General features: G+C 37.1%; 2 protein-coding genes across 3 annotated transcripts; one reads left to right on the forward strand and one right to left on the reverse strand.

The window, feature by feature from the left end:
* Positions 1 to 13,920: 13,920 nt before the first annotated feature.
* LOC128212849 (transmembrane protein 65-like) lies at positions 13,921 to 33,876 on the reverse strand. The gene is made up of 7 exons (XM_052918193.1): positions 33,487 to 33,876; positions 30,997 to 31,041; positions 30,548 to 30,615; positions 19,469 to 19,523; positions 17,468 to 17,510; positions 16,990 to 17,095; positions 13,921 to 16,058 (listed from the first exon to the last, which is right to left on the reverse strand). The coding sequence occupies exons 1-7, from the start codon at positions 33,758 to 33,760 to the stop codon at positions 15,945 to 15,947; spliced, it is 705 nt and encodes a 234-aa protein (XP_052774153.1). The 5' UTR covers positions 33,761 to 33,876; the 3' UTR covers positions 13,921 to 15,944.
* A 210-nt stretch (positions 33,877 to 34,086) lies between these two features.
* On the forward strand, positions 34,087 to 59,538 carry LOC128213974 (palmitoyl-protein thioesterase 1-like). 2 transcript variants are annotated; one of them, XM_052920121.1, is made up of 10 exons: positions 34,087 to 34,192; positions 34,929 to 35,038; positions 35,478 to 35,605; positions 37,021 to 37,091; positions 38,622 to 38,709; positions 43,625 to 43,639; positions 44,006 to 44,096; positions 52,666 to 52,764; positions 53,089 to 53,160; positions 58,095 to 59,538. In XM_052920121.1, exons 1-10 carry the CDS (start codon positions 34,093 to 34,095, stop codon positions 58,218 to 58,220), a joined length of 900 nt encoding a protein of 299 aa, XP_052776081.1. In that variant the 5' UTR covers positions 34,087 to 34,092; the 3' UTR covers positions 58,221 to 59,538. The 2 variants fall into 2 exon arrangements, with proteins under 2 accessions (XP_052776081.1, XP_052776082.1); XM_052920122.1 differs by lacking the exon at positions 38,622 to 38,709 and adding an exon at positions 39,717 to 39,798.
* Positions 59,539 to 72,089: the final 12,551 nt, after the last annotated feature.

The raw sequence follows: 72,089 nt of genomic DNA on the forward strand, positions 1-72,089 counted from the left end.
ATGATCACTATACAGCTATAGATCTGCCATGCTACATGATCCCTATAATGCCATACTTCTGCTGTGCTACATGATCCCTTGACAGCGATAGGTCTGCCATGCTACATGTTCCCTTTTCTGCTATAGGTCTGCCATGCTACATCATTTCTTTACTGCTATAGGTCTGCAATGCTACATTATCCCTTTACTGCTATAGGTGTGTCGTGCTACATGATCCCTATACTACTATAGGTCTGCCATGCTACATGATCCCTTTACTGCTATAAGTGTGCCGTGATACAATATCCCTTTACTGCTATAGGTGTGCCATGCGACATTATCCATTAACTGCCTTAGGTCTACCATGCTTCATTAGCCCTTTACTGCTATAGATCTGCCATGCTACATTATCCATTTACTTCCATGCTGCATGATCCCTTTACTGATATAGGTCTGTCGTGCTAAATTTTCCATTTATTGCCTTAGGTCTGCCATGCTACATTATTTCTTTACTCTTATGGGTCTGCCATGCTACATTATCCCTCTACTGCTAAAGGTCTGCCATGCTACATTATCCCTCTACTGCTGTAGGTCTGTCATGCTACATGATCCATATACTGCAATAGGTATGCCATGCTACATTATCCCTATACTGCTAAAGGTATGCCGTCCTACATTATCCCTATACTGCTAAAGGTATGCCGTGCTACATGATCACTATACTGCTATATGTCTGCCGTGCTACATGATCAATATAGTGCTATATGTCTGCCATGTTACATGATCACTATACTGCTAAAGGTCTGCCATGCAACTTGAACTCTTTACTGCTCTATGTCTCCCATGCTACATGATCACTATACAGCTATAGATCTGCCATGCTACATGATCCCTATACAGCCAAACGTCTGCTGTGCTACATGATCCCTTGACAGCGATAGGTCTGCCATGCTACATGTTCCCTTTTCTGCTATAGGTCTGCCATGCTACATCATTTCTTTACTGCTATAGGTCTGCAATGCTACATTATCCCTTTACTGCTATAGGTGTGTCGTGCTACATGATCCCTATACTACTATAGGTCTGCCATGCTACATGATCCCTTTACTGCTATAAGTGTGCCGTGATACAATATCCCTTTACTGCTATAGATGTGCCATGCGACATTATCCATTAACTGCCTTAGGTCTACCATGCTTCATTAGCCCTTTACTGCTATAGATCTGCCATGCTACATTATCCATTTACTTCCATGCTGCATGATCCCTTTACTGATATAGGTCTGTCGTGCTAAATTTTCCATTTATTGCCTTAGGTCTGCCATGCTACATTATTTCTTTACTCTTATGGGTCTGCCATGCTACATTATCCCTCTACTGCTAAAGGTCTGCCATGCTACATTATCCCTCTACTGCTGTAGGTCTGTCATGCTACATGTTCCATATACTGCAATAGGTATGCCATGCTACATTATCCCTATACTGCTAAAGGTATGCCGTCCTACATTATCCCTATACTGCTATAGGTCTGCCGTGCTACATTATCCCAATACTGCTATAGGTCTGCTGTGCAACATGACTCCTATACTGCTATATGTCTGCCATGCTACATGATCCTTATATTACTATAGGTCTGCCAAGCTATATGATCCCTATACTGCTATAAGTCTGCTGTGAAGCATGATCCCTGTACTGCCATAGGTCTGCCGTGCAACATGATCACTATACTGCTATAGGTCTGCTATGCAACATGATCTTATATTGCTATACGTCTGCCGTGACACATGATCACTATACTGCTATATGTCTGCCATGCTACATGATCCCTATACTGCTATAGGTCTACCGTGCAACATGATCCCTATACTGCTATAGTTCCGCCTTGCTACATTATTCCTATACTGCTATAGGTCTAGCGTGCAACATGATTCCTATACTGCTATAGGTCTACCGTTCAACATGATCACTATACTGTTATAGGTGTACCGTGCTACACGATCCCTTTACTGCTATAGGTCTGCCATGCTACATTGTCCCTTTAGTGCTATGGGTCTGCAATGCTACATTATCCCTATACTGTTATATGTCTGCCATGCTACATGATCCTTATATAGGTCTGCTCTTACATATCCCTATACTGCTATAGGTCTGCTGTGCAGCATGATCCCTATACTGTCTGCGATGCTACATGATCCCTATACTGCTATGTGTCTGCTATGCTACATGATCCCTATACTTCTATAGTTCCGCCTTGCTACATGATTCCTATATAGCTATAGGTCTAGCGTGCAACATGATTCCTATATTGTTATAGGTCTACCGTTCAACATGATCACTATACTGATATAGGTCAACAGTGCAACATGATCCTTTTCGTGCTCTAGGTCTGCCATGCTACATTATCTCTATACTGCTATATGTCTACCGTTCTACATTTTCCCTAAACTGCTATAGGTCTACCGTGCCAAATTTTCCATGTATTGCTATAGGTCTACCGTGCTACATTTTCCATGTACTGCTATAGGTCTACCGTGCAAAATTTTCCATGTACTGCTATAGGTCTACCGTGCTAAATTTTCCATGTACTGCTATAGGTCTACCGTGCTAAATTTTCCATGTACTGCTATAGGTCTACCTTGCTACATTTTCCTTATACTGTTATAAGTCTACCATGCTACATTGTCCCTTTAGTGCTATGCGTCTGCCATGCTACATAATCACTATACTGCTATAGGTCTGCTGTGCAACATGACTCCTATACTGCTATAGGTCTGCCATGCTACATGATCTTTATATTACTATAGGTCTGCCAAGCTATATGATCCTTATACTGCTATAAGTCTGCCGTGACACACGATCTCTATACTGCTATATGTCTGCCATGCTACATGACCCCTATACTGCTATAGGTCTACCGTGCAACATGATCCCTATACTGCTATAGTTCCGCCTTGCTACATTATTCCTATATTGCTATAGGTCTAGCGTGTAACATGATTCCTATACTGCTATAGGTCTACCGTTCAACATAATCACTTTACTGTTATAGGTCTACCATGCAACATGATTCCTGTACTGTTCTAGGTCTGCCATGCTACATTATCTCTATCCTGCTATAAGTCTACCGTTTTACATTTTCCCTATACTGCTATAGGTCTACCGTGCTACATTTTTCCTATACTGCTATAGGTCTACCGTGCTACATTTTCCCTATACTGCTATAGGTCTACCGTGCTATATGTTCTCTATACTGCTATAGGTCTGCCATGCTACATTATCCCTTTACTTCTATAGCTCCGCCATGCTACAGTATCCCTTTACTGCTATAGGTCTACCATGCAACATTATACCTTTATTGCTATAGGTCTGCCATGCTACATAGTCCCTATACTGCTATAGATCTGCTGCGCAAAATGATTCCTATACTCTTATAGTTCTGCCATGCTACATGATCCCTTCACTGCTATAGGTCTGCAATGCTACATTATACCTCTACTGCTATCGGTCTGTCATGCTGCATTATCATTTTAGTGCTATAGGTATGTCATTCTACCTTATGACTTTACTGCTACATGTCTGCCATGCTACATTATCACCATACTGCTATAGGTCTGCCATGCTACATTATACCTATACTGCTATAGGTATGCCATGCTACATTTTACTTCTACTGCTATATGTCTGCCATTCTACATTATGACTTTACTGCAAGAGGTCTGCCATGCTACATTATCCCTTTACTGCTATAGGTCTGCCATGCTACATTATCCCTCTACTGCAATAGTTCTGCCATACTATATTATCACTATACTGCTATAGGCCTGCCATTTTACATTATGACTTTACTGCTATAGGTCTGCCATGCTACATTTTCCCTTTACTGCTATAGGTCTGCCATGCTACATTTTCCCTTTACTGCTATAGGTCTGCCATGCTACATTATCCCTCTACTGCAATAGTTCTGCCATACTATATTATCACTATACTGCTATAGGTCTGCCATGCTACACGATCCCTTTACTGCTATAGGTCTGCCATGCTACATTATCCCTCTACTGCAATATAGGTCTACCATGCTACATTATCACTATACTGCAATAGTTCTGCCATGCTACATTATCACTATACTGCAATAGTTCTGCCATACTACATTATCACTATAATGCAATAGTTCTGCCATACTACATTATCACTATACTGCAATAGTTCTGCCATGCTACATTATCACTATACTGCTATAGTTCTGCCACGCTACATTATCACTACACTGCAATAGTTCTGCCATACTACATTATCACTATACTGCAATAGTTCTGCCATGCTACATTATCACTATACTGCAATAGTTCTGCCATACTACATTATCACTATACTGCAATAGTTCTGCCATGCTACATTATCACTATATTGCAATAGTTCTGCCATACTACATTATCACTATACTGCAATAGTTCTGCCATGCTACATTATCACTATACTGCAATAGTTCTGCCATACTACATTATCACTATACTGCTATAGGTCTACCACGCTACATTATCACTATACTGCAATAGTTCTGCCACGCTACATTATCACTATACTGCTATAGGTCTGCCATGCTACATTATCACTATACTGCAATAGTTCTGTCATGCTACATTATCACTATACTGCTATAGGTCTACCTTGCTACATTATCATTATACTGCAATAGTTCTGCCATACTATATTATCCCTCTACTGCAATAGTTCTGCCATGCTACATTATCATTATACTGCAATAGTTCTGCCATACTATATTATCACTATACTGCAATAGTTCTACCATGCTACATTATCATTATACTGCAATAGTTCTACCATGCTACATTATCCCTCTACTGCAATAGTTCTGCCATGCTACATTATCCCTCTACTGCAATAGTTCTGCCACGCTACATTATCACTATACTGCAATAGTTCTGCCATACTACATTATCACTATACTGCTATAGTTCTGCCACGCTACATTATCACTATACTGCAATAGTTCTGCCATGCTACATTATCACTATACTGCTATAGGTCTGCCATGCTACATTATCACTATACTGCAATAGTTCTGCCATGCTACATTATCACTATACTGCTATAGGTCTACCTTGCTACATTATCATTATACTGCAATAGTTCTGCCATACTATATTATCACTATACTGCAATAGTTCTACCATGCTACATTATCATTATACTGCAATAGTTAAACCATGCTACATTATCCCTCTACTGCAATAGTTCTGCCATGCTACATTATCCCTCTACTGCAATAGTTCTGCCATGCTACATTATCATTATACTGCAATAGTTCTGCCATACTATATTATCACTATACTGCTATAGGTCTGCCATGCTACATTATCACTATACTGCTATAGGTCTACCATGCTACATTATCATTATACTGCAATAGTTCTACCATGCTACATTATCCCTCTACTGCAATAGTTCTGCCATGCTACATTATCCCTCTACTGCAATAGTTCTGCCACGCTACATTATCACTATACTGCAATAGTTCTGCCATACTACATTATCACTATACTGCTATAGTTCTGCCACGCTACATTATCACTATACTGCAATAGTTCTGCCATGCTACATTATCACTATACTGCTATAGGTCTGCCATGCTACATTATCACTATACTGCAATAGTTCTGCCATGCTACATTATCACTATACTGCTATAGGTCTACCTTGCTACTTTATCATTATACTGCAATAGTTCTGCCATACTATATTATCCCTCTACTGCAATAGTTCTGCCATGCTACATTATCATTATACTGCAATAGTTCTGCCATACTATATTATCACTATACTGCAATAGTTCTACCATGCTACATTATCATTATACTGCAATAGTTCTACCATGCTACATTATCCCTCTACTGCAATAGTTCTGCCATGCTACATTATCCCTCTACTGCAATAGTTCTGCCATGCTACATTATCATTATACTGCAATAGTTCTGCCATACTATATTTTCACTATACTGCTATAGGTCTGCCATGCTACATTATCACTATACTGCTATAGGTCTACCATGCTACAATATCACTATACTGCTATAGGTCTGCCATGCTACATTACCACTATACTGCTATAGGTCTGCCATGCTACATTATCACTATACTGCTATAGGTCTACCATGCTACATTATCACTATACTGCTATAGGTCTGCCATACTACATTATCACTATACTGCTATAGGTATGCCATGCTACATTATCACTATACTGCTATAGGTATACCATGCTACATTATCACTATACTGCTTTAGGTCTGCCATACTACATTATCACTATACTGCTATAGGTCTGCCATACTACATTATCCCTATACTGCTATAGGTCTACCATGCTACATTATCACTATACTGCTATAGGTCTACCATGCTACATTATCCCTATACTGCTATAGGTCTGCCATGCTACATTATCACTATACTGCTATAGGTCTACCATGCTACATTATCACTATACTGCTATAGGTCTGCCATGCTACATTATCCCTATACTGCAATAGTTCTGCCATGCTACATTATCACTATACTGCAATAGTTCTGCCATGCTACATTATCACTATACTGCTATAGGTCTGTTGTGCAAAATGATTCCGATACTCTCATAGGTCTGCCATGCTACATGATCCCTTTACTGCTATAGGTCTGCCTTGCTTCATTATCCCTTTACTGCTATAGGTCTGCCATTCTACATTATCCCTATACTGCTATAGGTCTGCCATGCTACATTATCCCTTTACTGCTATAGGTCTGCCATGCTACATAATCCCTTTACTGCTATAGGTCTGCCATGCTACATTATCCCTTTACTGCTATAGGTCTGTCATGCTACATTATCCCTTTACTGCTATAGGTTTGCCATGCTACATTATCCCTTTACTGCTATAGGTCTGCCATGCTACATAATAACTATACTGCTATAGCTCTGCCATGCTACATTATCACTATACTGCTATAGCTCTGCCATGCTACATGGTCCTTATACTGCTATAGGTCTGCCATGCTACATGGTCCTTATACTGCTATAGGTCTGCCATGCTACATGGTCCTTATACTGCTATAGGTCTGCCATGCTACATGGTCCTTATACTGCTATAGGTCTGCCATGCTACATTATCCCTATACTGCTATAGGTCTGCCATGCTACATTATCCCTATACTGCTATAGGTCTGCCATGCTACATTATCCCTATACCACTATAGATCTGCCATGCTACATTATCCCTATACTGCTATAGGTCTGCCATGCTACATTATCACTATACTGCTATAGTTCTGCCATGCTACATTATCACTATACTGCTATAGGTCTGCCATGCTACATTATCCCTATACTGCTATAGGTCTGCCATGCTACATTATCACTATACTGCTATAGGTCTGCCATGCTACATTATCCCTATACTGCAATAGTTCTGCCATGCTACATTATCACTATACTGCTATAGTTCTGCCATACTACATTATCACTATACTGCTATAGGTCTGTCATGCTACATTATCCCTATACCACTATAGATCTGCCATGCTACATTATCCCTTTTCTGCTATAGGTCTGCCATGCTACATTATCACTATACTGCTATAGTTCTGCCATGCTACATTATCACTATACTGCTATAGGTCTGCCATGCTACATTATCCCTATACTGCTATAGGTCTGCCATGCTACATTATCCCTATACTGCTATAGTTCTGCCATGCTACACTATCACTATACTGCTATAGTGATAGTGTAGTACTATACTGCTATAGTTCTGCCATACTACATTATCCCTATACTGCTATAGGTTTGCCATGCTACATTATAACTATACTGCTATAGGTCTGTTGTGCAAAATGATTCCGATACTCTCATAGGTCTGCCATGCTACATGATCCCTTTACTGCTATAGGTCTGCCTTGCTTCATTATCCCTTTACTGCTATCGGTCTGCCATTGTAAATTATCCCTATACTGCTATAGGTCTGCCATGCTACATTATCCCTTTACTGCTACAGGTCTGCCATGCTACATAATCCCTTTACTGCTATCGGTCTGTCATGCTACATTATCCCTTTACTGCTATCGGTTTGTCATGCTACATAATCCCTTTACTGCTATAGGTTTGCCATGCTACATTATCCCTTTACTGCTATAGGTCTGCCATGCTACATTAGCACTATACTGCTATAGCTCTGTCATGCTACATTACCACTATACTGCTATAGCTCTGCCATGCTACATTATCACTATACTGCTATAGGTCTGCCATGCTACATTATCACTATACTGCTATAGGTCTGCCATGCTACATGGTCCTTATACTGCTATAAGTCTGCCATGCTACATGGTCCTTATACTGCTATAGGTCTGCCATGCTACATTATCCCTTTACTGCTATAGGTCTGCCATGCTACATTATCACTATACTGCTATAGGTCTGTCATGCTACATTATCCCTATACCACTATAGATCTGCCATGCTACATTATCCCTATACTGCTATAGGTCTGCCATGCTACATTATCACTATACTGCTATAGTTCTGCCATGCTACATTATCACTATACTGCTATAGGTCTGCCATGCTACATTATCCCTATACTGCTATAGGTCTGCCTTGCTACATTATCACTATACTGCTATAGGTCTGCCATGCTACATTATCCCTATACTGCAATAGTTCTGCCATGCTACATTATCACTAAACTGCTATAGTTCTGCCATACTACATTATCACTATACTGCTATAGGTCTGTCATGCTACATTATCCATATACCACTATAGATCTGCCATGCTACATTATCCCTTTTCTGCTATAGGTCTGCCATGCTACATTATCACTATACTGCTATAGTTCTGCCATGCTACATTATCACTATACTGCTATAGGTCTGCCATGCTACATTATCCCTATACTGCTATAGGTCTGCCATGCTACATTATCCCTATACTGCTATAGTTCTGCCATGCTACACTATCACTATACTGCTATAGTGATAGTGTAGTACTATACTGCTATAGTTCTGCCATACTACATTATCCCTATACTGCTATAGGTTTGCCATGCTACATTATCACTATACTGCTATAGGTCTGCCATGCTACATTATCACTATACTGCTATAGGTCTGCAATGCTACATTATCACTATACTGCTATAGTTCTGCCATGCTACATTATCACTATACTGCTATAGGTCTGTCATGCTACATTATCCCTATACCACTATAGATCTGCCATGCTACATTATCACTATACTGCTATAGTTCTGCCATGCTACATTATCACTATACTGCTATAGTTCTGCCATGCTACATTATCCCTATACCACTATAGATCTGCCATGCTACATTATCCCTATACTGCTATAGGTCTGCCATGCTACATTATCCCTATACTGCTATAGGTCTGCCATGCTACATTATCACTATACTGCTATAGGTCTGCCATGCTACATTATCACTATACTGCTATAGGTCTGCCATGCTACATTATCACTATACTGCTATAGTTCTGCCATGCTACATTATCACTATACTGCTATAGATCTGCCATGCTACATTATCACTATACTGCTATAGGTCTGCCATGCTACATTATCACTATACTGCTATAGGTCTGCCATGCTACATTATCACTATACTGCTATAGGTATGCCATGCTACATTATCACTATACTCCTATAGGTATGCCATGCTACATTATCACTATACTGCTATAGGTCTGCCATGCTACATTATCACTATACTGCTATAGGTCTGCCATGCTACATTATCACTATACTGCTATAGGTCTGCCATGCTACATTATCACTATACTGCTATAGGTCTGCCATGCTACATTATCACTATACTGCTATAGGTCTGCCATGCTACATTATCACTATACTGCTATAGATCTGCCATGCTACATTATCACTATACTGCTATAGATCTGCCATGCTACATTATCACTATACTGCTATAGATCTGCCATGCTACATTATCACTATACTGCTATAGGTCTGCCATGCTACATTATCACTATACTGCTATAGGTCTGCCATGCTACATGGTCCTTATACTGCTATAGGTCTGCCATGCTACATGGTCCTTATACTGCTATAGGTCTGCCATGCTACATTATCACTATACTGCTATAGGTCTGCCATGCTACATTATCACTATACTGCTATAGGTCTGTCATGCTACATTATCCCTATACCACTATAGATCTGCCGTGCTACATTATCCCTATACTGCTATAGGTCTGCCATGCTACATTATCACTATACTGCTATAGTTTTGCCATGCTACATTATCACTATACTGCTATAGGTCTGCCATGCTACATTATCCCTATACTGCTATAGGTCTGCCATGCTACATTATCACTATACTGCTATAGGTCTGCCATGCTACATTATCCCTATACTGCAATAGTTCTGCCATACTACATTATCACTATACTGCTATAGTTCTGCCATACTACATTATCACTATACTGCTATAGGTCTGTCATGCTACATTATCCCTATACCACTATAGATCTGCCATGCTACATTATCCCTATACTGCTATAGGTCTGCCATGCTACATTATCACTATACTGCTATAGTTCTGCCATGCTACATTATCACTATACTGCTATAGGTCTGCCATGCTACATTATCCCTATACTGCTATAGGTCTGCCATGCTACATTATCCCTATACTGCTATAGGTCTGCCATGCTACATTATCACTATACTGCTATAGGTCTGCCATGCTACATTATCACTATACTGCTATAGGTCTGCCATGCTACATTATCCCTATACTGCAATAGTTCTGCCATACTACATTATCACTATACTGCTATAGTTCTGCCATACTACATTATCACTATACTGCTATAGGTCTGTCATGCTACATTATCCCTATACCACTATAGATCTGCCATGCTACATTATCCCTATACTGCTATAGGTCTGCCATGCTACATTATCACTATACTGCTATAGTTCTGCCATGCTACATTATCACTATACTGCTATAGGTCTGCCATGCTACATTATCCCTATACTGCTATAGGTCTGCCATGCTACATTATCCCTATACTGCTTAAGGTCTGCCATGCTACATTATCACTATACTGCTATAGTTCTGCCATGCTACACTATCACTATACTGCTATAGTGATAGTGTAGTACTATACTGCTATAGGTCTGCCATACTACATTATCCCTATACTGCTATAGGTTTGCCATGCTACATTATCACTATACTGCTATAGGTCTGCCATGCTACATTATCACTATACTGCTATAGTTCTGCCATGCTACATTATCACTATACTGCTATAGGTCTGCCATGCTACATTATCCCTATACTGCTATAGGTCTGCCATGCTACATTATCACTAAACTGCTATAGTTCTGCCATGCTACACTATCACTATACTGGTATAGTTCTGCCATGCTACATTATCACTATACTGCTATTGGTCTGTCATGCTACATTATCCCTATACCACTATAGATCTGCCATGCTACATTATCCCTATACTGCTATAGGTCTGCCATGCTACATTATCACTCTACTGCTATAGTTCTGCCATGCTACATTATCACTATACTGCTATAGGTCTGTCATGCTACATTATCCCTATACCACTATAGATCTGCCATGCTACATTATCACTATACTGCTATAGTTCTGCCATGCTACATTATCACTATACTGCTATAGTTCTGCCATACTACATTATCACTATACTGCTATAGGTCTGCCATGCTACATGGTCCTTATACTGCTATAGGTCTGCCATGCTACATGGTCCTTATACTGCTATAGATCTGCCATGCTACACTATCACTATACTGCTATAGGTCTGCCATGCTACATTATCCCTATACTGCTATAGATCTGCCATGCTACATTATCCCTATACTGCTATAGATCTGCCATGCTACATTATCCCTATAACGCTAAAAATCTGCCATGCTACATTATCACTATACCGCTATAGGTCTGCCATGCTACATTATGCATATACTGTTATAGCTTTGCCATGCTACATTATCCTTATACTGCTATAGATCTGCCATGCAACATGGTCCCTATACTGCTATAGGTCTGCCATGCTACATTATCCCTATACTGCTATAGATCTGCCATGCTACATTATCCCTATACTGCTATAGATCTGCCATGCTACATTATCCCTATACTGCTATAGATCTGCCATGCTACATTATCCCTATACTGCTATAGATCTGCCATGCAACATGGTCCTTATACTGCTATAGGTCTGCCATGCAACATGGTCTTTATACCGCTTTAGGTCTGCTATGCTACATTATCCCTATACTGCTATAGATCTGCCATGCAGCATGGTCCTTATACTCTTATAGGTCTGCCATGCTACATTATACCTCTCTACCGCTAAAGGTCTGTCATGCTACATTATCCATATACTGTTATAGCTCAGCCATGCTACATTATCCCTATACTGCTATAGGTCTGCCATGCTACATGGTCCTTATACTGCTATAGGTCTGCCATGCTACATGATCTTTATACTGCTATAGGTCCGACATACAACACAGCCAATATATGTCATGGTGAAGGGCACACAACTCAAAGATGAGTAGATCAAATATCGAAGAAGCTGCATGATATAATAAAGTGGACCTAGTTATCGTGTAAATTGTTGAATTGGCTAGCTACATGATGTTGTATAAAGTGAAGTGTACAATCGCGTAATGTGTTTAAGTATAATTAAACTATGGACGTTATTCACTCCACACTGATTGCTTTAGCCAAAAGTGTAAAACAAATCATATTTAAGGGCATGTTACACTAAAACAAGTGTATATTTGGTGGTAAACCGTCAAAATTTGAAACATCCACAATTGCTACAATTGACATTGCAACTCAATAGTTGCTATTGGTGGGTTTCTATTTCTTTATGTTATCAATTTTATTTTGTCAAAATACATGTAGATCATACATATATTATTAATGTATTCAACAGTTGTCTCATGAATATTTTCTGTTATTATTGAGTGTTAGTAGAAAGAGTGAAAAATGTTAGTTGGTAGTAGTAGAGGTTTAAAAAAGCGATGTGGATGTAAATTATACTCTAAGAGTTGGTATTTGCATTGTACAAATTAAAAGAAAAAACAACAACTTCTTTGCAGTAATCAAGAAGATAGCCTGTTTTGTTTTTAAAGTGTCCATCTTTCATGAAATGTATTCAATTTACTTTTGGCCACTGCTATTGTTTCTTCTGTTTGTAGCCACTTTGAAAGTGTGTAGAAATAACTTCCTTCATACTCTATGTAAAGATGTAGAATTGTGCACACTCTTACTCTAAAATGTTTCAGTCTGATTTTCACCAACCTTGGACAATATTTTACTGGGTAGATTATCTCGACCAAGTTCGATACACAGACATGTCATCATAATCACTTCAGAATTGTAATCCCTTCATTTCTTTAAATTATGCCTACTTCGTGTTGTAGCAGAAAGGCGTATACTACTGCTTATTAAGATTCCAAAAACACAACTTGAAATTTGTCATACATCTTTTAAAAAATGTTCACTCGCTGTTGATATCTACTGTTGTAATTAATTATACCTTATACAATGTTGATAGTGTGTTCTTTGTTTTCGTCTATGCATCAACTCCCATATCAGAACGGTAACCAGTAGGCGGAGCTTAACCATGCTATAAGAAGTGTGCAGATAAATTACAATGGTATTCACTTTTATGAATGCTAGTTATTGAATGTTGTCCATCACAACATGTAACAAACCAGTAACTTTAATCACAGTCCTCATGATCTAAATAATACACCTAATGGTATGCATTTGTGTATAATTTCAATTACTCGGATAGTACATGCTATTACTTAGACGTTGTCATTACTCAAATAATCAAAACAATATTTATACATTTATTCCTGAAGAAAAATCCAAAGGACATGCATTTAAACAAGAAACAATTTCAAGAAAGCATTAAAGGGAGATAATAAAGCATAATGGCAAGTGGACTATTTGCAACAGATTTGACACTTACTTCCCTTGAAAAGAAATAAAAGCCATAGAGGAGAGTTATACCAATATGCAGAGAATATTATACAAACTAAATGCAGATTATGTAATATTCAAATATGCTAATTATAACCTTATTGGGTTCTATTGAATATAAAAAAATATCAGTTTTAGTTTTTGAAGTTCTTTGTGATATTTTGTTTGAAACGTATGTACTTGTTCTTCATTGAGTTTGGAATCAAATGAAACATTTTTTGGTAAAATGAATGTATCTTAAAGGTTTTGGTTTTTTTTAAACAAATAAAGTTGCCATGGAGAAGTCATATAAAATATTTTCTTGTATTTCAAGCACAACGTTGATACTGATCATAACATCAATTCAAGGTCTCAGCTAATATTAACTTATTTCATTATTAGATGTGTTTTTAGCATCAAGTTGTTTTACACAATTTCTGATGAAATTTTAACAATGTATAGAACACATCATCAACATTTACAAGACGACAAGAAAATGGCATTTTTTTCCATGACATGTATAGTAATGAGGAAACAATAATGTAAAACAACAACTTGTGCACAAAATAAACAATCCTATTAAAGGGACTAGATACCAGATGGGTCCAAAATTCGGCAAATACAATTTTTCCTCAAAACAAGCCTAAAATGCGAGCTAGTAAGATGCTGATAATGCATCATTTTACATGATTTAAATAATAAACACAGCAATCGTGTGGCTGTCCCTTATGTGTTTCCCTGTTTAAACATACATAGCACATAATTATGTCCAAGTATAAATTATATTTGTTTATGAGTAAAGATAAATATACTGATGCTATTTCTAAACTTATTGGGATTACGTAATAAACAACCCCAGCAAAATTCAAACTGGAAAAAATGCGCAAAAATAGCGTAAAATGCATGTGTCATAAGCACTGCGATACTTCAGTAAATAAAATTCTATGCTTTGTACACAACAATGTCAATTTTATTTCACTTTTTGACAATTTTCTTTTTTCTTGCAATTGTATCATCTGGAGTCTAGCCCCTTTAAAAAGCACAAAAGCTACAGTAAGCAGACACTAACTGATAATACTAATATAAAAAGTTAACATATCCAAGAGGAGTAAGAATAAATATTAAAATATAATGTATAAAATCCCGTAGCACCTGGCTTCGAAGAACATTAAGCTTAACAGCCAAGAAATAAAAGTACAAAAGCTTAGATAGAACAAAAATATTAATTCTCATAAATGGAAACTAGGAAGGGATGGACACAGACAAGACATAAAAATAGCCCGGCTAATCTATGGTCCCTACTTCTAATGGTAGAATAACTATACAAAATCTTCAAAAACAATACTGTCTTTATAACAGGTACCCAAAAACATAAAAAAATATAAAGTCAAAAATAAAACCACTAATGGCTTGTGCACAATCTTCAGATTATTGCCATTAAAATTGGAGCGAAATATAATTCTTTATAAATGCAACAATGACAGTTGTACAACTTATTATTAACTTTGATATTGTTTTCAATTGTTTGTCTTTTTCACAAACAGTAAATCAGGACTACAGCAACAATGATCATGCCAAACCATTAGTAGTTGCTCCTCATTTTGTTTTGTGAGATAGTCAATTAACATATATTGCTTATACATTCACATATGTCTATAAATAAAGTTATTTTGAAAGTAAATATGGAATACTTATTGCTTACCACATAAATACCGTAAACCACTACGCACAACCTACTATAAGGATCACTAGTGTCAAAACTAAGGCAGTAACTGAAGACACATTTCTGTATCATACACTCTGGCCTATCAATGTATTTACTCTATTCAGTCCATCCTCGGGTGAGCAGGGTTCTAAGGCGTGACTACACCAGCTATTCTTGAAACACAGGGGCAATCATCAGGTAGTTGTTTCATCTTCTTCATCCTCTTCTTTTTTCTTTTTGGGCGAGGTGTAAAACAGTAGAGGCAACATGCCGAGAATACATCCTATAGATACTCCTATCGCCTTCCCCTGGAACACATATGCATCACATTGGAGACAGATATAATGTATGTAAAATAAACGATGACTTTTAAATTCTCATAAAACAGGGGATATTGATACTCAAATTTACGGCTGGGGAGGGGTCCGCTTGTTGTAAATTTCAGTATCAATATCCCCTGTCAAAGGACTCTGCAAATCTTTGCAAAGGGTACATCATTTAAAAAAAAGTTAATTTTGAGCATAAATGGAGTAACACCTCAGGTAGAAGATTTGCTGTTGTGAGTTCAAAACACCTTTATAGTGTTTATTGATATTGGTTTCATTAAGATATATTCAAAAACACACAATAATTATAACTTTAAAATGACAAATTAATGAATAAAAATTTATTTAATTAAAGGGAAGTAATGGTGACGGAACTGATTCAATCCAGACAACTTAATGTCAATGTACCATAGAACAATGTATGACTGTATGTACATAAATCATGTCTGTTGTACCCCTTTTTGTCATTTATTTATGGATCCAATAAACAAATTTGAGCTTTTTTATTAATTAATTGGCATTTATTCTTGTGCTCCCGTTCTGAGCCATATGACTCTTGCGCAGGCACCATTACACTAAAGTTATGATACCCATTTCATGTATGTTTCTTTAATGTCTGTTCATTCAGTAACTCAGAAAATTGGCTCCAGATTGACAAATTTTTATTATTTCTTAAAGGGCAATAACTCTTGTGATATTGACCCGATCTAGACAAATCTTTTACCTGCAACTTACATTAAAGTACTATATAAAACACAGCTATAATGAAGGAGTCTCATATAATATCACTTTCATACACAAAGCCAAAATCAAACAATATTTTAAGATTAACAAAATATAGATTGTCAATGCATGACAATGACCGAATACATTACACATAAAATCAATATAAGACAACAGAATAATTATTTACAGCATTGGCTGCCCATCGTGTAGAGGACATGTCCACTTGTTCGGGAGACAGTGCCGGAGCCTTCACGCCAAGCTTGCTTGTCAAAACCTCAACATAGTGAGCCGTCCTGGAAACAGAAACAACCATTCATTCACCCTCTACAGCTAGGTTCATTTGAATGGAAACAATATTATTGCTTAGAACAGATTTTGAATAATCTTACAAAAAATATGAAAGTAACTTTTAAACAAAACAACATGAATTACCCTTAGGCCACAATGATGGTCATTCGTGTAATCACCAACATGTGTACAATATATCTGTCCCTTACATAATAGGCGAATGATTAACATTACTTTGCTGTTCCACATTATTTGATATTTATACAAAGACATTTATCTACTAACAAAATTATATACCTTATAAGTATTCACACGATACGTAAGAAAAATGTCAAAACTTAAAATGTCAAATAATTATTGTTTAAAGATTTACTCACTGGACACCAGCCAGATCAGATATCCAATTTCCAAGAGCCGCAGCTGTAAAACAATGGTACAATACTGTACAAAACAATACCTCCAGGCAACATTTATCTAAAATGACTGGAATCTATCATTTCATGTAATGGAAGTTTGTATTAAACATTTTAAATAAGTTTATCAGCTATATTGAGGAATAATTTTATATTTATTTTTCAATTAATTAGAGAGAAGGATCTGGGATTAGGAGCAAGTAAACTATTGCCCTCAACCGTTTAACATTTGAAAATAGTTCACTGGTTATTCCCAATAATCAGGCAAACAGTTTTGACTTTTGCCAGACAAGCCATTTAAAGCTGCTCTCTCATAGATTGGGAGTTTTGAGTTTTTTTTAGTTTTTGTCTTGGAATCAGCTGATTTTGGTAGCAATACCTTCAATTCATTTATACAAGAACAGATCAAAATAGTTTAGAAAACTGCCATAAAACTCATTCTTTTGTATTCAATGTATTAGTTATGCTTTTAGCCATAAATATAAGTTTTTGAATGTAAATATGAAAAACTGCAATAGGATTTATCATAAGTCTTGAATCACTGGTTTTAAGAAATTATGCAGAAATTGGTTCATTCCAAGCCAAGAAAAAATGAAAAATGACAAAGGAGTAGGCCACCAAAGCGAATATTACCCCACTCCCACCCACCTCAGGGGAGATAACAAACCTGTTTCTCTCATTTTCACCATAAAGGGGTCATGACTCCTGACAGGATATTCCAAAATGAAGGTGGACGGGTGAATTTGACAGTCTGCCAACCCAATTTCTGTTTCCCCACCCCCACCACCTCCCCCCCACACATGAGTACCAAGGAAATAATACAGGATTCACAAAATCACATATACAAAGGTTCACATCATGGTCATGGATAGCTGAAAGTTTGAGAAAAATATATTGAAAAATGACAAAGGAGTAGGCCACCAAAGCGAATATTGTAACAAATTTAAGGCCTGTATGCACCTAACTTCAGGACTTTTGATGGTCTTTTTAAGGACAAAATCAATTAAAGGTCTTTTTAAGGCCATGCAAACATTCTGATTAATACAGGTGCACCAAATCACATATTCAACAGTTCATATCATGGTCATTGACATCTGAAAGTTTGAAAAAGATTTATAGAAAAAATGAGAAAAAATGACCAAGGATTAGGCTAGACAAAGCTGTATAATTTTTGCCTATTTTAACTTATTCAGGGGCCATAATTGGAGACATGATCATGTGATTCCAACCACAATCACAGGGGCAAATGTTCTCACCATGGCTAAAAGTTTGAAAAAGATTCATTCAAAAATGACGAAGGAGTAGGACGAACAAAACTAATTTTACCCAATTTAACTCATTAAGGGGCCACAACTCCACTCAGGATCATGTGACTCCCACCAAATTCATGGAGGCAAAGGTTTACATCATGGCCATTAATATTTGAAAGTTTGAAAAAGATTTGCTCAATAGCTTCAAAGAAGAATCCTGGACAAAGCTAATTTTGCCCAATTTAACTCATTAAGGGGCCACAACTCCACTCAGGATCATGCGACTCTGACCAAATCCACGGAGGCACAGGTTTACATCATGGTCATTAATATTTGAAAGTTTGAAAAAGATTTGTTCAATAACGACAAAGATGAATCCCGGACAAAAAAAACGGACGGACAGACGGACAGACGGACAGACAGACAGACGGACAGACGGACAACCCGATTCCAGTATACCCCCCCCCAAACTTTGTTTTGGGGGGTATAATTAATCTGTGATAAGTGTATAAAACTGTATCATGTAGTAACATGGTACAAATAACAAACGGAACTTCAAGAAATCATTCCTATTCATTCACTGGTACATACAGTTGCTTAAATTTATGGCATATATGCATCCATCTTTAGGAGAAGATTTTTTTTCATAATCTTCAAAAACTAAAAATGAATTCAAATTTTGCGTATAAAAATACTTTTTTTTTACATTACTGACCTGCCATGGTTGAGATTCCAAGCATAGCACCAAATCTAAATTCTATGTATTCACCCTGAAATGAAGAACAATGAAGAACATGTAAGCCTAGAAACGATATTAATGCAAAACCATAAATAAATTATTAGAATTCATACAAGTAATCATTCTAATGACATTTGAAAAATCACCACCTGAGTATAAAGTTTAACATTTAACTTTCATTTTGTGAATTGTCTTTCATGATTCAGGTTTGCAAAGCTGATAAAAGAAAATTATTGCATTTCAGTGTGGTGTCCTGTACATGTGAGTATGGTGTCCTGTACATGTGAGTGTGGTGTCCTGTACATGTGAGTATGGTGTCCTGTACATGTGAGTGTGGTGTCCTGTACATGTGAGTGTGATGTCCTGTACATGTGAGTGTGATGTTCTGTACATGTGAGTGTGATGTCCTGTACATGTGAGTATGGTGTCCTGTACATGTGAGTGTGGTGTCCTGTACATGTGAGTGTGATGCCCTGTACATGTGAGTGTGATGTTCTGTACATGTGAGTGTGGTGTCCTGTACATGTGAGTGTGGTGTCCTGTACATGTGAGTATGGTGTCCTGTACATGTGAGTGTGATGTCCTGTACATGTGAGTGTGATGTTCTGTACATGTGAGTGTGGTGTCCTGTACATGTGAGTGTGATGTCCTGTACATGTGAGTATGGTGTCCTGTACATGTGAGTGTGATGTCCTGTACATGTGAGTGTGGTGTCCTGTACATGTGAGTGTGATGCCCTGTACATGTGAGTGTGATGTTCTGTACATGTGAGTGTGGTGTCCTGTACATGTGAGTGTGATGTCCTGTACATGTGAGTGTGATGTCCTGTACATGTGAGTGTGATGTTCTGTACATGTGAGTGTGATGTCCTGTACATGTGAGTGTGATGTCCTGTACATGTGAGTGTGGTGTCCTGTACATGTGAGTGTGGTGTCCTGTACATGTGAGTGTGATGTCCTGTACATGTGAGTATGGTGTCCTGTACATGTGAGTGTGGTGTCCTGTACATGTGAGTGTGATGTTCTGTACATGTGAGTGTGGTGTCCTGTACATGTGAGTGTGATGTCCTGTACATGTGAGTGTGATGTCCTGTACATGTGAGTGTGATGTTCTGTACATGTGAGTGTGATGTCCTGTACATGTGAGTGTGATGTCCTGTACATGTGAGTGTGGTGTCCTGTACATGTGAGTGTGGTGTCCTGTACATGTGAGTGTGATGTCCTGTACATGTGAGTATGGTGTCCTGTACATGTGAGTGTGGTGTCCTGTACATGTGAGTGTAATGTTCTGTACATGTGAGTGTGGTGTCCTGTACATGTGAGTGTGATGTCCTGTACATGTGAGTATGGTGTCCTGTACATGTGAGTGTGATGTCCTGTACATGTGAGTGTGGTGTCCTGTACATGTGAGTGTGATGTCCTGTACATGTGAGTGTGATGTCCTGTACATGTGAGTGTGGTGTCCTGTACATGTGAGTGTGATGTCCTGTACATGTGAGTGTGGTGTCCTGTACATGTGAGTGTGATGTCCTGTACATGTGAGTGTGATGTCCTGTACATGTGAGTGTGGTGTCCTGTACATGTGAGTGTGGTGTCCTGTACATGTGAGTGTGGTGTTCTGTACATGTGAGTGTGGTGTCCTGTACATGTGAGTGTGGTGTCCTGTACATGTGAGTGTGATGTCCCATACATGTGAGTGTGGTGTCTAGTACATGTGAGTGTGATGTCCTATACATGTGAGTGTGGTGTCTAGTACATGTGAGTGTGGTGTCCTGTACATGTGAGTATGGTGTCCTGTACATGTGAGTATTGTATCCTGTACATGTGAGTGTGATGTCCTGTACATGTGAGTGTGGTGTCTAGTACATGTGAGTGTGGTGTCCTGTACATGTGAGTGTGATCTCCTGTACATGTGAGTGTGGTGTCCTGTACATGTGAGTGTGATGTCCTGTACATGTGAGTGTGATGTCCCGTACATGTGAGTGTGGTGTCTAGTACATGTGAGTGTGATGTCCTATACATGTGAGTGTGATGTCCTGTACATGTGAGTGTGATGTCCTGTACATGTGAGTGTGATGTCCTGTACATGTGAGTGTGATGTCCTGTACATGTGAGTGTGGTGTCCTGTACATGTGAGTGTGATGTCCTGTACATGTGAGTGTGATGTCCTGTACATGTGAGTGTGGTGTCCTGTACATGTGAGTGTGATGTCCTGTACATGTGAGTGTGGTGTCCTGTACATGTGAGTGTGATGTCCTGTACAAGTGAGTGTGGTGTCTAGTACATGTGAGTGTGATGTCCTGTACATGTGAGTGTGATGTCCAGTACATGTGAGTGTAATGTCCTATACATGTGAGTGTGGTGTCCTGTACATGTGAGTGTAATGTTCTGTACAAATGAGTGTGGTGTCCTGTACATGTGAGTGTGATGTTCTTAACATGTGAGTGTGATGTCCAGTACATGTGAGTGTAATGTCCTATACATGTGAGTGTGGTGTCCTGTACATGTGAGTGTAATGTTCTGTACAAATGAGTGTGGTGTCCTGTACATGTGAGTGTGATGTCCTGTACATGTGAGTGTGGTGTCCTGTACATGTGAGTGTGATGTCCTGTACATGTGAGTGTGGTGTCCTGTACATGTGAGTGTGGTGTTCTGTACATGTGAGTGTGGTGTTCTGTACATGTGAGTGTGGTGTCCTGTACATGTGAGTGTGGTGTCCTGTACATGTGAGTGTGATTTTCTGTACATGTGAGTATGGTGTCCTGTACATGTGAGTGTGATGTCCTGTACATGTGAGTATGGTGTCCTGTACATGTGAGTATGGTGTCCTGTACATGTGAGTGTGGTGTCCTGTACATGTGAGTGTGGTGTCCTGTACATGTGAGTGTGATGTCCTGTACATGTGAGTGTGGTGTCCTGTACATGTGAGTGTGGTGTCCTGTACATGTGAGTGTGATTTTCTGTACATGTGAGTATGGGGTCTTGTACATGTGAGTGTGATGCCCTGTACATGTGAGTGTGGTGTCCTGTACATGTGAGTGTGATTTTCTGTACATGTGAGTATGGTGTCTTGTACATGTGAGTGTGATGCCCTGTACATGTGATTGTGGTGTCCTGTACATGTGAATGTGATTTTCTGTACATGTGAGTGTGGTGTCCTGTACATGTGAGTGTGATGCCCTGTACATGTGAGTGTGATGCCCTGTACATGTGAGTGTGATGCCCTGTACATGTGAGTGTGGTGTCCTGTACATGTGAGTATGGTGTCCTGTACATGTGAGTATGGTGTCCTGTACATGTGAGTGTGGTGTCCTGTACATGTGAGTGTGGTGTCCTGTACATGTGAGTGTGGTGTCCTGTACATGTGAGTGTGGTGTCCTGTACATGTGAGTGTGGTGTCCTGTACATGTGAGTGTGGTGTCCTGTACATGTGAGTGTGATGTCCTATACATGTGAGTGTGGTGTCTAGTACATGTGAGTGTGGTGTCCTGTACATGTGAGTGTGATGTCCTGTACATGTGAGTGTGATGTCCTGTACATGTGAGTGTGATGTCCTGTACATGTGAGTGTGGTGTCCTGTACATGTGAGTGTGATGTCCTGTACATGTGAGTGTGGTGTCCTGTACATGTGAGTGTGGTGTCCTGTACATGTGAGTGTGATTTTCTGTACATGTGAGTGTGGTGTCCTGTACATGTGAGTTTGGTGTCCTGTACATGTGAGTATGGTGTCCTGTACATGTGATTGTGATGTCCTGTACATGTGAGTGTGGTGTCCTGTACATGTGAGTGTGGTGTTCTGTACATGTGAGTGTGGTGTTCTGTACATGTGAGTATGGTGTCCTGTACATGTGAGTGTGGTGTCCTGTACATGTGAGTGTGATTTTCTGTACATGTGAGTATGGTGTCCTGTACATGTGAGTGTGATGTCCTGTACATGTGAGTATGGTGTCCTGTACATGTAAGTATGGTGTCCTGTACTTGTGAGTGTGGTGTCCTGTACATGTGAGTGTGATGTCCTGTACATGTGAGTGTGGTGTCCTGTACATGTGAGTGTGGTGTCCTGTACATGTGAGTGTGATTTTCTGTACATGTGAGTATGGGGTCTTGTACATGTGAGTGTGATGCCCTGTACATGTGAGTGTGGTGTCCTGTACATGTGAGTGTGATTTTCTGTACATGTGAGTATGGTGTCTTGTACATGTGAGTGTGATGCCCTGTACATGTGATTGTGGTGTCCTGTACATGTGAGTGTGATTTTCTGTACATGTGAGTGTGGTGTCCTGTACATGTGAGTGTGATGCCCTGTACATGTGAGTGTGATGCCCTGTACATGTGAGTGTGATGCCCTGTACATGTGAGTGTGGTGTCCTGTACATGTGAGTATGGTGTCCTGTACATGTGAGTATGGTGTCCTGTACATGTGAGTGTGGTGTCCTGTACATGTGAGTGTGGTGTCCTGTACATGTGAGTGTGATGTTCTGTACATGTGAGTGTGGTGTCCTGTACATGTGAGTGTGATGCCCTGTACATGTGAGTGTGATGCCCTGTACATGTGAGTGTGATGCCCTGTACATGTGAGTGTGGTGTCCTGTACATGTGAGTATGGTGTCCTGTACATGTGAGTATGGTGTCCTGTACATGTGAGTGTGGTGTCCTGTACATGTGAGTGTGGTGTCCTGTACATGTGAGTGTGGTGTCCTGTACATGTGAGTGTGGTGTCCTGTACATGTGAGTGTGGTGTCCTGTACATGTGAGTGTGGTGTCCTGTACATGTGAGTGTGATGTCCTGTACATGTGAGTGTGGTGTCTAGTACATGTGAGTGTGGTGTCCTGTACATGTGAGTGTGATGTCCTGTACATGTGAGTGTGATGTCCTGTACATGTGAGTGTGATGTCCTGTACATGTGAGTGTGGTGTCCTGTACATGTGAGTGTGATGTCCTGTACATGTGAGTGTGGTGTCCTGTACATGTGAGTGTGGTGTCCTGTACATGTGAGTGTGATTTTCTGTACATGTGAGTGTGGTGTCCTGTACATGTGAGTGTGGTGTCCTGTACATGTGAGTATGGTGTCCTGTACATGTGATTGTGATGCCCTGTACATGTGAGTATGGTGTCCTGTACATGTGATTGTGATGTCCTGTACATGTGATTGTGATGTCCTGTTCATGTGAGTGTGGTGTCCTGTACATGTGAGTGTGGTGTCCTGTACATGTGAGTGTGATTTTCTGTACATGTGAGTGTGGTGTCCTGTACATGTGAGTATGGTGTCCTGTACATGTGAGTGTGGTGTCCTGTACATGTGAGTGTGGTGTCCTGTACATGTGAGTGTGGTGTCCTGTACATGTGAGTGTGATGTCCTGTACATGTGAGTGTGGTGTCTAGTACATGTGAGTGTGGTGTCCTGTACATGTGAGTGTGATGTCCTGTACATGTGAGTGTGATGTCCTGTACATGTGAGTGTGATGTCCTGTACATGTGAGTGTGGTGTCCTGTACATGTGAGTGTGGTGTCCTGTACATGTGAGTGTGATTTTCTGTACATGTGAGTGTGGTGTCCTGTACATGTGAGTGTGGTGTCCTGTACATGTAAGTATGGTGTCCTGTACATGTGATTGTGATGTCCTGTACATGTGAGTATGGTGTCCTGTACATGTGATTGTGATGTCCTTTACATGTGATTGTGATGTCCTGTTCATGTGAGTGTGGTGTCCTGTACATGTGAGTATGGTGTCCTGTACATGTGAGTGTGATTTTCTGTACATGTGAGTGTGGTGTCCTGTACATGTGAGTGTGATGTCCTGTACATGTGAGTGTGATTTTCTGTACATGTGAGTATGGTGTCCTGTACATGTGAGTGTGATGTCCTGTACATGTGAGTGTGATGTCCTGTACATGTGAGTGTGGTGTCTTGTACATGTAAGTGTGGTGTCCTGTACATGTGAGTATGGTGTCCTGTACATATGAGTGTGATGCCCTGTACATGTGAGTGTGATGTCCTGTACATGTGATTGTGATGTCCTGTACATGTGAGTGTGGTGTCCTGTACATGTGAGTGTGATGTCCTGTACATGTGAGTGTGGTGTTCTGTACATGTGAGTGTGATGTCATGTACATGTGAGTGTGATGCCCTGTACATGTGAGTGTGGTGTCCTGTACATGTGAGTATGATGTCCTGTACATGCGAGTGTGGTGTCCTATACATGTGAGTGTGGTGTCTAGTACATGTGAGTGTGGTGTCCTGTACATGTGAGTATGGTGTCCTGTACATGTGAGTATTGTATCCTGTACATGTGAGTGTGATGTCCTGTACATGTGAGTGTGGTGTCTATAACATGTGAGTGTGGTGTCCTGTACATGTGAGTGTGATGTCCTGTACATGTGAGTGTGGTGTCCTGTACATGTGAGTGTGATGTCCTGTACATGTGAGTGTGATGTCCTGTACATGTGAGTGTGGTGTCTAGTACATGTGAGTGTGATGTCCTATACATGTGAGTGTGATGTCCTGTACATGTGAGTGTGATGTCCTGTACATGTGAGTGTGGTGTCCTGTACATGTGAGTGTGATGTCCTGTACATGTGAGTGTGGTGTCTAGTACATGTGAGTGTGATGTCCTGTACATGTGAGTGTGATGTCCTGTACATGTGAGTGTGGTGTCCTGTACATGTGAGTGTGATGTCCTGTACATGTGAGTGTGGTGTCCTGTACATGTGAGTGTGATGTCCTGTACATGTGAGTGTGGTGTCTAGTACATGTGAGTGTGATGTCCTGTACATGTGAGTGTGATGTCCAGTACATGTGAGTGTAATGTCCTATACATGTGAGTGTGGTGTCCTGTACATGTGAGTGTAATGTTCTGTACAAATGAGTGTGGTGTCCTGTATATGTGAGTGTGATGTTCTTAACATGTGAGTGTGATGTCCAGTACATGTGAGTGTAATGTCCTATACATGTGAGTGTGGTGTCCTGTACATGTGAGTGTAATGTTCTGTACAAATGAGTGTGGTGTCCTGTACATGTGAGTGTGATGTCCTGTACATGTGAGTGTGGTGTCCTGTACATGTGAGTGTGATGTCCTGTACATGTGAGTGTGGTGTCCTGTACATGTGAGTGTGGTGTCCTGTACATGTGAGTGTGGTGTTCTGTACATGTGAGTGTGGTGTCCTGTACATGTGAGTGTGGTGTCCTGTACATGTGAGTGTGATTTTCTGAACATGTGAGTATGGTGTCCTGTACATGTGAGTGTGATGTCCTGTACATGTGAGTATGGTGTCCTGTACATGTAAGTATGGTGTCCTGTATATGTGAGTGTGGTGTCCTGTACATGGGAGTGTGGTGTCCTGTACATGTGAGTGTGATGTCCTGTACATGTGAGTGTGGTGTCCTGTACATGTGAGTGTGGTGTCCTGTACATGTGAGTGTGATTTTCTGTACATGTGAGTATGGGGTCTTGTACATGTGAGTGTGATGCCCTGTACATGTGAGTGTGGTGTCCTGTACATGTGAGTGTGATTTTCTGTACATGTGAGTGTGGTGTCCTGTACATGTAAGTGTGGTGTCCTGTACATGCGAGTGTGGTGTCCTGTACATGTGAGTGTGATGTCCTGTACATGTGAGTGTGGTGTTCTGTACATGTGAGTGTGGTGTCCAGTACATGTGAGTGTGGTGTCTTGTAGATGTGAGTGTGGTGTCTAGTACATGTTAGTGTGGTGTCCTGTACATGTGAGTGTGGTGACCTGTACATGTGAGTGTGATGCCCTGTACATGTGAGTGTGATGCCCTGTACATGTGAGTGTGATGCCCTGTACATGTGAGTGTGGTGTTCTGTACATGTGAGTATGGTGTCCTGTACATGTGAGTATGGTGTCCTGTACATGTGAGTATGGTGTCCTGTACATATGAGTGTGATATCCTGTACATGTGATTGTGTTGTCCTGTACATATGAGTGTGATGTCCTGTACATGTGAGTGTGATGTCCTGTACATGTGAGTATGGTGTCCTGTACATGTGAGTGTGATGTCCTGTACATGTGAGTGTGATGTCCTGTACATGTGAGTGTGGTGTCCTGTACATGTGAGTGTGATGTCCTGTACATGTGAGTGTGGTGTCCTGTACATGTGAGTGTGGTGTCCTGTACATGTGAGTGTGGTGTCTTGTAGATGGGAGTGTGATGTACTGTACATGTGAGTGTGATGTCCTGTACATGTAAGTGTGGTGTCCTGTACATGTGAGTATGGTGTCCTGTACATGTGAGTGTGGTGTCCTGTACATGTGAGTGTGGTGTCCAGTACATGTGAGTGTGGTGTCCTGTACATGTGAGTATGGTGTCCTGTACATGTGAGTGTGAGGTCCTGTACATGTGAGTGTGATGTCCTGTACATGTGAGTATGGTGTCCTGTACATGTGAGTGTGGTGTCCTGTACATGTGAGTATGGTGTCCTGTACATGCGAGTGTGATGTACTTTACATGTAAGTGTGATGTCCTGTACATGTGAGTATGGTGTCCTGTACATGTGAGTGTGCTGTCCTGTACATGTGAGTGTGGTGTCCTGTACATATGAGTGTTGTGTCCTGTATATGTGACTGGGAAGCCCTGACCTCATTGACTAGAGTGCTTCAAGAATACTAGTCAGTCGGTATCAGACTCAGTATAATCAATTGTGTACTGTAGTTAATGATGGTTACACGTTACATTGTGGGCACAAGTTAAGTTGGACAGCCCTCTTTTGTCACACAGGGAATTTAACTTTTCAATGACATGTCTAATTCCAATATAAAACTGATGTTGCTAATTAAAATGAACAAAAACTGTAATCATTCGTTCCTGTTGGGATTAAATGCAATATGCAATATCTTCAAAATATAATATGGCCCACTGAGTGACAATAAATTGAGCCATGGAATAAATTTGATCTTTTATTATGGGAATAGAAAACAATCTGCAAATATTCTGTACTTGTGTTGCTTTGATAAAAGGCAGACATCAACTAATCAATGGAAAACTACAGACTCCAAATAGAAACAATTCCGCAGACCAAAAAAAGGAAGAGGCAATTACCTTTTAGAGATTATAATGACAAGGCCTATTATGTTTGACATGGACTGGAATTAAGATGAGTTTACCAGAGGGAAAATCTTAATGATTCAACATTTGCTCAATTATTCAAAGTGACAACGAGAAAGTAATTATGTTTTCCAATATGATTGTCACGATCAATACTAACTAAAGCAAAAATCAACAGCATATGTCTGCTCTACAAGGATCTAAATGACTAGAAGCTTTGTTGAAAGAATATACTAGTACCATGTTAAGGCAAACATCTTCAGTTGATCAGTATATGTGTTTGTATTCACAAATAAAGAAAGACAGAAATAATTACATTATGCTTCTTGAACACTTTCTATTATTGGAAAAACATCACTCTGTCAAATCATACAAACCCTGGTATGATGCCTTTTAAGGAACCTTATAATGCCTAACAGGGCACATATTTCTTCTTTAACCATACAAAGCCTAACAGGGCACATGTGTCTTCTTTAACCATAAAGCCTTATATGATGAATCTGGCTTTTAAGGCACCATACAAAGCCTAGCATGGCACATATGGCTTTTCATTAACCATACAGAGGCTAACAGGGCACATATGTATTTTTATTAACCATACAGAGGCTAACAGGGCACATAATATTATGTCTTTTTATTAACCATACAGAGGCTAACAGGGCACATATGTCTTTTTATTAACCATACAGAGGCTAACAGGGCACATGTGGCTTTTTCTTAACCATACAGAGGCTAACAGGGCACATGTGGCTTTTCATTACCCATACAGAGGCTAACAGGGCACATGTGGCTTTTCATTACCCATACAGAGGCTAACAGGGCACATGGCACAAATAGCTTTTCATAAACCATACAAAGTTAACCAGGGCACACATGTGTTTTCATGAACCATTTAAAGCCTAACTAGGCACCTATGTTTTTTTGTAAACCATACAGAGCTTAACAGGACACATATATGTCTCTATTTAACCATACAGAGCCAAACTAGGCACCTATGGCTTTTCATGAACCATACAAAGTCTAACATGACACATATGTCTTATCATTAACCATACAAAGCCTTACAGGGCACCTATTGCTTTTCATGAACCATTTAAAGCCTAACAGGGCACATATTGCTTTTCATGAACCATTTAAAGCCTAACAGGGCACCTATTGCTTTTCATGAACCATTTAAAGCCTAACAGGGCACATATTGCTTATCATGAACCATTTAAAGCCTAACAGGGAACCTATTGCTTTTCATGAACCATTTAAAGCCTAACAGGGAACCTATTGCTTTTCATGAACCATTTAAAGCCTAACAGGGCATATATATATATATATATATATATGGCTTTTCATTAACCATACAAAGCTCAACAATACACATTTGGCTTTTCAGCAATCATAAAAGGCCAGGACAAAATTTGCTTTTAGTAAACCATAAAAATTATAACAAAATACAATAAGCTTTTCATGGACCCCATACACAGCTCAACAAAATTCATTTGTCTTTTCAGAAACAATACAAAGTCTACCAATACACCTTTGGCAATTAAGGTGACCAGAAAACATTCAAAGCCTTACAAGACAAATTTTGTTTTCCAGAAGTTATACAAAGACACATTTGGCCTTTTAGTGACCATACAAAGACAAACAAGGTACATTTAGCATTTTAGCCCCCAAACAAGACATATTTGTATATTTGGGAACCATACAAAGCCTAACAGGACTAATTTACTTTTTCAGCAAGCATACAAAGCCTAATAAAACACATGCTAAAATAAGCTTTTATGGAGCTAAATATAATGCAATCATACCTCTCAAGATATGTACTGATGTATAAGAAATACACTTCAATTTTATATTAAATTGTGGCTGAGATCGAAGAATATAGATCTATATTGGTCAATACAATTCTTTAAAGAACATAACAGAACATACTTCTTGTGAGTCGCTAATGTCTATGCTTGCTGTAAATGGAAAGAATTGTGAGACCAAATCTACTTACAGCAATAATCATCAGAAAGTTGTCAAGGAAACCAAACCCAATAAATGGCAGAGCATTGTGGAGAGCAACTGAAAATAATCAATGACAATCACTCTTCATTAGTATAAGAATATAGGCAACATACATATATTGTTCAAGACATTATTTAATAAAACTTATGATTTGTATAACCAAACAGTATAAACACTACAATACCGTACAATTTCTTCTTTCAAAATTATTATTTTTGCCTTTGTTGACACAGACAGTTTATGCTTAAAAGGTAAAAATTTCATATGATTTATCAAGTTTTACTCCCTTGAATTCAGTGGCAAATTGACCAAAAGATAAACTAAACATCTTTAAATATATCCTAAAATCTGTCCTAATTGGAACTTAACAATCTAAGTATTTTGATAAATTTTGATAATCTAACTTAAAACTTGACAGAAGCTATCCATGTTGTTTACCTGCTTTTCGTTGGGCCCGTGTAAGCTTGCTGTGAGTGCCAGCACCTGTAAACATAGAACCAACACAAATTGTTTATAAAATGATAAACTGAAATATAAACATTACATTTCTAGAGGTGCTTTGACGTACATTCTAGGAGTGAAGCTGAAAAAAAAGATATGGGGCTTATCATGCACAAGAAGACTATGCACGGGTGCACAGACACCTAATTGAATGATGCAGAGCTGTATGTATGGGGGCAGCATGCACAAAGAGGACTTTGCACAGGTATGGGGGCAGCCATGAATTTCAGTTCTGAGAGAGGGGGAATGCCAAAAGGCTGTGATCCTAAGTTAGGACCCCTCAAAAGTCAATTCCTGGATCCATCCCTGTATTATGCAGGGTAAATCAATATACATGTATGAGTTGAGCACCTACCGGTAGGTCCAAACTATCTTCTGGTTGTTCATGCCCTAAGCCTCAGTGGCTTCATACCATAAGAAAGCAAATCATTCCATTTACCCACAGCTACTCACAGTGTACCTTGCCATCATCCAATTTAAATTAATGTATACATGCTATTTTGCATTTTATAAAAAAGAAAGAAATAGGTATGAGAATATTATGGCTGAAGATAATATCTTCAGTGATGCAGAGCTACAGATTAACTTTTTATCGAAAGGGTATTTTACATCCTTGTATAATTTTGTGAAGTTTATTGTACACCTTGAATTCATTCAAAAGGTAGAATTATGGTGATTGTTAAAGTCTATTGGCACAGTGAAATGCAAACATAAATTCTATATACTCAATAGGCTCGATCCAAAATGCAGAACTTAATAGTGTATAAACACAACACTTCTCAACAAAATCCTTGCATAGGGGTTGACGTGATTCTATATCAATTTAGCAGCCATGATTTGCGATTTAGTCAAAACTGTTCTTCGTGAACTAGTCCTAAATATATTGTAGTAGCAGCATGCTATAACAATTTGCATTGGTTTCAATACAAACAGATGTTTGATTTATTTATATCATATTTGGCCCCTTTTAAGGTGTATTTATGCCAATTGCTACTCTTACCTGTAGCTCTGGTGATGTGCAGACTCATATATACAAAGAATTTAGATATACAACACATATAATTTCAACTTCATATAAACATGTCACAAATAAATGTAAAAAATATAAGCAACTAGACTGGGCTCAAACCCGGGACCCCTCACTAACAGAGTGAGACTGCTCTACCGACTGAGTTATCAGACAGTTTACACGACTTATCTAAACCTGAATAGGTAGTGGTACCATGACATACATAACATGACTCCGGCCCCTGCCAAACTTGGTGTGCGTGCCAGAATGTTCAGGATAGAGAACATGTTAACATGTAATCAATGAAACAACCAGTAGGATATTGAGTACATTATATTCAGTCACAGCACCATGTTCGGTGCCATTTGTCACAGGGTCAGAAAAATGTGCAGCCAGATTGGGGCTTGAACCCGGGATCCCTCATTGACCCCTCGTTTGACAGCTGTATCAACTGAGTGACCCGGCCTCTGACACACCTTCTCAACACCTATGTAGGTAACAGGTCCTTGACACAAATATGAATATGTCACCGTGTGACTTTCTCTTCCAAATTCTGTTAGAAAATTTATTGTTCTTTTTTTTGGTTACATCTTATTTTTCTATGATATTTACTTTCATAATTTCCTAAAGAGACTTTTGTCAGTCATTCTAATTGCAATTGAGTGTTTTGACATTTCTGATAAGATTTTACTGCTTCCTCTTCTTAATTATTATCAGCTAATTATCTCAGATCATAATCATAAACCTTACTCTTTGAGACTTTGACACTTCTCAATTATCTCAGACTTAATCTAATTTTAAAATTTATTTTTGAGTGACACTTTCTAAAATCTTTGATCATTATCTTTTTGTCACTTAATTCTGATTGGTAACTACTCTTTAAGTTTAAGTATATAAGTATGTACATTTTTCATTTAGGGAAGATACATATAGACTAGGAACTTTGTACTTCTTCTTTTACTAAGGAAATATCTTTGAACTACTTTTTTTGTGACTATATAATTCATTCACTTAATTTCATACATGTGTAACTTAATATAGCACATATGGACTATTTAATGTTTCTTGTTAAATAAGTCTTTGGATTTATCTTTGTTAACTATTCAACTTAAATGTGAAATAATAAAGAACCAACTTTTAAACATCTTAATTGGACTTGAGTTGTTAATCAAAGTGAACCATTAAACGTGATCTGAACTTAAACCGTAACTCGCAGTTGTGCCAGCTAATTCCCCAAATTAATGGCCAACTGCACGTGCCCCTTAGACAGTGTGGCTCGGGCTCGGTGACCACCCCTACTATACCAGAGTGTATATACTGGCCCGTTCCCGACGCTGCATGACTTAACTGGGGTGCGCGGTGCCAAATACATTTGTAAGTTATCATAATTTGATATTGTCATCAACAATTATACTAACCTGGTACATCTTTCATGTCAATATTGAACTTCTGCAACTCCACGTGTAATAAATCTCGTTCTCTTTTATTAAGGGCATAAACAAAGTCTTTTGCAGTTACGTTATCTTCTATTGCTCCATGCAAGTCTCTGTATATAGATTTAAATCTGCTTGATTCCAGGTCAACTTGAGCGTACTTGTGAGCGACCCGTGAAAAGATCAATGGAAAATATTTCGTATTGCACCCATACAATTGAGTTACTTTATGAGTATGTCTGATAATATGTCCAGCCATTCTTTAACGCGAACAAACCACTCTTATTCCTTCAAGTTTCACTTTCTCGATCTGTTCCACAATGTCTGTGTCTTTTGAATTACATTTCTCACATGTTTGGCATGTTGACATTTTATCATGTGACTGGTCATGTGACCAAGGGAAAAGTTATTAAATCTTATTTTTATACGTTATTTTAGATAAAATGTAACATATAATTCCTACATAATACTTTTCATTGTGATTTATAATTAATAATATGGTTGTTTAGAGATAATTATGAAAAAACTTGGGAGATAATAATCTCTGATCATGTTTTATTATGGTTGCTCCCAAAGTCATATGACTTCAAGATGGCAGACAACATGAAACTGTTATTGATTTCCTCGTTTTTGTGTTTTGTCGTATATGCATCAAATGGGCCAGTGCCAGTCGTTATTTGGCATGGCATGGGTAAGAAACAGTTAAAAGTTACATAAATTTTAGTTAATTACCTCTTGATTGTTATGTTATATGACACTGTTATGTTATTTGACGTTACCCTTTTTGTCTGTCTCAGGTTAAAGTCCACTATTAGTTGTGAATTTATATAATTGAAAATAAAATAGTCTGTTCAACAGGAATTTTAATCATTGTTTGGTTTGAAATCATTGTGACAAAATGTTGATGATAGCAACAACATTGTTCTCAAGTTATTATGCGTATCAAGTTTGACCTAAACTTGACGAAATTTGCTTGAAAAAGCCTGAATATGGTCATTTTGAGTCATTGTTCGGACAATTTTTTCCTATCACTGTTGACTATGATCTTGACCAATGTTCAAATTATTTTGGGGACATTTACATTCTGGTAAATGTCCAATCTCGTTATTTAAAAATTGAATACCTAATCCAGCTAAGGGCAAACATTGTGTAAAGAAATAAAGTGAACAATAACATTTTGATTTTCAATGAAAATGGGTAGTGTCAGAAGTTAAAATGAAAATTATTCCAGGCATGAAAATTATTGCCAACAGATGTAATAACTAATATTTATTTTGTTACTGAATGTATACTCATAATATTTCAAAGTTTCTAATGACCATTCTGTAAATCTAAATTGATAAGCAAAGAGCTTAAAATATTATTGGAGTAACAGGCATAGGAAGATCTTTTAAATTTCTGAGTTTGACAAACATTATATATTGCAGGTGACAGCTGCTGTAACCCGTTGAGTATGGGCTCCATCAAGAAACTGATTGAGAAGCAGGTGACGGGCGCGTATGTCCGCTCTCTTGAAATTGGCTCTTCAATTGAAGAGGTATAAAGCAGTGGTTGAATTGAGCACATTTTACATCTAAGCCTGCATGGTCTGCAATGGTAAATAATTGCCAGGCTAAGGCAATACCAAGCTTCATATTGTTTGTCGGTTTTTGGACTTAGGAACCAAACAATAACTTGCCAGGCTTAGGCCATACCAAGCTTCATATTGTTTGTCAGTTTTTGGACTGAGAAATTAAACAATAACAGTATTTACATGTAGCTCTACTGGCCAAAGTCTGTCATCCGTGTGTGTGTGTTTGTAAACAATTACTTGTGAATGTGATGCAGTAATCAGTTTTGATTGTATCTCAAACAAACTTATATATATACAAATATTCATTATCCAACCAGCTCCACCCATGCATGACTGGATTATGGCCCTTGAAAATGCCTTTATTATACCAGCATATGGTCATACATGAAATATTATTTTCCAGGATACTCTGAATGGGTTCTTCATGAATGTGAATGACCAGATCACCATGGTTTGCTCTAAGCTCGCTGCTGACCCCAAGCTCCAGGATGGATACAATGCTGTGGGATTCTCACAAGGCGGACAATTCCTGTAGCTATAATCTATTTATGTTGAATGTCTTGTTGCTCAACTTAATTTTCAATATTTATGACTTCATAAAGATTTTTATGAACTTTTCATTTAAATTCTTGTTCTTATTTATAATGAACATTTTATAAATTGCATCCTTTATCTTCTTTAAGATTAACTCTAGTACATAACCTTTACTTAAAATGAGAGTTATACTAGTATATTTGTATTGTTAATAGATATTGCAGTTCATTGAGATAAGGTTGATAATGAAGCAATAAAGGATAACAAATACATTTAATGTGATAAATAAAAACAATAGAAATTATTATATAATATAGACAGATTGGGCAAAGTTTGGTGTGTATATTATCAGTTATGGGGTTAGTACTGGTGACCTGATATGGGATGTAAGGGGGCAAAGAAAACCATATTGGGTCTTAGCAGAGTGTATTATGAATACCTAGTATTCATGTAGATATATTGTACTAGGATAGATAATAAGAAGGGATATAATAGAGTGAAAAATCAAGTTTAAACTCTTGATACCATACTGTTTAATACACAGGGAAAACCTGAACCTTAAACATTTTTTCCAAGTCCATTAATTTGATCTATAATACGCAAGCAACAATTTTGATCATATTCTAATGAGAGTACTTGAGTACTTTCTGTCATAAATTTGTTATATTCCTAACCTGCAATGATCTACCTACTAATAAAGTTCTACATGTTTTTTAAAAAGAAAAGTTGAATCAAAACCAATAAAATTACACATGTTGCAGTACATAATAATCAATGTGTGATTTAGAACATTGCGAATGCATGGTTCTCATAGCATTTGCATAAGTAAAGTCAGACACAAATTAATGTGGCTTTTTAAAACAATGCATCACTAACCAATAAAACAGTCTGAAGGATTTAAGCGTCATGTAGCTTGTCCTAGTTTAAGTCACTGTAAAATTAATAATGTTATAATCATTGGCCTTCCTGAAGAGCTTTTACTTCAAAATTTTGTTCTGTTGTAACTTGAAGATACACTCGATAACACATTCACTCGAGTGTATTTGAATTCTCTTTCCACAATTAAATGTGAAAGACATATTATGTTAGTACGAAAAGTGTGATTATTATAAAAAAATATTCCCTGAAGGAAATTTTGTCCAAAGAAATGTTTTCTTTATTCCTTATCTGAGTGTATACACATCATATTTCAAAGATGCTAACAATCTGAAATAATATTCTGTAAACCTTATGGCTATATTGAACTTTTTATAAATACATCCTTATCACAAATTATCTTTTTTCAAAGGAAATAGTAAATTATCCTGCCTTCAAACAGGACGTATATTTATTGATGGAGCTATTGCAGTTCATACATTGTGGTTGATAAACACAACAGTAAGTTAAGTTACATGTAAAACCTTTTTCTGCAGGCGAGCTGTTGCCCAGCGTTGTCCAAGCCCACCCATGCTCAACCTGATATCCGTAGGAGGTCAACACCAAGGTATGAAAATAAAATCTCTAATGATTTTCCCTTAAATCTCTGAAAATCCTTTTATGATTTTACTCTTTTAAGCATTTATTATCCCTTATTTGTCAGTATCTTTCTTGAAGGAACTATATAGAAGTTTTAAAGCAATTTTACATAAGTTTAATTTTTAACCATTCAGATACATTGGGTATTTCCATGTGTCATTATGCACTATTTTATTACATATTTTCTATGTTCATGATTAGCTTGTTTGACTATGAGAGTGCCATAATTAAATCATACATAAATACCTTCATTTACATCAAATGAGTTTTGTGTGTTCACTGGCAAAATATTTTAACTTCAAAACAACTTAACTTGGGAAACTATTAATCATTTCCATTACGGCTTTCTGCTCAGGAGAAAGCAACTGCGGGGAAGCAGTCAAGATAAACATTGCTATTATGCCCCTTCCTTTAAAGGTTGCAGTCAATTATGGACAGATAAAATCACGAATTTTAACTTAATTACTGGAATACTTTATAGATTTTTTGTTTTTCTAAGAAAACAAGTCGAAAATTAAAGGTGATGAAGGAGTTGAATTTTTTCCACAATTTTTTGATGAAAATGTCATGATTACAGTGATTTGATCATCTCCAATACATGTCAGAGAGCCACTGTGTGCTGAAAGATTTGTTGTTTTTGTTTCCACATTCTAGTATACATCAACCATTTGTTGGTATTTTCAGGAGTATTTGTATTTCAAAATTGTTCAGGGGGTAATTGTTTCCACTTTCCACTGTACATTAAACTTTTGTAGTTATTTTCGGAAGTGTTTGGATTCCCACATTAACCAGGAGGTAATTGTTTCCACTTTTCAGGGTACATTTAACATGTGTAGTTATTTTCGGAAGGGTTAAGTTTTCTACATTGCCCAGGGGTAATAGTTTCCACTTTCCAGAGTACATTAAACATACCGTATTTCGGCATCTTCAGGACTGTTTGGATTTCCACATTGCCCAGGGGGTAATAGTTTCCACTTTCCAGAGTACATTAAACATATTTCGGCATCTTCAGGGGTGTTTGGATTTCCACATTGCCCAGGGGGAAATAGTTTCCACTTTCCAGAGTACATTAAACATATTTTGGCAGTTTCAGGAGTGTTTGGATTTCCACATTGCCCAGGGGGTAATAGTTTCCATTTTCCAGAGTACATTAAACATATTTCGGCATCTTCAGGGGTGTTTGGATTTCCACATTGCCCAGGGGGAAATAGTTTCCACTTTCCAGAGTACATTAAACATATTTCGGCATCTTCAGGGGTGTTTGGATTTCCACATTGCCCAGGGGGTAATAGTTTCCATTTTCCAGAGTACATTAAACATATTTCGGCATCTTCAGGGGTGTTTGGATTTCCACTTTGCCCAGGGGGTAATAGTTTCCACTTTCCAGAGTACATTAAACATATTTTGGCAGTTTCAGTAGTGTTTGGATTTCCACATTGCCCAGGGGGTAATAGTTTCCACTTTCCAGAGTACATTAAACACTTGTCGGTATTTTCAGGAGTGTTTGGATTTCCACATTGCCCAGGGGGTAATGAAACCCTTTGTGAATATGTGCGAAAGCTTCTAAATATTGGGGCTTACATTTCGTAAGTTACATGTTCAATATCCATGCAGTTTATTTACATGTATACTCCCAACCTTGCCCTTATATGATGAAGCTTGTTTTGAATATGAAGATTCTGATTTTGATTTTTATCATGACATTAAAATCATATTTGATAGAATTAAAGGTCACTATGGATGAGGTTTAGGTGTCCACCTCTCACCCTATAAATTGTGGGTCGATCCCCACTAAGGGAACTATCTCATGTCCTTGGGGTTTCTTTCCAGGAAACTGACTAATGCATGGTTCTATAAGCTTACAACTTTCATCATAGTGATCAAGTTAATATTAAGTAGAAATAACTAACTTATAATGTATAGGTTACCCGCCGTATAACGCATACATTTTTGTGTAAGATAATTTGAGGAAGCACCTTTGCCTTACAAGTCAAACGCTTGTGCATTGTATTGTTTTGAATTTGATTTTATGCTTTCTTTGGAAGATAAGCCTCTTTCCTGGTTTATTTATGCTGTTACTGGTGTTACTTTTTGCAAAGTGAATTTGTTGTTTATTTAGTGAAGTTGACCTTGCCATTTGCTGTAATGTAAAATCATCATACATTAAGACTCATGTCTTTTCTCAAGGTTGAATCAAATTTTGCCTTTGTTTAATGTTGATTAAATTTCCACAGACATAAAAAATATTTTTTGTACAAATTAAATAGTAGTCTGCAACAATATGGCTTATTAAATATATGGTTGGCACAGCAGGTGTTATATGTAAGTTTACTGTTTGCATTTACCAATAAAATCTATAAATATGCAATAAACTTTATGAAATTTTATATATGAACAACTATTACAATATGCAGCTTAAAAGGAAAACTATACACTATAACATTTTGGAAGTCAACAAAGAGTTGCAGTTGAAGTATTTTAATGGTGCCGTTTTTTTTAATAAGTCATCTCCTAGCTATTCCAATGGTATTTCTCCTCACTTCTACCCATGTTACCCACCACAGCATCACCCCACCCTTCTCTCTCCCCACAGGCGTATTCGGACTACCCCATTGTGCAAGCTCCACCATATGTGAACTGGTCAGAAAACTGTTGAATGAAGGCGTATATGTTCCGTAAGTATTGTTTGTTTACATACATTGGAGCAGCGTCTACAATCAGTGATACTATTCATCATTAGAATATTGAAAGTTTTGAAAGAGCTTAAGTGATAAATGCATTTTGTACCTTAAAGCTGCACTCTCACAGATATACCATTTTTACAACTTTTTTTTATTTTTTGTCTTGGAAAGAGCAAATTTTTGCATAAATATCTACAAATCAATGATGTAAGATGGCTGACAAATGATCAGATTGCAGATTTTCATATTTCTGTTTGAACATTAATGTTTTATGGCTTAAACTGTTACTAACAGTTTAAGAAAAACAGTTTAAAAATGTATAAAACATCAATTTTTAGCTCGACTATTCGAAGAATATGGAGAGCTATACTACTCACCCAAGCGTCGGCGTCGGTGTCACCCCTTGGTTAAGGTAGGTTGAGGTGTTGCATTGAGACTTTATACAATGGTACTCAACCATCCAACCTACTTAATTAACCAAGTAAGATAACTCTACTTTGCATTTAATGCCAATAATAAGCCTTTATTATTTGACTTAGAAATTCTGGTTAAGGTTTTGCGTGCAAGCACACATAGGTTAATATCTCAGCAACTACTTGAGGTTTTGCATTGAGACTTGATAGAATGGTACTCAACCATCCAACCTACTCAATTAACCATGTTAGATAACTCTAGTTTGCATTTAATGCCAATAATAGGCCTTTATTATTCGACTTAGAAATTCTGGTTAAGGTTTTGTGTACAAGCACACATAGGTTAATATCTCAGCAACTACTTGAGTTATTGCATTGAGACTTAATACATTGGTTCTCAACCATCCAACCTACTTAATTAACCAAGTTAGATAACTCTAGTTTGCATTTAATTCAAATAATAGGCCTTTATTATTCGACATAGAAATTCTGGTTAAGGTTAATTTCTAAGCAACTACTCGATGTATTGAATTGAGACTTTATAGAATGGTATTCAACCACTCAACGTAATTGAATAACCAAGATATATAAATGTATTTTGCAAATAATTGCCCTTTATTATTAGACTTAAAAAATCTGGTTGAAATTTTGCATGTAACCACATTTATGTTACTATCCCAGCACATCATAAATTGCATTGAAATCTAATCTAACAGTGATCCATGCATGTTTGGCCAAAACTGTTCAATCCTTACACTGAAAAGCGGCGGAATAGTCGAGCGCGCTGTCTCTGTGACAGCTCTTGTTGAACTTTAATATAAAAAATCCGGGACTCTAATTTTTTGTCAGCATAAATATCTGCAAATCAATGATAAAAGATGGCTGACAAAAGATCAGATTGCAGATTTTCATATTTCCGTTCGAAAATTAATGTTTTATGGCTTAAACTGTTTAAGAAAAATGTATAAAACATCAATTTAATTTAATATAAAAAATCCGCGACTCTAATTTTTTGTCAGCAATCCTATATAACTTGTTTCCATGCATTTTCGCAAAAATTGGATCGTTTCAAGATAAAAAATAAAAAAAGTTGTCAAAATATTCAATCTGTGAGAGTGCAGCTTTAAAAGATCAACACATTTTGTTTCCTGTATCTATTTAGATGTCGTTTTCAGGGTTTTCACTAATGAATGAGATGCGTTTCTAAGATGATGGATATATTGTTGTTACAATATATCATGTAAATGAAGCTTTTTTTCAATCAGAATTAGCAAACAAACAAAACAAAATTCAGCAATTGAAATACAATTGTTTATGTTTTGTTTCAAATAAAATGAGTTGCTTAAAGTTCGATACAGTCCAAAATACATCAATTTGAGCTCAGCTGGACACATGTATAGGTAACTGATGACTTCACCAACGTATATGTGGCGTAGCTACATATAGGCTTTGTAGGCCTTGGCCTACAACTATTTTGAAAAATGACAAAATTTAAATGCAAAAAAAGATAATGGCTACTCAAACACTTTGAACAACTCAAAAGTTTGTTTTATTTTAACCAAAGTTTGGTGTTTATTAATACTACGTGCAGGGTGAATTGCTTGATTTTATTGTTAGCATTGCAAATATATTTAAGTGTGTGTAATGCACATATAAAAGTCCCCAAACCATCGGGCTTTTCAAGTTTTTTAGGACAAGCTACGCCCCTGAAATCATCCTATCTCATCAGAGAGCTTATCTTATGAGCACTTTCTCCAGTCTTTCATACATAAAATATTAATGACAACAAATTGCTCATATGCTTGCCATTTTTACAAAAAGTCATTTCCATTTCACAGCTACATTTTTAAAGGGACTTGAAACCAGATGATACAATTGCAAGAAAAAAACAAAATTGTCAAAAACTTACATCAAATTGAAATTGTTTGTGTATAACACTTTGTGAATTTTACTTACTGATGCTTACATTGCTTACGACACTTGTTCTTTTGGAGGCTAAACATATTTTTCCAATTTGAAATTTACAGGTTTTGTCTAACACATAAATACCAGTAAATTTAAGAATATGCTAAATATACTGGCACTATAAGCTGACAAACCATTATGCAATATTTTCAAATGGGTAAACTCAGCTGAGACAGAGACAAAATATTCTTTTAATCATGTTTATTGATGTTATTATGATTATTGGCCTCATTCTAGCTCGTATTGACAATTCTAGGCTTGTTTTGAGGAATTACTGTATTCACTGAATAACCAGGGACCATCTGGTGTGTAGTCCCTTTAACTATACCTAATTGATTTTGTTGAAGGCTTGATGATCATGATAGTTGTCTCAGAGTTTAAGAAAATATGTTTTTCAACGCTATGGGAATCAGATTTTAATACTATTGCGTGCAATTTGTATGGCAATTGACAGAGGCGTAATGGAGTTTTATGGGATTTATGTCATTAATTTTTTAATTATTTGTAGATAAATTTCTTTATGAATTGATTTTTGATTCACTGTCTGCATATGAAGAATTCTTGTTACGATAATTTATCCTATTTTCTGAGAAAGGAAGTTAAGATATATTAGAAGCAGTGATGTCATCAGAGTCGTGGTTGGCAGGCCAAACCTTTACCATCGGGCCATTACTAAAAAAAGAAAGAATTGCCTTTAACTTTGTACACTAGGACAATATGTTACATGTGACATAACTCTGGTTAAAGAGTTGTCAAGCTAATTGGCCTTTTACCAAATGAAGAAAAATGCACACGCTTTGGCAGCCAATTGAGGTCACAATTGTTGTTTAATTTTTATAGAATGGTTTGAGAACCCATTTGTCCGCCCGGTTAGCTCAATCGGTAGAGCGTTGGACTGTGAATCAGACAACCCGGGTTCGATTCCCGGGCGGACCAGGTCACTTCTGTTGTGATTGGTTATGAAATCCTTTCTTTGACCATTCGCACTGTACCACTGCCCCTGGCATGTACAGAAGTTGTCAGTTCCTTGCAGAGGTGAAGGCACCTTGTACTAGTTAACCGCCAGATAGTCTGCCCAGGATAGGTGTGCGGTGGTTGAACTGTCACTCTGGGACCCTTCAATGTGCTCACGCCGGGACCTGGAGTATAAACTACTAATACCACCACCCCATTTAAAATGTCTTTAAAATAACATAGATTTTTTCTCAAGTTAATTTTTTTGTCTGCATCGTATCTCTATAATCTTATAACCAATCATTTACAGTAAATTTAATGAGTTTTAGTAATTTTATTGTATTTTTGAAGATTTTGGTAAAGTTAAATGTAACCTGTTATTTGATACAAGACTAAATCTATAATGATTCTTTTACAAATCAGTGCAATAATGATATGCATTTTTGAAAGATTTGATTATAAATTGTCGATATCGTTCTGCATTTCAGTGAGATTCAAGACAAGTGAGTTATTTGCTTTAAATGTTTATTAATCCTCACCAAACAAATAATCTAAATTTTGATGAAATTATGTAAAAATTTATGTATTACTAATTTTTATAGCTTACCATAATGCATTTTTCTCTTCAATTGAAAAGATCTTTATTTATATGCTAAACCTCTGTCCAGGGGTGGCATTCAATATACAACTTAAGTTGATCTTAGAGTCATACATCATTGACTTCATTCATGTATTCGTCAGTTATTAATTACAAGTAATCCGATTAGCTACATCATTCTTAGATCCAATTAAGACCAATATTGAATACCAGTCCAATACAGGCTTGGTAGATGTTTATATTCATTTAATGCTTGTTTGTGTCTCGTCAGGCTTGTGCAGGCTGAATACTGGCACGACCCCTTGAACGAACAAGAGTATGCGGAGAAAAGTGTGTTTCTTGCTGACATCAACCAAGAAAGGGTATGTACATCGTAAACCTCTGTTTAGTGCAATGATTCAATCATTAACACAGTTAAGAACCTGGCCCTTATTTCTTCAAACTTCTTATGTCCCTTATAATGCACCATTCAATTGTAACCATGGCCTTTTGGCCCAGGAACTTCATACTTGGTATGCTAGTTAGTATTAGTAGATGACCCCTATGGATTTTGAGGTCATGGTCACTGTAATCTTAAGGTGAAAAAATAATTGTTAGTCACCAGTCACATAAGTCACAATTCATTTCTGCTCAATAACTAAAGAACACTGGGACCCAGGAAGTTCATACTTTGACTGAGGCACTTCATACTTGCTTTGCAGGTTGGTAATGATCAGTAGATTATCCCTATGTTGGTTCGTCTCTAGTCCAAAAAGTACAAATTTCATGTCCATCATTGAATATTTCTCACCTACGACCACACAATGGGGGAGACAAGCACCTTTTCAAAAAAGCAACCTCTAGTTTTGTTTCTTAATGTTCATATAAATTACCTTTATGCCTTCTGTTTTTGGAAGATAAAACATCGAGGTAATATCATGGCCCTGATGTTTGCTTTAAAGTTATAATGAAAAACTTGAACCTTGACCATGATAAAAAACAATTACCGGTATCTTGAAATTCATTACACATATTTCTAGAAACAATATCCACATGTATTGCGAGGCCTATATCTAAGACTTTATATTTGTTGTATAGTGCCAGACAAACATTGGAATTCCCTGTATGAACATTTATTTTCCCTGTGCAACCATTGATATTCCCTTTGCAAGCATTGATGCTCACTGTGGTGCAAGCATTGACACTCCTTGTTAAGGCATTGGCATTTCCTGCGCAAGCATTGGCATATCCAGTGTGAACATTGACATTTCCTGTGCAAGCATTGCTGTTCCCTGAGTGATCATTGGTGTTTCCTGTAAAAGCATTGGTATTCCCTGTGTGATCATTTGCATTCCCTGTGCAAGCATTGATATTTCCACTGTGACCATTGAAATTTTTTGGACGAGGATGGTCATTCTCTGTGCGATCATTTGCATTCTGTGTGTGAGCATTTGCATTTCTTGTGGCGGAATTGGCATTCCCTGTGTGAGCATTGACATTTCCTGTGTGAGCATTGACAATTCCTATGAGGATTTGCATTCCCTGTGTGAGCATGGACATTTCCTGTGCAATCATTTGCATTTCTCGTGCGGGCATTGGCATTCACTGTGCAATCATTTGCATTTCTTGTGTGAGCATTTGCATTCCATGTGTGAGCATTTACATTTCCTGTGCCATCATTGGCATCCCCTGTGCGATCATTAGCTTGACTATTCGAAGAATAGGGAGGGCTATATTATCTGCCCTGGCGTCGGTGTCCAGTTAAAATTTAAGGGCAAGTTGGGATTTTCACTTTCAATTGAGGTTAGATAACTCCATATTATCCTTTATACAAAAATGGCCCCTGATTGGCTAAAGAACTTAGGATAACCTTGTAGGTCAGGTTAAAGTTTAAGGACAAGTTGGGATTTTTATTAATAACTTATTTACCCTTCACTTAATACTTCACACAGTTATTCAGGACCATCACACAATGAACTAACATAACTTCTTATTATCCTTAGTACAAGGTATGGCCCCTGATTGACTTAAGAACTTGGGTTAAAGCTTTAGGGCAGGTTAAAGTTTTAGGGCAAGTTGGTATTTTAATAAAAAATGTCTATACCCTTCATTCAATTGACTTAATACTTTGCACCATTATTGACGATCATCTCTCAATAAGGTTACATAACTCTATTTTTACCAAAATACAAATTATGGCCCTTGATTGCCTTTTTAGCTCACCTGAGCATAAAGTGCTCAAGATGAGCTATTGTGATCAGTCTATGTCTGGCATCTGTCGTCTGGCGTCCGACGTCAACAATTGCTTATAAATGTCATCTTCCCCCAAACCACTAGGACAATCTTAATGAAACTTTATAGGAATGATCCTTGGTTGGTGCTCTTAAAAATTGTTCAAAGATACTAATTCCATACAGTACTCTGGTTGCCATGGCAACCTAAAAGAAAAACTACAAAAAAAAATTGACGAAAACCATGAGGCCTAGAGCTTAGGTATGTAACGTTGTCTACTAGTTGTCTACCAAGTTTGTTCAAATTATGCCTTCCGACTTCTTTAATTAAACGGTCTTGTTACCGGCTTGAAAACAGCAAAGGTATTATTGAACAAATAAAGTGAAAAAAAAAGAATTATTTGTGTCAAATTTATTTAATTCACGTTTATGGATTACACAAAACAGATATAAAACAATTATTTCATACACTTGTATATTGTAAGAAAACAGTACAGCACATATGACAACAACTTAAAATAGTGCATTTGTTATAACTGTTTGTTTTGTACATGCAGTATAGAGAAATTTCTTTGTCACGAAACTTTCAATGATGTCGATGTTTCCGATGATCTCATTGGCGAACTTGTGTGGTTCAATGTATAGCTTGAGCGATAAATGGCTCTTTATTCAAAATAATAAACAAACAACTTTAATTATTCACATTTACCAATAAACCTCCAATTATGACAGTTTGTTATTTTGACACGCACGATAATTTAGCGACATGCCGCAAACGGTCATAAATATTTTCGCACCTACAACTCAATGTATAGTTCGACATAAGAAAAAACTAGGATAATGTTTGAACTTCGACCACAGGGACTGAATTATGAGGTCGACATAGTGAAAAAGTCGAGATAGAAAAATCGACTCAAGCAGATTTATTTTATATAGAATAAGAAGGAATAAATTCAGGACCGGAGAAAAAAGTCGACACAACCGGAAAGTCGAGATATCCAACGTCGACATAGCGAGTTTGGACTGTATAAACAAAGTTACATTCCTATTTCTTCACCATTTTAAATAAAACATGGCGCATTCTACGCCGCTTACGGATTCCCACCTTCGGTCTTTCACCAGAGTTGGATTGAGAGTGTAGTTTCTGAAAACACTTCAACAAACCTTTTTACAATATGTCCGTCTGACGGAGCATTGTCAAAACATTATTTTGGAAACAGGTTTGATGAAACTAATCACCTTATCAAACTCCAGTAATAAAACGAAGGATGCTGCTCTTTAAGGGTCATAGACCGCCCTTTGTTGCACTTAAAATGGTGTAGTAAAAAACAGTTGATTTAAGTCTTCCTTTTAGGCAAAATGTTGCCTTCTGACGTAGCATATATGATGTATTTTTCACGTGGTATACACACACTGATGTTATGTAGGATGGAAATTGAGACACTGTTACTTTAGGCTGTTCATAGTGTAGTTTTATCAAATCCTCATAGTTTATAGCAGGTATATATTTTAATGGGTGGTGCGCTGTCCATCATTCATGTGTCTTACACTATTGCTTGTGAAAATCAAATTATGCCTCTGGCCAGGGGTCAAAAATCGCTATGTCATGAGGTTTCCTGTGGACTTCTCGTCTGACACCGCTAGGCCCTGACCTTTAATAATTTGTTATGAGCATCATATAGTGGTCCTCTACTCAGAATTTGCAAATTACACCTCTTGGATCAAATTCGGTCCCACCCTTTTTTACCTACTGTCTTAATTTTGAAACTACAGCGAGGAAAATTTAAACCATGTTAACAATTATGAAGAAAATAACAATGTTGTGGTTGAATGACCCTGACTGTGACCTGTTAGCCTACTCTCTTATTTTTAAAGCTACAGCAATGAAATTCAGACCATCTGTAGAGTTTTGAAAACAAAAAATATCAATTTTGTCCTTGGATGACCTTGACTGTGACATTTTTACCTAATGGATACTGTCCTCTTTTAAGGTGCAGCAATAATATTTTGACCATGTGTACAGTTTTGAAAACAAATATCAATACTATGCTTGGATGACCTTTATTGTAACTTTTTGACCTTCCTTATTTTTGAAGTCCCCGTTATGAAATTTCGAGCATGTGTACAGCTTGAAAACATATATCAATATTGACATTGCCAGGTGACCTTTTGACCTACTTTCAGATTTTTGAAGCTACAGTTTTGAAATGGATCATGTGTACAGCTTTGAGAACAAATATCAAGCTATATTGATTACAAATGTGTAACACTTCTACTCAGGTGAGCGATTAAGGGCCATCATGGCGCTCTTGTTTATTTTTACTTTTTTTCTTTTTATTTCTTTTGGCAAGCACATTTCTATATTCTTCACCAGGTTTTCACAAAGGGAAAGCAAGTTGTTAGAATGATTTGCGTCATTGTTCGGGCAGGCTGGGAGAGCAGCTTCTAAGTCACCTTTTGTATTGAATAATTTTAGCTAGGTTTGACATATAGTGGCCAAACTTGGTATATAGGAAGAGTTTATGAAAACCTTGTGTTTGAGGCCCCTAGGATCAAGGTCAAGGTCACTGTTGCTTTAAATAGAAAAAATGGTTACCACTGAATAACTTAAGTAAGGGTTGACATAATGTGACCAAACTTGGAATATAGGACGAGTTTATGGAGCCATTTTATTGGATTGCCTTTTAGCCCCCCTAGGGTCAAGGGTTGATACTAAATAACTTTAGTTATGGTTGGCATACTGTGACCAAACTTGATATGTAGGAAGAATTTATTGAGGATTTCCTTGGAATTATGTTTGGGGCCCCCTAGGATCAATGTCACTGTAACAAAATATAGAAGAGAGCAGTTGAAACTGAATCTCTTCTGCCAATAATTAAAAACCTGGTTTTGTCATATCACAGTTCTTGTTTAATTTTTAATTTGATTGTTATTGCTTTTGACAGGCACATAATACATCATTATTGTATTCATTTCTAAGACAAAGCGGCGTTGTCAAGTGCGCTGTCTTAAAGGGACTGTACACCAGATTTGCCAAAAAAAAAGTTTTTTTCTGTAACAAATCTTAGGACAATTATTTAATAAAATGTTTTACTCTTTGATATCATTATTGTAAAAAAATGCCAAAAAGTAAAAAAATATCGAGTCGGAGACCGGGATCGAAACGGTGTCGCCAAAATTGCAGTCCAGTGTTGCATCCGCTGTGCTACGAAGGCTTACTCTAAACAGTTGGAATATTTAAGCTATAAACCTAACTTGGTAATATCACGTGATAACATCGATTAGCCAATCATGCATAAGGAATTAATTCTACTAGGTAGACAAACCTAGTAATCTTTTTTAATGGAAAAATACGAAAAAAATGTGAAAAATAAATAAATTGTAGACTATGTGGTACTTCAGTAAGTAAGTTTCAATGCATTGTACACATCGATACCAAGTTTATCTCAGTTTTTGACAATTTTCTTATTTTTAGCTTTTTCATCATACGGAGTACAGTCCCTTTATGACAGCTTCTGTTAGCACATTTGCATTCCCTGAAGGAGCATTGACATTCCTTGTGTGAACATTGACATTTATTTTGTGAACATTGACATTTCCTTTGTGTGTGAACATTGACATTTCCTTTGTGAACATTGACATCCCCAAACAGTGACATTCTCTGTGCAAACAGTGACATTCCCTGGGCCAACATTGACATTCCCTGTGTGAACATTGACATTCCCTGTGCGATCATTGATATTACCTGTGCAATCATTGACATTCCCTGTGCAAACACTGACATTCCCTGTGCGAACATTGACATTTCCTTTGTGAACATTGACATTTCCTTTGTGAACATTGACATTTGCTTTGCGAACATTGACATTCTCTGTGCAAACATTGACATTTCCTTTGTGAACATTGACATTCCTTGTGTGAACATTGACATTCCCTGTGTGAATGACATTCCCTGTGCCAACAATGACATTCCCTGTGGAAGCATTAGTGTTCTTTGAAGGAACTTTGACATTTCCTACATGAACATTGACATTTCTTCCGCGAGCATTGGCCTTCCGTGATACATGCTTGATATGCATTATTAATCATTTGAAATACAAATCGCATGATGTAACAAAAGTCGTGGCAAGCCCCGCTCTCAGTGGGTTCACATGACTTTGATTCATGTCTTTTTAAGCGTAGTTTTAAATCTCATGTTTCTTGCGATTGATGTCATATTACCGTAATATCTCAAATGGTTACCGGTAAGTTAATATATATTGAATTTTATAAAAATTGTTTGCTCAATGAAAAGTATCATCTGGGGACTACAATGAATATAATAAGACATAAGATGCACAAAGGAATCAATTTCAGAGTCACTTAATGGAAGATTTTAGTTCTAGTAAAAGAAAATTATTTGATTCAATTTCTTTAAAACACCTGCTATCTCTGTGGATTTTCTGCATATATTATTACAATAACAATATTAAACTATTATGTTTGCTGCATTAATTTCTAGCATTACAAATTATTATTCAGTTAGAAAAGTATTTCATTGAATTCTATGAGATTGTAGATCTCACAGTTATTACTAAAGATGTTACACTCATCTTAGTATTATTGTAAAACCAAGGCCTTTGGTGTCAGAATTTGCTTTTCAGCCAAATGATACCATAACAACCAAACTTGATCTGGCACCAAGTGAGAAAACTGTTCCTGGAATAAAAGCACCAGTTTATACAATGCCCTCATATATCTCTTTGATAAGGATCTTTCAATAGTCATGCTTTGACAAAAAAAAATGTTTTAAATAGGAAAAACACCAAAAATAAATTTTCTTTAAGATAGACAAAGTATGTGCGTCATACATCATCTGTCAGTGCGTTGTTGCGTATATATTATGTAAAAACTCAAGCAGCTTTTCATGAAAATGATGTTTGTCATGCTTGATTATTGGTAAAGATGTAACAAGAGAAAACATTGTATGTACTCAGAAAATACAGTAGTTTATATCTGGCCACACCAAACTGTGTTTCTTTCTATGAATTTGCTGCACTTTTTTATCAGAAAATACAAACAAAATATTTTTTATTTGTTTTTAAGGAATACGACTACTTTGCAATTAATTATATATGATTTATTAAATATAATTGCACCAAACATAAAAAAATATCCAAACAACACTTTCTTGTCGAGCCTATGTGAATGGTCAAAATGGCTTTTAATGCAAATACATGTTAATAATACATCATTACAATTGATTTGACAACCTCTGAAAGACTGAAACAAGTGTATAAAAACAATATTCTGTAGGATATTTTTTTAAACTTTGATTCTAAACTTACTCTCAGTGTTAAGGTTTACCAAATTAAATATTAAATATGTATATAGGAAAATAGTTTCGCCTTTTTCTACTCCTGTTTCTTAGGAAAAGGGAAGAATTCATATATTTTTTATCTTTAGGCAGTTCTGACACTCTGATTTTTCCTGGACAAAGCTGAAGATCAAACCATGTAATTGGTGTGGCCTAAAATCTAGGGCAAATTTGACCTTGACCCATGTAGGGCCCTAGTCTAGACCTTGACCCATGTAGGGGTCAAGACCTTGACCAGTGTAGGGGTCAGTACATAGTAAATTCATTTTATTAAAGCACCAGTTAATACCAAAATAATCAAAAACATTTAGTACCCATCCTTTTTTTCAATCATAAAACTCATTTTCTTTAAGTTTAAGTTTGACCATGATGGGTGATTTCACAGCTAGTCATAAGGAAGTTCAAAGGGCAATGTGCAGAAATAATAGTACCGTTTTGACCAGTTGACATGATACTGTCACATGGCGTGAGACCACAGTTATTTTTACTATATGTTTCATATAGACACTAACCTGGCTTTTGACTTTATACACATCCCAATTGAAAAACAAGGACATGGCATCTCTAGAACAATTCAAGACACAAAATATAATCACAAGAAAACACCATGTTGACCATTGACCCGACTGTCAAAATTGAGTTCAAATACAGAACCCCTCCGCCAAGGAGTCAATCGGCTACAAACAACTAATTTTCAGACTTCCACAAGCTTTGATTTTTCCAATATTTATGCTGAAAACTATCAATTTCTGCAATAGAGTGTCAAATTCAGTCAAGTTCTCTGCAAAAAGAACATTTTTTGCCTCTTTTTCATTCAATTTTAATAAAATATTGATACTTGAACACAAGCACTCTTTTTTCTGTATTAACATCCGGATCTTGGTGGTCGTCAACGGGGGGCAGATGGTCAACGGGGGGGCAGATAACTGTGGTCTTGAGCCACATAGCACATGCATCTAAAAATAGGCATTATTTGGTTTCCCAAGTCTGAGGTGGTAAGCGCTTATTATAATGTGTTGTATCTGGTTACAACCGGTTTTTGAAACTTGAAAGTTGTGTAATAGTAAAAATCTTATATATGTATATAAATGTAACTGTGTTCGGTACAATAAAATAAATATTGCATGGCTTCCAGTGTGACAGTACGTATTGTCAACATTCGGCTTCGCCTCGGGTAACAGTATTTCCCTCATGTTGACAATACATACTGTCACACTGGAAGCCATGCAATATTTATATAATGTCAGCACCATTCTGAATGCCACATTTGTATTTCGATCTTAATGAAAGTTGGTCGAACATCTGTGTCTATGCAATGAATGTCTTGGCTGGATCTCTGAGCATGCCAGTTTTCATTTGTTGCAGTCGGTGAATGCGACGTACAAGAGTAACCTGTTGAAGTTGAAGAATCTGGTGCTGGTGAAGTTCCTGCAGGACACCATGGTGATCCCCAAGGAGAGCGAGGTTTGATACTAAACATGTATTGGCAATGCATAAAATCAGTCTGAAGTCATGTTTGAAGTAATGAACAAAATTATTTAATAAAATGACAAAGGTTCACTAAACTGATAACTGTTACCATTTTAAGGTTTCCAGTTTATTAAGCTGTGCATACATACACGTATATTGTTACATGCAAATTCAAGCACATTTATTTTGAATATCCCTTATTAAATTATTTTTGATGTCTTACAACCTCTTGAATTAAAGTCACACATGTGCACAAAATGTGTAGCATCACTAAACAAATTTGGATGTTATATTTCTTTAATTATATTTGCACTTCAGTGGTTTGGATACTATAACCCAGGACAGGACAAGAAGCTGTACACCATGTTTGAAAGCCCTCTTTACATTCATGTAAGCTATACATGCTTTATTAGATCCATCTTATCACACAGGTAGGGTGTATATGCTGTACGAGATCCATCTTATCACACAGGTAGGGTGTATATGCTGTACGAGATCCATCTTATCACACAGGTAGGGTGTATATGCTGTATAAGATCCATCTTATCATACAGGTAGGGTGTATATGCTGTACGAGATCCATCTTATCATACAGGTAGGGTGTATATGCTGTACGAGATCCATCTTATCATACTGGTAGGGTGTATATGCTGTACGAGATCCATCTTATCATACTGGTAGGGTGTATATGCTGTACGAGATCCATCTTATCATACAGGTAGGGTGTATATGCTGTACGAGATCCATCTTATCATACAGGTAGGATGTATATGCTGTACGAGATCCATCTTATCATACAGGTAGGGTGTATATGCTGTACGAGATCCATCTTATCATACTGGTAGGGTGTATATGCTGTACGAGATCCATCTTATCATACAGGTAGGATGTATATGCTGTCTAAGATCCATCTTATCACACAGGTAGGGTGTATATGCTGTCTAAGATCCATCTTATCATACAGGTAGGGTGTATATGCTGTATAAGATCCATCTTATCATACAGGTAGGGTGTATATGCTGTACGAGATCCATCTTATCATACAGGTAGGATGTATATGCTGTACGAGATCCATCTTATCATACAGGTAGGGTGTATATGCTGTATGAGATCCATCTTATCATACAGGTAGGGTGTATATGCTGTACGAGATCCATCTTATCATACAGGTAGGGTGTATATGCTGTACGAGATCCATCTTATCATACAGGTAGGGTGTATATGCTGTGTAAGATCCATCTTACCATACAGGTAGGGTGTATATGCTGTGTAAGATCCATCTTACCATACAGGTAGGGTGTATATGCTGTATAAGATCCATCTTATCATACAGGTAGGGTGTATATGCTGTACGAGATCCATCTTATCACATGAGTAGGTTGTATATACAGTATCAGACGGTTAGCTGAACAGGATGTATGATAGCCTTCTGAACACACAGGATAGCTGTTTACCATGTGTGATAGCCCTCTGATCACACAGGTTAGCAGTTCACCATTAGTGATAGCCCTCTGATCACACAGGTTAGCTGTTCACCATGTGTGTTAGCCCTCTGGATCCACAGGTTGGCTCTACACCATGTGTGATAGCCCTCTAATCACACAGGTTAGCTGTTCACCATGTGTGATAGGCCTCTGAACACACAGGTTAGCTTCACATGATGTCCGATAGCCTTATGATCACACAGGTTAGCTGTACACCATGTGTAATAGCCCTCTGATCACACAGGTTAGCTGTTCACCATGTGTGATAGCCCTCTGGAATCATGTGTGATAGCCCTCTGGACGCACAGGTTAGCTGTTCACCATGTGTGATAGCCCTCTGGAATCATGTGTGATAGCCCTTTGGACGCACAGGTTAGCTGTACACCATGTGTGATAGCCCTCTGATCACACAGGTTAGCTGTTCACCATGTGTGATAGCCCTCTGGAATCATGTGTGATCGCCCTCTGGACACACAGGTTAGCTGTTCACCATGTGTGATAGCCCTCTGGACGCACAGGTTAGCTGTTCACCATGTGTGATAGCCCTCTGGAATCATGTGTGATAGCCCTCTGGATGCACAGGTTAGCTGTACACCATGTGTGATAGCCCTCTGATCACACAGGTTAGCTGTTCACCATGTGTGATAGCCCTCTGGAATCATGTGTGATAGCCCTCTGGACACACAGGTTAGCTGTTCACCATGTGTGATAGCCCTCTGGAATCATGTGTGATAGCCCTCTGGACGCACAGGTTAGCTGTTCACCATGTGTGATAGCCCTCTGGAATCATGTGTGATAGCCCTCTGGACACACAGGTTAGCTGTTTACCATGTGTGATAGCCCCCTGGAATCATGTGTGATAGCCCCCTGGACGCACAAGTTAGCTGTACACCATGTGTGATAGCCCTCTGGACGCACAGGTAAGCTGTTCACCATGTGTGATAGCCCTCTGGAATCATGTGTGATAGCCCTCTGGACGCACAGGTTAGCTGTTCATCATGTGTGATAGCCCTCTGGAATCATGTGTGATAGCCCTCTGGACGCACAGGTTAGCTGTACATCATGTGTGATAGCACTCTGGACGCACAGGTTAGCTGTTCACCATGTGTGATAGCCCTCTGGAATCATGTGTGATAGCCCCCTGGACGCACAGGTTAGCTGTACACCATGTGTGATAGCCCTCTGGACGCACAGGTTAGCTGTTCACCATGTGTGATAGCCCTCTGGAATCATGTGTGATAGCCCTCTGGACGCACATTATAACTGTACACGATGTGTGATAGCCCTCTGGAATCATGTATGATAGCCCTCTCGATATGCAGGTTAGCTGTTCACCATGTATGATAGCCCTCTCGATATGCAGGTTAGCTGTTCACCATGTATGATAGCCATCTGGACACACAGGTTAGCTGTACATGATGTCCTGTAGCCCTCTGGACACACATTTTAGCTGTACACGGTGTGTGATAGACCTCTTAACACACAGGTTAGCTGTTCTTTAGATGTGCCAACTGGACACACAGGATGGCTGTTCGCCATGTGTGATAGCCCTCTGGACACACAGGTTAGCTGTACATAATGTCCGATAGCCCTCTGGACACACAGGTTAGCTATAGACGAAGTGTGATAGCCCTCTGGACACACAGTTTAGCTATAGACGATGTGTGATAGCCCTCTGGACACACATATTAGCTATAGACGATGTATGATAGTCCTCTGAACACACATGTTAGCTGTACACGATGTATGATAGCCCTCTGACCACACAGGTTAGCTATACACGATGTATGATAGTCCTCTGGACACACATGTTAGCTGTACACGATGTGTGATAGTCCTCTGGACACACATGTTAGCTGTACACGATGTATGATAGTCCTTTGATCACACAGGTTAGCTGTACACGATGTATGATAGCCCTCTGATCACACAGGTTAGCTGAACATGATGTATGATAGCCCTCTGGACACACATGTTAGCTGTACACGATGTATGATAGCCCTCTGAACACACAGGTTAGCTGTACACGATGTGTGATAGCCCTCTCGACACACAGGTTAGCTGTTCACCATCTATGATAGCCCTCTGAACACAGGTTAGCTGTACACGATGTATGATAGTCCTCTGATCACACATGTTAGCTGTACACGATGTGTGATAGCCCCCTTGACACACATGTTAGCTGTTCTTTAGATATGCCATCTGGACAAACAGGATAGCTGTTCACCATGTGTGATAGCCCTCTGAACACACAGGTTAGCTGTACACGATGTATGATAGTCCTCTTGTCACACATGTTAGCTGTACACGATGTGTGATAGCCCCCTTGACACACATGTTAGCTGTTCTTTAGATATGCCATCTGGACAAACAGGATAGCTGTTCACCATGTGTGATAGCCCTCTGAACACACAGGTTAGCTGTACACGATGTATGATAGTCCTCTTGTCGCACATTATAACTGTACACGATGTATGATAGCCCTCTGGACACACATGTTAGCTGTACATGATGTTTGATAGCCCTCTTGACACACAGGTTAGCTGTACTTTAGATATGCCATCTGGACAAACCGGATAGCTGTTCACCATGTGTGATAGCCCTCTGAACACACAGGTTAGTTGTACACAATGTATGATAGTCCTCTTGTTGCACATTATAACTGTACACGATGTAAGATAGCCCTCTGGACACACATGTTAGCTGTACATGATGTATGATAGCCCTCTTGACCTACAGGTTAGCTGTTCTTGAGATATGCGATCTGGACACACATATTAGCTGTACACCATGTATGATAGCCGTCTGTATCACACAGTTAAGCTGTACATGATTTTCGAAAGCCTTCTTTCACTTATTTGAGGTATACACAATGTTTGAAGGGACACATTACAAATAGGTAAGCTGTTCATGATGTATGTGCCTCATTTTCTCTGGAGTGACATTTGCTGATGATATACGGATATCTGATACAAGTGTTGTATCAACTAGACGGATTTCAACACAATATATCATTATCATGTTTTAAGTCTGCTGTCTTTTGCCTACAGTAGCGCAAATCGAATTCAGATATCGTCATATCTACTTTTTGTCATGACATGTTAAAAGAATTAATTCGCCATGGTTACAAAATTGGAGGTATGGTGTAATGCGGTTTAAAAACGTTAGAAGTAAAAAAAAACAACACTTTATTGAAAAACGTTTATATGATTGCAACGTTAATGCGAAATTAAAAAAAGTCAGCTGAAGAATCTTAAATAATTGTTGCGAGGAAGCCAAAACGTCCTCAGACAATAGCAGGTTTCATTTAAATATATTTACACTAGCAATATACGTTCGATCAACTATCCTAGTACATGCATGTTTAACAGTAAATATTATGAAGCAAGCTAATTGTAATAAAAAGTCATCAGTTCACTTAACCTATTCCTAGGTAATGACAGGCACTTACGGGCTAAATTTTGGGTCCATTCACCACGTTATTTATTGCTTGTTTTCAGAATTGTAAAAAGAGTAAAATCCCACTTGTCGCGCCTACAACCATTTAACGCTTTCAATGCGGGCTTACTCAAATTCTGGGTTTTATATACCATGTAGTAGATTTGATTTTTTAACTAGTGTCAAAATTCGGTTTGTTGATCCAAAAGTCTTACTTATATGAGAGTGTAAAAGGAAAATATTTGCTTTAGGTGTTCCAACTCTTATTTATGTTCAAATCTGTGTACTTTTTCTGTGTGCCTTTTATTTAACGAGGTCACTTTGTCAAATATATTGCTATGTATTATGTTGAAAAATTACTGACAATTAAAATAATAAATGAAAGATGTTCCGTGTTTACAGGACAAACTGGGCCTGAAGACGCTGAACGACACCGGTCGTATAACCTTCCTCTCTTCTGATACCGACCATCTGCAATTCACCGAGCAGTGGTTCATCGACAACATCGTGAATAAGTTCCTCATGTAAACAGAAAGTTACTGTGTAACAGATGTGGCCGACTAAACACTGAACCTCACCAGTAGCTAAAAAATAGCTTCCTATGATTGTAATCTTCCCCTGATTGTTACATTGTAATAACTTACATTGTTTATGGACTTTTATTATTCCTCATAATGGAAACCCTCTGTTACATGATCCGTTTAAATTACCTTTCCACAGAAATATAATCTTGCAATATGAAATCGAAATTCTTCATCATTTCCAATATATGGTGCCAATTTCTTCAAGACGTTGCACATGACAGTTTAGAAAGAATGTCATTTCCAACAAACATTTATTTGAAATAATTTAAACTATTGAAATTGATTTTTTATTTAATTTTAAGGACAATCGCCAAACAATAACAGTCAAATACTCATATATAAAAAATATGTAAAAACAAGCCTAAAAAACGTCAATTTTCAAAAGCTGTAACAACGCTTTTTGTCAAAGTAGTGTTCTTAGGTCACATTTGAATGTGATTGACTCCTATTAAAATGTGAATAATTCCCTTCCCGATTTTAAAGGTACACAATTATTTTATTGTTATACATGATGAACTAAGGCATGTGATTGCAAGTTAATTATTTCCTATTGTTTCTTTTTTGTATTTTTTTCTTTTTTTAACTATCACCTTGCTGTATAACAAATAAATATATATACATGTTCAGATATCAGATGGAAAGGACGAAGACATTTATTCTTGTTTTATTAACCATTCATATTACCAAACTAATTAAAAACAAATTGTATGTATTCATGTATATATTACAAACAATATATATTATATATAATATTAAAAACAAATTGTATGTATTTATGTATATATGCACCTGTCTTCAGATATATTCCATGACTTAAATTTACCTGTATTGTATGAAGCATTGTTTAAAATGAACTTCCACGTGACAACCTGGATTCCATCTCATTTTGATATTTCTATATAAAAATGCTGAAGGTTTTTAAAAAGGATCTTGATTTGTAAGATGTTCTCAATTATTTAAAGTAGCAAAACACGAAAACGTTTTATTTTCATGACAATAAGTATCTTGATTTAATAGTTGTTGATTTTTTGTTCTTTAAGGACTAAGAAAATCCAGACGAGTGTTTGCTCTCCCTTGTGTGTAATTGTTTGAGTCTGAGAATGAAAGCACTAGAAATTCTAGAATGGCTTTTCTGTGATATCAATTTCGTGATGCGTGTGGCTTTCCAATTAATATTTTACTCACCTGAATGTGGCCTTTTCGAAATCACGACTGCAATGTACTATTTATCTCTTAATTTGATTAAAAAATACTATAAACAATTCGTTTTATCGTTTCTGTTCATATTAATCAGATGCTGTCATAGTGAATTTTCCACAAGATTTTTGTCCTTTTCAGTGGCCTGGTTTCTCTGAAGAAAATATACAAATCACCGGTATGCAAACATTATTATGACTTCAATCAAATAAGGTACCTTTATGATATAAATGGTAATGATTTCATAAAATATCAAACTCTTATTCGTTCAGTGCCTCAACATATAAAAATGCAAATAATCAAAGACGGCATATCCCTTACAGAAAACATAACACTAAAAGAAAAGGTTAAAAAATCAGTACAAACAAACAAATTTCTTTACTCAATACTGACCAAAACATCTATCCGTCCAACCTCGGAAATGAAATGGGCAGAAGACATGGAAATCGAAAATGAACAATTAGATTGGAACAAAATATACAGTAATAAATACAAATCAACAATAGATACAACCTTGCGCAGTTTTCATTATAAATTTCTTTTGAGAATAATACCAACCAACAAACTACTCTATAAGTATAAACTTGCCGATTGCAGTCTATGCACATTCTGTTACTCGAATGTAGAGTTAATTGAACATTTATATTGGGAATGTAGTAAAGTACAAGATTTATGGAACAAACTGTGTAAATTTATTGCATCAACGACAATAAATATAAACATAGGTAAACTCGAGGCCCTATTAGGAATAGTAGGTACAAACCCACACACAAATGTTTGTAACTTCCTAATTATATTAATGAAATTTTACATACACTCAGCAAAATGTAACAGTAGAGTATTGTCGTTTGATGGATATTTGATGTACCTGAAGCTAAGAATAAAAATAGAAGAACAAATAGCATTTAATCAAGACAAATATGAGACCCACAAACAAAAATGGAGAGTTCTTAATAGCTTATATGATTAATCTAAAAAAACGACATGAGTAGCCACAACAATATTAACCAAAAAGAACCTTTTATAAAAATACAAAAATAATCTTCATGAAATAAGGGACATCACTCTGAAGGTGTGTAAATGCGCGTGCATGAGTTTCTTTTGTGTGGGCGTGGGTGTGTATCCTTAAAAGGTATAGTTGCAAAGTTGCTCGTAAAAATAAAATCAATTTTCTTGAAGAATTAAAACGTTAAGTTCATAAAATTTGTCTAATATATGTTATCTAATCAAAGCACCGAAAAGCCTTTGGACGCGATTGAAAAGAGCATTTACTGTAACTTCAAATACATGGGGAAACGTCGACTGAATTGATATAAAGCTGTGCATTTTGAATGGAATTATTGCTGAAGTTGTTTGTAAAAAAAAATGATTTCCCTAAACAAAACGTGTATGTTAATAAAAGGAAATGATATACATCGTTTCTTCGCCCAGTGTGGGCACAAGCGCTGTCGGCACATTTTTCACTTTTATTTATGTGCTCTTCACCCATTCCCATAGTTCAAATAAAATTTGCAACTCTCACATATTTGCCCGCGGATAGTCTTTCAGCGCCTCGCGCTTTGATCCTATTTGATACCGAAATTGCGCAGAAACTAAAAGTATTAAAACTAATCTAGTTATATTGGTATCAACCAAAGCCGATACAGACAAGAGAAACTAGATCAAAGTGCTGAAAGCACTGATGGACTAGGGCTTCATTCAGGGGAATGTTGACAACCATGTTCTAAGCATTGAAAGAATCGGCTCACATCACAAGGGGTCACTGTTTAATGGGCTAGCTTAAACTTTAGACTAAAACTGCTTGCAAGCTGCAAAGGAAATTTGAAAAATCTTGTTAAGTGTGTGAAGAGTGAGGGGGTGGGGATGGGGGGGAGGGGGGGGGGGCTAAAACGTTAAATTAGATATAGTCATAGTTCTTTTGTATTTCTCAAAGTCGTTTAATCAGACTTATCAAATTAATTTACGTGGTTGGCACACATACTTCATCACACTGCTAGTGAGAATGAAATACCAAACATAATTTTATTCTTTATTATATACCCATCATCAATCCACATGCAATTCATATCACAAAATACTTTAACCCATATTCCGCTCCAGTGCAATATATATGCAAAAAGCTACAGAAACATGCTCAGTAGCAAAAAGTTTAAACATAAACCCGGTTTAGTGGCAATGGGCAAACGCCAAAGACATAGAACACAAATTCACAAACAAACAATACGGCCATTTATTATGCAAAGATGTGGCTTCTAAGTGATCTAATCAGTAATGTATATAATAAAAGGGTTATTAGTACTGCGTTTTGATCCGGATATGGCGGAATGTCATATTTGATTCTGGTAGTTTTTTGTAGATTTTGACTTTACTCGGCTTGTGCCTTGTGAAATCCGAATCAGTAAAAATCTACTTGAGTCGAATACAACCTCCTGGATCAAATCGCAGTACTTATAAGTTATAACCCTATTATGTACAAAACCTGTTACCCCGTGGACAGAGCATCTTTAACACACAGGGCCATTGTAACTTTGAACAAGCATTGTAAAAGACTACTATATACATTCAAGATGCTTAAGGAAGTAGTTTGGAAAAATTAAGAATTATTTTCTCCGTCATAATTTGTATGCATTAGATATAATAAATGCAGCTGTTGGCCATTCTTGCATTGTCCTCTGTCACTGTCCTGATAGCTCCCTATCTCAATAGATGCAAAAGGTTGTAGGTTCATGATTCTCCTGGTCCAATATGTCATACAGACAGATGTTGAATATAGAATCAAGAAGCTTTCTTTTCAAGCACTCCAAATTGAATAGTACTGTAACATTTGGAGTGCCAAGAATTTGTTGGATTTCTAGGCAACAGGTATCAGGTGTTGCAGTACATTTGGCAAATACTTTTCACCCGTCCTTGTACATCTAAAAAAGTTTTCATTTCGCAAAAGTAGTTCATATAACTATATTAAGGTTGCTAAATCAGAGTTTGAATAATTCTGAAAACTAGATGTGCCTTTAATTGCAGCAATTTGATCTCCAACTCATAATGTCAATTAAGCTGGTAAAGCAATACTGCAGTTCCTTGGTGTGGGTATTGCTTTATTTACTTGAATAAACAAACAGTTCTTGCGTTGGAAAGTACAATGTATTAACATGCATTTTTCTTGCCCTGACTCCATCCAAGCCTTAAATCTTAGATCAACATGTACTTGGGGCTATGTGTAATATCAATGAGAACTAAAAATTATGTTCAATTTAGTGCCACTTATGATATTTCATTCCACATACAAAAACACTAACATGTTCTTTAAAGCCAAACAACTTTTTTTTTGTCTTGGAACGAGCCAATTTTTGCGAAAATCCATGAAAACCAGTTATATAAGACTGCTGACCAAAAGTTTGATGGCAGAATTTTATATTAAAGTTTAAAAAATGATGTTTTAAGCATTATTCTTAAACTGTTAGTAACGGTTTAAGCCATAAAGCATTAATTTTTGAACGGAAATATGACAAACTACGAGCTGATTGTTTGTCAGCAATCTGATATCATTGGTTTGAAGATGTCAACGCAAACATTTGCTCTTTCCAAGACAAAAAAAAATCTGACGGTAAATCTGTGAGAGTGCAGCTTTAAACTATGACAGGAATAATTCAAGGGAATGATTTTTTTTGTGATTTCTAGCATTAAAATTGTCTGAATCGCATGAAAATTTATAGATTATGTAAGGTATTCTCACCTTGGTCACACTTTTTGAACTTTGTGCTGTCTCTTTTTTGTTTGTCTAAAATTAATACAGCATTGGCTTCACTTGTTGTTTATGAAAGGGACTGTACACCAGATTTGCACCAAAAAAGTTGTGTTTTTTTTCCTGTAACGAATCTAAGGACACTTTTTAATATTTTACTCTTATATCGTTATTGTAAATGAAGTACCAAAATGAAAAAAAAATGCAGTGAAGTGTCGTATCCACTATGCTATAAAGACTTACTTTTACTGGGTGGAATTATCCAGATGTATACCTAACTCGCTAATATAACATCAACGGCAGATCACGCATAAGGAATGAATTCTACTCGGTAAACATACCTAGTAATCTTTTTAATGGAAAAACACGAAATAACTGCTATTAATAATTTTTTTGTAAACTATGGGGATCATAAGTTAGTAAGTTTCAATGCATTAATTGTACACATCGATACCAAGTTTATGTCAATTTTCTACAATTTTCATTAATTTTTCGCTTTTTCATCATTAACTGAGTACAGCCCCTTTAAACTGTACCTTATAATGTCTGTGACTTATCAAATATTAAATAGTAATGGTCTACAACCAAGACTTGTTTTAATTATCCAGGTTTCAAACTGCATTGTGTATGCGATTGGAAAGGTAATCTTGAAAGCTCACTTAGTATAATTTTTACAAATATTTTATTCACCCTGCAAGGTACTCATATTTGGATGATCCATAAAGATTTGCATAGTCATTTATGTGTACTTGCATTTATTGATACAGGATACCTTTTTCAAATGTTTGATTTAGATTGCAAAGTATAACTTATATAAATAAATATATATCCTTAACTTTATCTGAATACACAAGCTAATGCATCAGTCAATTGTAACCATGCCCGCCCCCCCCCCCCCCGGTCCCGGAATTCGGTTTGTTTCGGTTTCCCATAATCCTTTGCGAGCGCATGACTTCCGGTAAAATGTCTACCCTAGATATCGATACTGTATGTGTGTGATGTTGATCAGTGAAAAGGAGAGCATAATTGGCAAAATAGATTGATAGGTGAGAAAAACATGTTAGGAACATCAGTTTGTACATTTTTCTATAAATTTCTACCGTTTTTTGTAAAAATCAATGAAGCTTTCGACGTTTATACCCAATTTCAGTACACATTTAAGTGGGTGGGGGTAAAATAACAAATATAATGGTAAAGACTTTCATAGTGGTTCTCAAAGGTTCAAATACATATTGATTGTTATGCATAAAATTGTGGTATGTTGGGTTTGTTATTAAATTAAATGAATGATATTTTGCATTTAGTATGAAATTGTTAAGATATGCAACTTTAAAACAGTCAAGTTAATGAAGCTTAAAGCATAATGTGATTAAGAAGGGCATTTAAATGTTGCCTGCTGTGCTTATTTAAACAAATAAACAGGTCTTAGAATAACAACTGATAAATAATGTACTAGTAAATTGTAACTATTTAAATATCTGACTGATATTAAAGCTGCACTCTCACAGATTAAACATTTTGACAACTGTTTTATTTTTTGTCTTCGAACGAGCCATTTATGCAAACGTGCAATAAAACCAGTGATATAAGGCTGCTGATAAAACATCGGCTCACAGATTTTCAAACCAAATCACTGTGGTCTGAATCATTCGGCCGCTCTGATCAGAGTAAATTTTGAATTAGACTGGTACCCTGTTTTACTTTTCCTCAAAAATATAAATTTATACAGATTTTGTACGCGGCATATGGTTTTTAGTTAACATTAATAGTATTTGAACAATAAATACCAAAACTCATGTTGTATTTAAAAAAAAAATGCTTAGTGCCATGCGATGATTAGTTAAAAAAAACTTTGTATCGAATAGAAAATATCACGGAAACATGCAAATTATGTCGAAAAAAAGAAAAGGAACCGACTACGGAATACATGGGAGTAAGACCAATTTCAATAAAAAGGATAACAATACTTTTTTAAACCAACTTTCCTGGCTGTTTTCTACTTAGACCGCACGCTTTATTCGCTTAACGTATGAATTCACAAGACATTTCGAATGCGCGACGGGCACCGCGGTTAGCTGATCAATACTGGTTTCTTCTCGGATAAAAGAGAAAGAGGGTACCAGTCTATCAATACAGGGCATTGAACGGAAAAAATTTCGATGCGTACTTCCTTCCAATATGTTCATATTCTTATCGCATATAATCTGACCGTATGCAGGAACATTAACGTTAACCCGATTTACTCACTCGCTACGTATGAATTTCTTGTCCTTCATTAAAAGAACATACAGTTAGCTTGAATTGTTAGGAGAACTATTTTTATTGGATGTTTTCATTGTAATCAGTTCTGGTACTACTTTGATTATTCAAATTCGCTAACGGCAATCCAATCAAGATACAGCGTATGAATACATTACGTCAGTGAATCCCCAGATGCGAATTGAGAATGCATGTTTATGGCTATGAACTAGGCCACAAGTGCCCTAGTCCAAAAAACGAACATTTATTCCCTCGTTCACATGGACCCAAGCTCAGCGAAGGAAATTCAAACCATTATTGAAACATTTATAGCATCACGTGGTAATAATAATGCTGTATTCTTTTGTTGAATGGCGTCTGTAACGCATTTTCAAATTGTGGACTTCTAAGACAATATTTGAGCATACAACAACATTTGTTGAAGGGTTCTAATCGTCAGTATCTTAAACCCATGTCATACCTAGCTGCGTTGCCACTGCGATTGCACGGCGTTGTTAAATTTCCCAGAGCGCCGTGAGATCGTAGGATAAAAATATATTTATGAAGATGTCACGGCGTTCACGCGGCGACCATGGCATTTTTACGGAGTTCCATGGCGTTCTACCGAGTTCGTACGGAGTTCTAGTTGGCGATCGTGTGCGCTCTTATTGCGCTTCCACTGCTTGCATCGAGCTGTCACGGCGATTGCATTGCATGTGCACTGCGCTTTCACGTCGCACATACTGCGTTGGCGTCATGTTGTTTTGCACTACCTATAAAAACGATCAATCTATCAGTTGAGCCCATGTCCGCCAAAAGAGTTGGAAAAGGAGAAGAAGAAGGCAAAGGAAGATATATGCCCACCGCTAACAGTAGCAAGTCCACCAATCCATGTTGCTCATCAGGCTTGGTGAAATGAATATGTATTTGCATATGACATTCCTTCAGATTGTTTTGTTGGTTCATTGTCATGCAAACGCCGATTGCCGCTGTAGAAGCGAACTAGGAACGCAAAGATCGCCATTGCAGCTCCGTACAACATGTGTAAGGAGCGCAGTAACAATAAAATCCTTGTAAGCGCAGTAGACGCGCCGTATAAGCTCGGTAGAGACGCAGTGTCATCTCAGAGAACGCCGAACGATCGCCGTGCAAGCGCCAGCGATAACCATGGCGTTCGCATTGGACATTTGTGCGCGCCTGTGGAGAGCCAGTGGCGTTGTAGGGGACCTAACTGCGCTGTTACGGCGACCTCAAGGCGATTCAACTGCGCTCTAATCAGAACGCAGAGCGACGGCGTGTTGTTTGGGCATGCTCAAAGTGCAAGCCGTCGATCGGCGTTCTTTGCGACCCAACCGCGCTTACCGCGATGCCGAGCAATGGTTTCAAAATTCGGGCTTGTCGTTTTTTCATGACAGTGTAAGGGAAGATATTTGCTATAGGAGTTATCATTTGTGTTCCAATTGCAAATATATAATAATGTAATATTAAACGTAGTTAGTGCGTATATGATGAGCATCTTATTTAAACAACATGCAGTGCCCTTTAATTTACGAGGTCACTTTGTCGATTCTATTGTTATGTAGTATGTTGTAAGATTTCTTTGTCAAAAAGCACATATTACTGACAATTAAAATAAGAAATAAAAGGTTAACAGGTTCCAAGTCCTGATAGTTTTAGCTGTCTCATCAAAACCTACTGATTTACAACGTCAGGATCGCAGTTGGAATTACTAATGACATCAGCCGTATAACCTTCCTCTGGTCTGATTCCGACCATCTGCAGTTCACCGAGCAGTGGTTCATCGACAACATTGTGGATAAATTCCTCACGTAAACAGAAAGTTATTGTATAACAGATTTGGCCGACTCAACACTGAACCTAACCATTAACTAATATTATAGCTTCTTGTCGTTGTCATCTTCTCCTTTTTGTTATATTATAATAACTTTTATTTTTTTAACTATATTATTCCTCATATTGGAAAACCTCTGAACATGATCCGTTTAAATTACCTTTTCACAGAAATATAAACTTGTTATATGAAATCTGAAATCTTCATTATTTCCACGATATGGTACCAATTTCTTCAAAACATTGCATAAGACAATTTAGTAGGAAGGCACTTTCAAACAAACATTTATTTCGAATTATTTTATACTGTTGAAATTGATGTTCATATACCTTAAAGAAAAAGCGTCAAAAACAACTGGAAAATACTCATATATGTAAATAAAATAAATACAATATTCATGTAAAAAAAGAAACAAAAGTAGCCAAAAGTTTAACCCTTAGGCTGCTGATGGCGATTTTAAAGGCTTTGCAAACAGCTTGGAACCAGGTCAGGTTCCAATCTGTTTGCCACTCAGTCAATATATGCCCAAAGTTTTAAGTAAATTGAAATAAATTTAGAATAAACCAGACGACAATTTTGAGCAGACGACAATTTACCCAGCATGCAAAGGGTTAAACATAAACCCCGTTCAATGGCACAGGGTACAAGGCTTAAGCCAAAGACAGAACACTAAAACAAAAATTACAAATAAGAATCAATTTGAAAAACAACACGAAACTCCACAAACGCTGAACGTTCAAGCCTAAAAACGTCAATTTTCAATAGCGTCTGTAACGCATTTTGCTAGTGTGGTATATTTAGGTCACATTTTAAAGTAAATGACTCCTATTTAAATTTTAATTTTTCCCTTCCTGAAATTTGTTGCAGGTTTATAGTTACACAATTATGGTTTTATTATGCATGATTAACTATGTCATGTGATTGCAAGTAAATTATTTCAATTTTTTGCTTTGGTGTACTTTTTCATTTTTAACTAGCACCTTGCTGTATTATAAACATATATATCAGACGGAAAATGTAGACATTTAATTGGCTTGGTGTTGTATAATGAAAACTAAGTAAAGGAAATCCGTACATTAACGTTCTACCTTGTTGTTTCATTTCGATATAATGGATATTAATGGCTAAGAGTCATCAAATGGTACAACAGATGTCATTGTGTATTTGTATTGTGCAAAATTAAAAGTATTGAAATTATTTATATTTTTGTTGATTATTAACATGAGTATTTTTGATAATAAACGGGGATATTACCTAAAAAAATTATCAATTGATGTAATTAAATTGCATGTGGAAATGATATCTATAACAACGGTGTAGTCCAAAGCTTTATTACAGCCTCTGTCTATTCGGATTGCGTTTAAACTAAAGCTGGACCATACACAATTTGAAAGTGGATAATGACTTTCGCAATCAATTATGATACAAATCACTTGAATAACTCATTTTAAGACAAATCTTGTTTCTAGTTCAATTAACCACGCACATTACCAAACAATTATAAAACAAATTGAATGTCTCGGATACCTTCCATGACTTTACATTTTTTTGAATGAAGCTTTGTTTAAAATGTTGAAAGAATCTTAGAATGCAAGGTTATAATCACATCGATTTAAGGAATTTCCACCGAGCAAATCTTGATTGAGGATTCCGATCATTATGATATTTATATGTGTAAATGCAGAATGTTTTTAGAAGATGGAGCATAATTTGTAACATGTTCTCAATTATTTAAAGTAAAAACCATGAAATCCTTTGTTATTTTGATGACAAATGTATCTACATTTAATAGGTGTTGATCTTTTGTTCTTTATCACTAAGAAAAATCCAGACGAGTGATGGTATTTTCTTGCGTATAATTGTTTGAATCTGAAATTAACGCACTAGAATTTCTAGAATGGCTTTATCTGTGATATCAATGTCGTGATGCGTGTGGCTTCCCAATTAATATTTCTCTCACTCGAATGTGACCTTTTCGAAATCACGGCTGCAATGAACTATAATTCATCTCTTAATTTGATTAAACTATACTATAAATTATTCGTTTTTATCGTTTCTCTTCATATTAATCAGATGATGTCTTATTTGATTTTCCTCAAGATTATTGTACTATTCGGTGACCTGGTTTTCTTGAAGTTATAATACAAATCACCGGTATGCAAACATTATAGATGAATTGCTTCAGAAGCATAACATATATCCGAAGTATGAAGATAAATATATTTGAAAAAAACATTATGCCCCTTGCCCGAGAGCCCTTTTGTGCACGATTGGATCAAAGGAATAATGCATTGCTTATTATTCATTGAACAAAACGTCAAAACACCTGGGGAGGAATATGCTTCGACTACAGAAACATTATGCATAAGAGCAATCTTAAAAGTTCAGGTATTCATAACCATACATATCATTCCGCAGTTACTTCGCGGATAAACTGCCAAAATACTGCATGAGTTTGTGATAAATTGTTCACTTACTAACACTCGGCCAACAATAAGCACCATCAACTGTGCAGAGCAAAATTAATTATCTCTGTAGTTTCATGGTCGTATGTCGAACTGTATTGTGCGAATAAAGTTTGCTGTGACCTTGTCAAAACTTCTGTTGTGACCATTGTCCTAACCGTTTGACCTGAATGGCATTTGACCAACCGACCCTAAAACGACAGGGCTTATATACTGGTAGATAGGGGTTATGTACTGTCTGGTAAGGGACATCTGGAATTATAATGCGGACATAGTTTTCCAACAACGATTGCTGTGAATTTTACACTTGACCTTCTCGTAATACTGAAACAATAGGGTTTATGCACTAGTTATTGGATTGAATGATTCTATGTCAAACCAGTCTCCAATTATCAAGTTCTGCGAATATTTCTCCCTAAAACAAATTGGCTGTGACTTTTTATTTACGGTCAAAAACAACAATAGGGGTCATTTACAGGATTCGGAGGCATTCCTTGACGTGTCAGGGTCCTATAGGTCAAATCTCGAGTCATTGTGAGAATTTTTTCAGCAAAAGATGGCTGTTATCTTGTCCTGTGACCCTAAAACAATGAGGTTCATTTACTGGTCAAAGACAACTTACTTGTGATTTCAATCGTTTTATGCGTTACGTTCGATCATTTCATAAACCAACAAGTCTCGCTGAAATTCTTATGTATTAAGTATTACCATATTTTTTTTATTCAAGACTTAATGTTCCATCATTATTATCGAGTACATATACGTCGCTGACTTATGTGTGCCTGTGTTTGTAATACAACTGGCTCTCAGTTGGACTTTTCACGTAGATTCATATATAATATGTTACAGCATGGTAGCATGCTATTGGTGAGGGTTTGAATTGGCAAATTAATTAAAAACATATATTTACATTTAACGAGCATCGGATCCAACGCTCCGATGTGAAGTAAAATACATAATACAACATTTTGTTATGTGCTATCCGATGACGTAAAGATATTTATCAATGACCTAAAAATATATTTCAATGTTTCATACAGTAGAAGTGATTTGTTATATTTCACTGTTTTTGAAATTTTAACCTACTCTTATGTCTTAAATCAAACGTCACAGCACATAGGGCTGGGAAACAATTTCAACGACGTAATTTACGAAATAACGTTCCGATCATAAAAAAATAAATATTTTTAGGCATATCGTAAAAAGAAAAAAAATGGTTCAATGTAAGATCGTAATACATTTCACCACGTGAACACCAATAGTTATTAGTTCAATTGTGGCTATGCCGCTCATGAAATTTAGTGCTTTGGTGCTCAATCAGAAAATTGTTGTTTTTTTCACCTACTTTTTTGTTCTTCATTACCTGAGGAGATGTAAGCCTAAGCCTTATACCATTGTTTAAATAGAATTTAAGGGCCCTCCACAGTGCAAAAATTAGTTTGAAGGAACAAAACATAAATTTTAAAACATTACAAACATTTTTATTCAGTTTTGAGGTTCAATATTTAGCAAGCATAACGCATACATTCGTTCAAGCATTTGCAGGTGTAATAAGGAGTTGAGAAACTTTTACATTTTTTCGGAAATGTCTTTATACAAAATGACAATATTTTTGTGTCAAAACAGTATGGATTAACAATGTCCTACGGCTTTCTGGTGATTGCATTCATTTTGAGAAATATATTTGCTTTTTTGTAACCAGGAAATGATTTGAATCCTCTTATTTAAAAAACATATCATCAAGAACCAGCAAGACATTGCTTATTATGTAGTCTGAAGCATTTTGACACAACTTTATTGTCGACCGACTATTCCGCAAAACTGCAAATACCTTTTTGATTCGAAATCTGATCAAATGTCCATTCGTAAAATTTGGACAACACCTTATTACCACAACATATGTTGCTAAGGATGTGCGTACTAACCTGAAAAACAAGTTCCTCAAAAATTGGTTAAACATCAACTTTTCAAACATTACAATGGCTGGCCTTCCACCAACTTTTGACTTGTGGAAGGCCCTTAAAGCTGCACTCTCACAGATTGAACGCATTGACAACTTTTTTTGTCTTGGAACGAGCTAATTTTTGCGAAAATGCATGAAGACCAGTTATATAAGACTGCTGACAAAAATTAGACCGCAGATTTTTATATTTAAGTTAAAAAAATGATGTTTTATGCATTTTTCTTAAACCGTCAGTAACGATTTAAGCCATAAAACATTAATGTTCGATCGGAATTATGAAAATCTGCGATCTGACTTTTTGTCAGCAGTCTTATTTCATTGGTTTGCAGATATTTACGCAAAGATTTGCTCTTTCCAAG

This window comes from Mya arenaria, chromosome 13 (genome assembly GCF_026914265.1).
Source record: "Mya arenaria isolate MELC-2E11 chromosome 13, ASM2691426v1".
Lineage (NCBI taxonomy): Eukaryota > Metazoa > Mollusca > Bivalvia > Myida > Myidae > Mya > Mya arenaria.

Excerpts from the sequence above, each read along its gene's own strand:
- LOC128212849 (XM_052918193.1), bottom strand. The coding sequence starts at position 33,760 with ATGGCTGGACATATTATCAGACATACTCATAAAGTAACTCAATTGTAT. Across the intron at positions 17,096-17,467 it reads TCTGATCTGGCTGGTGTCCA|GACGGCTCACTATGTTGAGG; the intron begins GTGAGTAAATCT and ends TTCTGTTTCCAG. Across the intron at positions 16,059-16,989 it reads CACGATGGGCAGCCAATGCT|GGGAAGGCGATAGGAGTATC; the intron begins GTAAATAATTAT and ends TATGTGTTCCAG.
- LOC128213974 (XM_052920121.1), top strand. The coding sequence starts at position 34,093 with ATGGCAGACAACATGAAACTGTTATTGATTTCCTCGTTTTTGTGTTTT. Across the intron at positions 34,193-34,928 it reads CGTTATTTGGCATGGCATGG|GTGACAGCTGCTGTAACCCG; the intron begins GTAAGAAACAGT and ends TATATATTGCAG. Across the intron at positions 44,097-52,665 it reads CTGACATCAACCAAGAAAGG|TCGGTGAATGCGACGTACAA; the intron begins GTATGTACATCG and ends CATTTGTTGCAG.